Consider the following 72,089-nt stretch of genomic DNA (forward strand, 5'->3'; position numbering starts at 1 on the left):
GTTGACTAGGCAGGAATACTCCCCTCTGATTTTCATTCATTGACCACCAGAATGCTAGTGGTGAAACCTGATGACATTCTATGTACTGTAGCATTTCAATAAAGTGTGCTTCACTTTTAAATAAGATCTGCCTCTGTGCTCTACTTATCTGTTCTCACCACTGTCACCCAGATTTGCATCTACATTTTGAAGAGTTCTTAGGTAGATTCTCGATAACCAAGGGACATACTTTATGGAAAAGCACATACCTGGCCTGGTAAAACATGTTATCATGGCTATGCATTATTTTTCACTTTAGTATTTTAGGGAGTCCTCAATAAAATTCTCATTTTCTAGCATGTACTTGGAAGTTTTAAGAAAAAGAGACTAACAAATAAGCCTATCAATATTAAGGGCAAGAAGTAACACAGTTTCCACAGAGGTTAATTTTCATAGATTTAGAAAGATTATTTTATTGAGATAGGAAAGAAGATAGGAGGAAAGAATACCAGTATGAAAAAATGTATTTCTCAGAAAATACTTTTCAGTGCCCATTCCTTATTGATCTTTTTAAGGTAAAACAAAACTAAACAAAAAAAGATAAAGCTATTAGATACATATGAAGTAACCTTGATCATATGACTTGGAAACCCAGGTTAATGGACTTGGCTCTACCTTGGTATCTGGATAACCTTGAGTAAATCAGAAAAACCTCCTTAAATTTAGTTTTCTTGAAGGCAAACTGTATTTAAAAATCCTTACTCATATTGTTATGAGGAAAATAAACATCTTATAAGCTTTATGATTAGGTAAGCTATGGCTTACCAGTAATTATTTAAAACTCTATTGACTTTAGAAAGATGACAATAAGCCTTTTTAAAGCAAACCAGTTAAAACTAAATTTGAGGTAGCCCAAATATAGAATATTTTCATGTGGATTCATTGTTGGTTTAATGAATTCTCAGCAATCTAAGATTTTTTTTATATACAGATTGGGCCAAAATTTGTTTCACACAATGTTAATATGAAACTAGATTTTTAAAGTTTGTTACAAATATAAGCTGATATGATTATTTTTAGCAATATTGATTTTCAAAATATCTGATGTCATCAATGGTAGCTATGGTGGTAGGCTTTAAGATGGCCCCCAAATATATTGCCACCTTCTACTTTCCAGTGTCCATGCCCTGTGTAATTGAGTGTGGGTGGGACCTGTGACTTATTTCTAACTAGAAGACTATGACAAAAGTGATGAGATACTGCCACGATTCGGTTAATGGGGGAAAATTAAATGTTCCTGGATTTTTCAATGCTCAGGGAAAAGCCCTAACCTCCTAGAACAATTCGATATGCAGTCATTTTGTCTAATTAATTGCTCAAATTCAAAAGTGTAATGAAACTTTTTTTACCTCTTTAGAAGATTAAATGGTGTGTATGTCTACAGCCTTTGGATTAAGCCTGCAAGGCTTAATCCACCTACAAGGTGCCTAAAAGACCGCAAAGGGTATCTTCCTAAAGATTTACATTTCAAGGAGGAATGAGGCTCAGTAACGGAGACTTCTCTAGTTTGTAGAACAAATGCAGGGTCATCTGTCTTCAAGGGAAGATTTTATTTATCTAACAAAGGTCTGGAGTGAGGAAGAAATCCTTTCAGGAGGGAAAAAAAAGAAAGGAGGGGCAAGTGCTTCTCTGACCTTTGTCAACATAGAACAACATTTCCCCCTCATCCCTCAGTATGGGGAGAGAGGAAATGTCAAGCTCTTCTTCCCTTGAAACAATTGAGTTGCTCCCTCTTTGTAGTGCTAGGGATAAGAACTAGGATACATGGATGATGTACTATCATTTACTGTGAAATAATTAATTAAAAAATCTGTCTCCAATTTGGAACACTTCATGTGTGCGTTTAGGATGAAATCAATAAAGATGCTATTAAAAACCCAACAGTTACATAAGATTATAACGTCCATCTTGCTGGTATTCTCTGTTGCATTCTCAATTTGCACACTTGGATGAAGCAAGCAACAGAGGAATTCTCTAGGCAAAAGCCAGCAGGGAACTGAAACCCAACAAACCTCAAGAAATTGAATTTGGTCAAAACTCACTTAGAAGTGGACCTTAGCTCAATCCTTTAGAGGAGACTTCTGGCCCTCCAGAACATCTTGATTTCAGCCTTGTGAGAGATCCTGAAAGTCAGGACCCAGCCAAACCATGACTAGATTCCTGATACACAGAAACAGTGAAATAATCAATGTGTTTGAAAAGTTAAGACTGTGGTAGTTTGTTACTAAGCAATAGATAATATAATGACTGCAAAATCTACGGTAGAGATGTTGAATGACTGCACTAGTGAAAGTTTTCTCACACAGGTCATTATATAATTTGAACGTTGTACTGTGGATTACCATTTTTTTCTAACAAATTAAGAAAGTTACCTCTTGGAAGAATTTTTTGTCACTTAAAACAAAGTTTCTATGAAATGTAAAGTTTTGCTAAGATTATTTGTAAATGCAAACACATTTGAAAAGTAATGTTTTAAGGTTGAGGTCATTAGAAAAAAAAAATGGAAAACACTAGATAGGGGCACTTGGGTGGCTCAGTTGGTTAAGCGTCTGACTTCACCTCAGGTCATGACCTCGTGGTTCGTGAGCTCAAGCCCTTCATCAGGCTCTGTGCTGACAGTTCAGAGCCTGGAGCCTGCTTCAGATTCTGTGTCTCCCTCTCTCTCTCTGCCCCTCCCCTGCTCACATTCCATCTCTCTCTCTCTCTCTCTCTCTCAAAAATACACTTAATTTAAAAAAGTTTTTTTAAGAAAATCATTGGATGAAACACATCTCATTTTTTAACTCAAAATTTTTGTAATATATCACAAATTTATTGAAGTAAGAACACTTCCCCTATCTTGATTAGCATGTCAATAACTTAAATGTAAAATGCCCTCTATTAAATGAAAATAATACACAAATTCATAAAGTAGCTAAAGAATCATTAGAAGATTATGAATTGAAATAGTAAAATCCTACTAGTAAATTTAGCACATCTGTCCAGTTTTTGATGAAGCCAGCGCAGTCCACACATTGCTTAGAGGCAAACATGCATGCCCTGGGCATACACAATACATGCTATTTCACAGTTTGAAAGAAAAATAAAAACTGTCACTATGAAGACTGCCACTAGCAAAGGATAAAATAAAATAAAAATATGCCTTTATAAAATATAAATTAGACACTGTTTTCAAGCTTCTTATGTGAGTTACATTACATAAAATATGAAATGGCTAAAGAAAAGTAAATGTGACAATTTAAAATTCTTGCCGAAGGACTGTGTGGATAAATATGTATTTATAAATATGTTATATATTATGTATTATAGATTACAGATTAGAGATTATATTTGAAGAGATCATTTTTATTGTGTAAATGTAGTATTCAGCATAAGGAAAATCAAGCATGGAAAGCAGATAAAATACAGAGGATATTGAGAAATGTTTTTGATTTATCTAAAGTCTTATAACTTTTTCTCAGTTGACATAAAAATAAATGTATTTCATATGAACATGAAGCAGTGCAAAAGCAAAAGTAAATAATATATAAACAGTCTGTGTCTTTTCAAGATGGTCATCTGCCTTATTCAATTATATGCTGGAAACATTTAATAGAGAAAAAAGTAGAGCTCTAGGACCCAATCCACAATGTAGTTAGAATTTGTAGGTTACTGTATTACCAAGATAATATATTTGAAATGCTTAGGGGACAACTGGCTGGCTCAGTTGGTAGAGCATATGACTTGATCTTGGGGTTGTGAGTTCAGGCCCCCACATTGGGTGTAGAGATTAAAAATATAATCTAAAATAAAATAAAATAAAATGCTTAAAAAAATACCTGGCAGTTTGAAAACAAAATATAAAGTTGCTGTCTAATAAGGAAGTGGTCTGAGCTTGTCTACCAAAAAATATATATAGTGGCCATGTATTTTTCAGTATAGTATTATTATTTAGTTCTTAGTTCCAGGTTTTTATTTCATGTACATTAGAAGTGTTTCAGAATATTTTTACATAAATTGTGTTAATTAAAATTGAAAGTTGTAAGGCATACTCAATTCTAGGAATGGTAGTGATGTGACATGATTCCTGGCTGGTATTTATTTACCCTCTATTTTCTAGAACTAGCTACCATTACAACTATATAATAGTTCATACATGCCTATCTGCAAAGTAAAACTGCTCAGTGAGATCATTCATTTATCTTCATCTTCTTAGAATAGATTGCCTTTCCCTAGTTCATAAGTGGAGTGTGTTTTTGACTATTTCTGAAATAGTACAGTAATTCACATTTCCTTTCAGCTCTAATCTCTAACTCAAATTATTCAATGTCTTATGTCATCTTCCAACTACTTAAACTAATGGGTTACATTTATTTTTAAGAGACTTTGTTTAAAGTTTATTTTTAGTTCAACAAACATGTCCAAGTTTATATTTACTACCAAATTACGATGCCAAACAAGAAAGTAGCTTTAATTGATTGTAGATACTACACTCTTCGTATTTCTGCAACCATTCTCCAAATTTTAGGGATTCTCTTCCTTTACAACTGCAAAAACATAACATTCATGATATCCTGGAACCCTCCTATACTGAGAAAATTAAACAAAAAATAAAATGTGTATAAAGTGCATTACATAAAAATATTTGTAACTATATATATATAGAAAATAAAATATAAAGTTTGCTGTCTAATATATATATAAACACACATTAGGCAGCATATAGATAGATAGATAGATAGATAGATAGATAGATAGATATTGGTGGTTAGAGCAGAAAAAGATGTTTAAGACCTTTACACTTACTTACAGAAGAAAATAGACATTTTGAGAAATCACAATAAAACGTGACATTCTGGGTGTTTAAAAAATCACATCTAATGTTTTCATTTTTAATATCATTTCAAGGCAAAAACTGAATGCAACTCTGCTGATCTTTAAACCAAAGGTGCTTGATAATTTTGTTATGGTTTTCCATTCTACACAACTCTCACCACTAGTATGTTTCATATACCCTTATAATACTTCTGTATAATAACACTAAGATTACAATATTCTGGGAAAGGATTCAAGATATGTAATATCAATGATAATACCAGCTGGATTTGCTAATGTGAAGAATTAACACAAAGAAAAATTTAAGGCTGATTCCTAGATTTTGATCTAAACAAACAGGAAAATGATAGTGACATTTATTAGAGATTATAAGGAATTGGATTTTGTTTTCTTGGTTGGTGTGGCAGATTGTATTGTCTAAAACTGGCCATAGCAACATTTTTGATCCCACATGCACTTCTAGAGACTTGCAACTCCCCAGCTAGAGGTAGATACTTTTTCCCTCTTTTGTACCTGGTTGGATCATTATGACTACATTGATAAATAGAATGCAATGGAAAGGTCACTGAGCCATCAGGTTGTAAGGAAGCTAAGGTTACATGGAAAGGACTGTGAAAGTGCACAAATCAATAGCCTTAGTTAAGGTCTCAGCTAAAAGCCAGCATCAACCACCTGCGATAGAGTGAACAGGACTTCAGATGATTCCAGATCCCAGCCTTTGGAGTGATCCTAGCTGACACAAAGTGCAGCACACACAACATATCACTACCAAACCCAGCCCAAATGGCAGACTTGTGAGCAAAATAAATGTCATTGTGCTTTAATCCATTGAGTTTTGGGGTTGTTATGCATCCATAGTAAATTGAACATTTGGTTGGTTAATGTTTTTGTTATCATTGTGTGTGTGTGTGTGTGTGTGTGTGTGTGTGTGCATGCACGCGCATGTGCTTTGGGGGGAAGGCAATCGATGCATCTGATCAATTTTGATCGAGTACCTGATAGATGTGCAAGTTGATATGTCACATATGAAGTAGGCTGTAAGTGAGGAAGTTAAGGGAAAACTTTAGTTCAAATATCAATATAAAAGCATTAGCATAGATTATAAATAAAATCACATAGACATAGTGTAGATAAATTGACTTTTTAAAAGCAGCCAAAAAAGTTACACAGAAAAATTGTTGTAAATCATCAACGTTATGGTCCTCAAATTATCAGGACTCAAGTATCAGGCACTGGTACTCAACATATTTCTGCCACGAGGATAATATAACAATAATAAGAACAGAAGTCATTTAGTTTACGTGTCAAGTACTTATGTTATACTGACTCATAACAATATATGTGTGATCTAATTGGATCAGCAACCTTTCTATTGCATTATATTTATCAACGCAGTCATAATTATCATCTAAAATTGAAGTTTCTTTGTTTTTAAGCTCCCTCACTTAAGAGATGTGGATATTAAGTCTAAAAGAGGATTATAACCAACGCATAGCCATGTAAGCAGTGACTGGCAAAAAACTCACTCAGTTTTGGCTTAATTCCATGTGACTCCAGCTAAATTATGATGGTCTTTACTCATGAAAGTTTTCATATGTTCCTATCAAAAATGGTTTTCCTATTACCTCTTTCAGTACGTTGGTTTTTTACTCCATAAATTTCATATATTGGATGTTAATATTACAAAACATTGAAAAGATATTTTAAAATATTTTTTACCCTATAGACTGCTCAAAGACTGCTGAATTTTCATTTTCTCACAATTGATTCATCATTCTGGAATTTGACTCTCCTTACTGTTTTGCTTTTAATTTTGAAACAATACATTTTGGGAAGTTTGAAAAGAATATACAGGCATTTTACAGACAACAAATAATAAAAACACTATTATTTTTCTCTGACATTATATTGCATTTCTCTTTAATTGCTTCAAGCATAAAATATACCATTATATCTGGTAAACCAGAGCATTTAACAATGGTAGAAATTATAAAATACGAAGAGAAATACAGTGCTGTGAAACAGGACAAGCAATTTATGGTTGGCACAAAAGTGACATGTTTGAAACTCAACCACTACACCAGCTGGGTTAGTTTCTGTTGTATTCATTTATATGAATAGGAGGAATTTAAACAAACAAATAAAAACTATGTAAAACAAAACATCTACAGTTTTCACATTCTTTTAAAGAATTCAGTGTCTGACCACCTTAAAGTACAGTGGCTTTGTAGGTTCTGAGAGTATATCTATTGTTCTTTCCTTTGGTGACCACTGGAGTTGACAGGGGATAAAAAATATATATATCTGTTTTTATATTTTTTAATTTATGTATTTACTTTTGAGAGAGAAAGAGGGAGCACATAAGCAGGGGAAGGGCAGAGAGAGAAGGAGAGAGAGAGAGAGAGAGAGAGAGAGAGAGAGAGAGAGAGAAGCCCAAGCAGGATCTGCACCATCAGCATAAAGCCCAATATGCGACCAAATGTGGGGCTCGAACTCATGAACCATGAGATCATAACCTGAGCTGAAACCAAGCGTTGGGCAGTTAACCAGCTGAGCCACCCAGGCGTCCCAATATATAGCTGTTTTTAAAATGCAGTATTCCTTTTTATTTCTTTCTTCCTAACACCCAACTTCATATTTTGATCCATGGTGAGTTTTAAGAACATATAGGCCTATGTGTATGTTGTATAAACATAATGCTTACTGACAATTTGATGACAATTTCTGCTCTTCTGCTTCAACCCTTTTGCATTCAACCCTCCTTATAAGTGAAGATCAAAGGTTAAGCTATTAATTCACCTTCAATACAAAGGGTTCAAACCTGAATTTGACTTGTGAATTTAAATCTAAGCCACTTAGCAACTCTCATTGCTCTTCAACAGCTCTGAAGGGTTAAAAATTTAAACAGGCTGATGTACACAGATATAGTTTAAATGTGACAAAGGAAGATTTGAACTATATACAATGAAAAGGGAAAATGATTTTTTTTTCTTCTCAACCTTTTCCTAGTTTACAGTTTCTGAATAACATTTTTTCCCAATTTAATTTAGTGTGAAGGAATACAACCTTAATGATCAACCCACTGCCCTTAAGCATAAAACTTAAAGGAGATTTTGCTGCATGGTCACCTTGGCTTCTTAAGTCTGGGTATTATTGAACATAACAAGAGAGTTTCCATGGAGCCCAGAAGAAACTTCATTGTAATGATGTCCAATCAGAGGACAGGCAGAACAGGCATCTTGCCAATGAAAACTGACGTCCTGCCCTCCTTGACTCTACGTAGAAAATTATTACTTTCATTCAAATTAACTGTAAGTCAGCCAAATGGTTAAAAGTCGGAAGGAGAATAAAACAAGTTTCTTTTCACACAGAGGAGGGATGCTCCCTCAGTCCCATTTAAAGTGAATTCTGGGCCAAGTCCCTGCTCCTTCAGAAGGGTAAAGTGAAAGTCAGTTATTGCTAGCAAAGGCAGAGGAGGCCCTTTTCCATCTTGAAGATGATTCACACAGAGTCTGTTGGTTTGGCTTAAAGCCTTCTGAGGAAGGTGGGTGCAGAGGTGAAGGCAGGCTGATACAGCAAGGTCTCTCCCCTACTAGCTGCCCCTAGATCCTGTGCTATGAGGGGCAGCTTGGGCTACCCTATTGCCTCCTCGAGGATCAAAATGCTCACACTGAGAGAACTGAGCAGAACGTGTTATCTGGGTCCCTCGGGGAGGAGAAGTCACCATACTTTGTCAACCAAACCTATGGAGCAGTCAAAAGGCCGAAGGATCAAAAGTCCAAAAGGCCAGAAGTGCAGCTTCTGAAATGAATGTGTCAGTTGGTGTGGGAGTGTGGGTGAAAGCTAAGGCAGAGCCCGCTGATGTCAGGTGGGACAAACTCTTTTTCATTGTTTCATTGTTTTTCAATGTTTCATTCTTCTATATTTTGACATAATAACAATAATAGAAATAGTGGTAAATATATTTAATTATATTGTCTAAGCAAAGTATTTTTAACTACTCCCTTATTCTAATATATGATTTTACCTTTTTTGATGGTTTATTCATGCTTATCACATATACAGTCTTCCCTTATGTGGGATATAAAAGGTAAATATAAAGGTAAAAGGTAAATATACCTTTATGTGAAAATATAAAAGATAAATATAAATATGTGAAATATAAAAGGTAAATATAAAGAGGTCACAGATACGATACTCTGGGAAAATGCTATGATGTTCTCCCTTTTCTATTTTATTATATTTTAATAATTGGAAAATAGATCAATGGATGTTTGCTAGCCTGAAAGAAATACAGAAAAAGTTTTTGCTAAATTGCTAAACTATAGCAATACAAAACCAAAATAAGTATTGACAAACACATTGAAGAAACCTATTGATCTCTCCACATGATGTCAAATCATGATATTGATGGATTTTTTTCCACTAAATTATCTGGTTGCTGGTTCATAGGCATAGTACCTTCTATGTTATAAAGAACTGTTATAAGTTTACTTAACCATTAATAATTATGTCTAAACATAATGAAAGTTCAATCAAATCTATTTCATTTTTCTTTAAAAATTTATCAAACATTACAAAGACTAAAGATACATCTAACATTTATTTTAATTTATAGAGATTATTTCATATATACATCATGGTCATAGTCTAAGATCATTTTAAATAAAAGATAATTATTCTCATGTTTGCATTAATCCTTTCCACAAGTTTTCAAACCATGTATGGTCACCTTCCTTAATTTGTCCCCATGTATACACATCAAGAAATTAGCTTGGACTCATGAAAAAAATGATACAAGTAGAAGTCACAATTTAAAAGAACCATAAAAAAAGAACAATCCACACCAATGATAAATGAGTTACTGTCCAATTCTAAATGAATCCATTGAAATGAGCCAAAATAGAGCAAGCTAAAATTTTCTTGGGGAAGGTCTCATAACCTCTAGTCATTTTGCAGTATCTCTGACTCCAGTCATTTCTGAAAAGAATGTGTGAATTTGACTCATAAAAATTTATATTGACATGTTTAGATCCCAACAGGTATAGGGAGGGACAGAACCAATGGATCCAGTTATACTGTGCTTTATTTCTGGAAATAATATAACTGATAACAATACAGCATGGTGGTTGAGATAAAAAAAAAAATTCAAGTTGGCCACACCTGATTTTCAGAGTCATCACAACTTTCAAATTTCTTGTCTTTAAGCCAGATTACTTATTCTGTGTCATCCACTCAATCCTCTGCACTTAAAACTTGTACTGATTTTGAATCTTTTCCCAGGATTCCTGACATCAGGTCAGTGAGTAAATGCTCTTCCTTTTTCATTAGGAATGTCTCTTGAATTATTTCCTTTCTATAATTATAAATTTGTTCTGTTACCAATCAGGGTTCTTGTCAAAATAAGTCTAGTTTACTGTACTAGGTCCCCCAACCAGTCTCTGTACGTAGAGACGCGGTCCTTGGACCAAGTTCTTCAATTCCCTGAATCACAATTACAATGCCACACCCTTTGCCATATGACAATGTGGTACTACTAGAATTGGCAAACTATATTTTCCTGCCCATTGATGATAAGCATGGCCATTTACTCGCTTTGATCGATGGAACGAGTAAGGAACTGATGGTAACTAGTTCTGAGCTGAGGCTTTAAGAGTCAGAAGGTGTTTCTGCTCGTGCCTGTGTTATTGTGAAGAGAAAAGAAGTGTCCCTGATCGACCCTAAACCCAGGTTGAGACATTTGTGGGGTACACCTGAACCCAACCTGCAGTCTGTAGCAAACCTAGACAATTTGCAGCCCGAAGCCCAAATGCATCGGCTGACCTGCAAAACTATGAAAAAGAAGCTACAAACGTTTATTGGTGTGAGTCACTGATATTTTCAGGCTCTTTGCTGTATAACAAATACTAATACTCTGCCTTTAGGCACTCTTTTCTTTGTTTGATAGAATGTACCTCTGCCAGTTTTACCCTCCTATAATACAACTGGAACTCTCCCGTCTACTGCTTAAATGTTTTATTGTTCCCAATCACCTAATGAAAAATCCAAACGTTTTAACCTGATCGTTCACAACCTGGCTACTACTTGCCTTTCCTGTCATGCCTTAAATGCACCTAACAATGAACCTATTCATTCTAGCACACTGATGGATTTGTTTCCCCAAAAGCATTTGTTACCTATCTCCTTGTTTACTCTATAGCTCTGTACTCATCTCCTTTCTTTCTTGTCCTTTCGCAAGCAATAAATAGCTGAAAGTATTAAAATATTTCTAGATAGTTGCTTCTTATGCACAACATCAAAGGTATTTTGTGGCCTTGTAGAAGGATTAGACTGCTGATGTCCATATAAATGCCAAGTTAAGGTGGTACCCCTTACTGGTCACTCCTGAAATCCTATAAGCCACAGATGCTGAGTGACTTTTTAATATAGTTTAAGTAACTCCCACACACGGTGCTTTAGGGCTGCTCCAGATGGTCACCATTGTCATAACTATGTTGAGCATGTCACCTGTATGTTTAAAAAGTAATCAAATAACTATGCATCTCTAGTGAAAACAGAAATAAGACAGAAGATACAAAATGTTCACTTTCCCTCAGTCCTAATAAGTTATGATAATATTATTTGCTTCTGTTTTGGATGATGACAATAATTACATATCTTTTTGTTGTTTCTTAGTGTTTGAACCAACTCTTGTGATTCTCAGGATGGCCTGATACTACATACCTTAACTGTTTTCTGCAAAATCACAAAGATATATCCAACTGCTCCAGACATGAATATTCTGTCCTGTGATGTTTTCACCCTTATTGAAATGATTCCTTTCACAAGGCTCTTTTAAACAAATTTCCTGCTTAAACTGACAAATCTGAATCCCCTAGCTAGACATTAAAACTTAAAGAGTCAAACTAGTCATTGGTAACTCCAAAACCTAAATGGTATCCTACATATTATAGGCAGAATATCAGAGGAGAGAGCTTGTATGATTTGTGCTCATCAAGACCTAAGTGCAAAATGCAAGCCTACCATCTCTGACAGCTATATGAGTTACACAGTAATACAAGTTATTAAAAATATCCAAATCCCAGATTCATCATATTTGAAAGGGTGGAAAATGGGGAGAGTAGATGTACAGGTACTAATACCTTATAAATTTAGGACAAGGTATTTGCTTAATAGCTCTTAGCTACCAATCCCACTTCACTTGCCTCAAACTCTAAAATGGATGAAGTTTTTCACATGAGAGGTCTGGTTCATTCTGGGAGCCCCCATATCTATGAAGTTGCTCTAGTTTATGATTAAGAGCCTAAATTGTTCATCATTTTTCCAGCACTTCTTTTTACCAGGATTTCAGTATCCCATTGCTATCTCCAGCAAATTCCAACCAGAAATCAAAGAATTCAGATTCAATTGGACTGTCCCTAGAAATGAGGAACAGAGAACTTACGTATCACAGCACAGAACTATGCTATGTATCTCCCAGACTTAGAGGGTAAAGTATCTGTTAAATTGGGAGAAAATTCAAAGGGATATGAACATACCATTTTTGTTTGATTTTAATTTAGATGTTCTTTCCTCACATAGATTAAAATTGACAAAAGTTATATTTTATCTAACTAGGTAACAGCCTGAAATAAATTTAAACAGGGCTGCTCTAACAATGCTCTGCCAACTTTCAAAGCTCTGATATTCATAGGGTGATGCCATTGTGGAGCTTTGATAGCTTAGACTGCCTGCTAGGCCCTCAATAAATATATGACAACAATTGATTAAGCCACAGATGCAGTTTAATGATTAAGCACCACATATCCCTTATGCCATATCAGTAACAAACAGCTGTTTATGTGCTTTATCAAAAATTACCAACTTTAGCATTAATAAGATGACCATAGGGTATGTGTCATTGTCTGAGAACTTTATGTTAGGTTTTAGTTTAAAAATGTTCTGACTGGTAGTCTCCTTTTCAACCTTTTCAGCTTTCCCCTAGATACCCATAAATGGAGAGGAGAATATCATTTTATATAATAATGTTTAAACCAAGTGACTCGGGGTGCCTGGGTGGCTCAGGCGGTTAAGTGTCTGACTCTTGATTTCAGTTCAGGTCACGACCTCATGGTTCGCGAGTTCAAGCCCTGCATCAGGCTATGCTCTGACATCGTGGAGCCTCCTTAGGATTCTGTCTCCCTCTCTCTCTGCCCCTCTGCCACTCACTATTCCTCTCTAAAAATAAATAAAAATAAACTTAAAAAAATGAGGCACTCAACTTACTGCTGAAAATAAAGAGGAACTTTAAGTAACAAAGGCCATGAAGTTAACTGGAAAACCAATTAATGAAACCATGTTTGCATCAGTGAAACAAAGCAAACTTGCTGTTCTTGGAAGTAGGTAAAAAGTGGCTCTAGTTCACAATCAATTTCTTCATCAGAAGGCAACAGACCTATACTCCTCAAAGTGGCTGATTTTTTGGTATTGGATAGAATACTTCACACCCATTTCCTAACTACTATCAGGAGTTTGCTAGAAATTATGGAAGGATTCATATTATGCAATGTTCCTTCTAGTCATATCAAGGAGATTACAAATCTACAATGATTGCAAAGAATGCTTAGCAACACTCTAGACCATATACATGCTTCCTGGGTGCAAACGTTAGTTCTAAACAAAGAATATTCTGAAAATAAACAAAATTTGAGGACACTGAAAGAAAGTTATTTATAGCACAAAATAAAAAGAACAACATCCTGAAACTCAAATCAAAAATATTTATATCAGGAAAATATAGCGTAACCTTAAAAAAAGTTAGAAAACCTTCTTCATTGTCTCCAACAGGTTACAAGATCTGACTTTTAAGAAAGAAGAGCAGTAAGTAGAGTAAGACACAATATATACATATATAATCTGAAATACAATATATATGTGTATATATACATATATATGTAATGTGTGTGTACAGGCACGCACACACACACACACACATACACACATACACATATAATAAAAAGCATGTGAGATTCTCTGGACTAAAAATCTAGCTAACTGTCTTGAGGGAGAATTATAATTAAATTTTAAAATACCTATTAAGGAAGTAAGAAAATTTGATAGGAAATCATCATGAGGGATCTAGTGTTGATAACACAGAGGAAATAAATAAGGAAAAGAACTTGAAAATATAAGAACTATGAAAGACAGAAAATGGAAATCTGATATAAAAAGTATAGGTATTTCTGAAGAATGTACCAGAAATATTGGATGGAAGAATAACTCAAGCCGTCATTAGATCGAGTTCTCCTAACACTTATGATGTGAAATCTGCAGCAGAATGCCATTCGAAGCTGAAAAATGAGAAAAGTCCAAATCATCTGTAACATCATATTTTATCTAACTCATCAAGGAGTTGAGGTTACCAGGTAGTAAGATAAACCTAATTTTAAAGGGTGACACATCACCCATGAGCTGGAGTAACTATGTAGAATACATGGGAGCCTTATATATAAGGTAAATCTGCCTCCGTCCTGCAGTCCTTTTCTTGCACAATGGACTAGGAAGCCAATCAAGGACCAGAACCAGAACTAATTGATAGTGATATAGTTGAAACAAAACAGCCCTGTGTTCATTGCTTGGTGTGGTAATGCATTTTGACAATAAGGAGCAAGAGCTTTAAAAATGGTCACATCATTTCATTCAATAACGTCACTGTTTGGTATGTATCTGAAGGTAGTAATCAGAAAAACTTAATTATATGCAAGATTTTGAAGCAATGTAACAGTCCTATAATACAAAAATGTTTAAACCACACATCACCCACGATGTAATATCATTCATTTAAAAATATTTTAAATGCCAAAAATCTCACAGAACAATATTAAATGAAAAAAGCAAGACAAAGGCAAAATAGCCTTTGGGGCTATGGGGTATGAGCCTAATCCTTTTTTAAGAACATCATAATACAGAAGTTTAAAGCACCGGAAAGGAATATTATTTATGTAGCAGCATTGAGTTTTACAATACCTATTTGTGCAAGTATCTATCACAATGATCAGTAGTCTTATGATGTGCTATGTCAGTTTGCTTTAAATCCAGTGCTTTAATATGTCAGAGACGATGCGTTTTAAAACACGTATCTCTATTTTAACTGCTACATAGTGTGAATATCTGGGAAAAATCATTTCAGTATATCAAATATCTAACCTGCCAATAAAGAATTTTTAGATAGGAATGAACCCATTAATCTTAATTATAGGTTTTGTTTTTTACTGTTAGTAAGAGTCATTATTAGATGAAGAGATCCACTGGAAAAAATAGATGTGGTTTGCAGCAGTGTAAGCAATGGGAAAAAAAAAAAAAACAACAAAGTCTCATTTGGAGACTATAGAAAAGGAGCTTTTTCGTATTTATTAATAATCATTAAAAATTTTACATTAAAAACTGAAACAGAGAAGTGGATTACTTAAAAACTGTAATTCAGAATGTCTAATTTTGCTTTAAGATTAAGATGAAAAGAACAAAAAGGGGTGATATACTGAAACTAAGAATAAGACAAAAATTATATTGAAAAAAAACAATAGAGTAAAAATTGAAAGAAAATTAAAATTCCAACAAGGGTAGACACAAGGTGGAAGTAAAACAACAACAACAACAGCAAACTAAAAATCTAGGAAAAAATAAAGATGGGAAGTGCAAGGTAACTTTATAAAAGGAAAAGAGTTGACGGTTAAGATAGATTAAATAAATGGGAATTTATAAATATAAAATACAATCAAGGCACAAATGTAACCATGTGATCGAAGCCTAACATGAAACTAAAAGAAAAAGGATACCTTTTAAAAAGAAAAAGAAAAGAAAAGAAAAGAAAAGAAATTGCAGAAATTATTTGCAAAAGAAAATAAATGTCTTGGTTGGAGGTTAGGCAAGAAATAGAACTCTAAAATGAAAAAAATTCAAAATAAATTGTGGTTAAATCCTGTACTATCATCAGTCAAAAGTCTTTCCTTGAAGCTGGGCAGCACTTTGTGAGCGAGGTCTCAGGAATATTAAACTAAGGTGCCTTTCCACACTTCTGTATCTCCATCCTGCACTTTGTATCTGCATTGAAATATGATTTAGTTTCTTCTACCATTAAAAAAGAAAAAAAGTCTCCAGACTACACACCAAATTCCAATGTTCTCCACCATCTCTCTACCCCTCTTCACAGTCACACTTCAGAACAGACTTGTCAACAGTTGGGGATTTCACTTCCTCAATCCAGAAAAATCTGACAACTTTTGCCCTACATAACTCCACAGAAGTTACAATTTTTAAATTTGCCAAGAAATTTGCCATTAAAAAATCCAGTGGATATTTTGGGTCTTTATTCATTAAACTCTTATCAACTTTCATCTCAGCTGAAAACATCATTTTTAAAATCCTTTCATCTCTTGATTTCCATGACATGTCACTCTCCAGGCTTCTTGCTACCTTTCCCTAAGACAATGTTTTATCGCCTTTGTACTACCTTTTCTTACTGCATTAAATATCAGAATTGTTCAATTCTTTGCCCGGTCTACGTTGAGCAATGTCCTCCACTCCATTGGTTTGAATTACAATGTGTCGATGTCTAGGAATCACAAATATATCATCCCCAGTCTAGTACTCCTATCTGTGCTCTTAAACTGTGAAAACAGTGATCTTCACCTGAAAGTATCTGTGATACCAAAACACAGAATTTGTAAAATTAAATACATGATTTCCCCACTCCTAATTTGTCCCTTATCCAATTTGTCCTCTCAGTTTATGGTTTACATGGCTTTGGTGTATGCCAGGGTTTTAGAGGAATCATGATACCCAAGCTTGGTCATCTATCATTCCAGTCATTCACCAGCAATATTCCTTTTTCCCTCCAAAAGTTTTCTTAAACCTATCCATTCATTTTCATCTTTACTCTACCACCTTGAGCCCACCATTTCTCCTAGGCTCTGCACTGACATCCTATTCACTTACTCCCTGTCAGTTCCTCACATGGAGGCCACCATTACCCTTATGCTTAAAAGGGGGGAGGGGGAAGGGAAGGGAAGGGAAGGGAAGAGGGAAGGGAAGGGAAGGGAAGGGAAGGGAAGGGAAGGGAAGGGAAGGGAAGGGAAGGGAAGGGAAGAGGGAAGGGAAGGGAAGGGAAGGGAAGGGAAGGGAAGGGAAAATAAATTTCTAGGAAGTCTTCTCTAAGTGCTCTAGGGTAGATTACAATGACTTCATTTGGGTAAAATTTGAAACCTTAAACATAGTGTAAGATGCTCTTCATTGCTGTCTATCTTTTAAGAGTCTTTTAAGAAGAATTATACCATTCTTTCTTCTTAACACTTGTTCTCTAGACATTACTATTATTTCCATTTCTTAATCTCACTGTGGTAGGCAGAATAACCCCCTCACCACACACACACACACACACACACACACACACACACACACACACCTAAATGTCCACTTTCTAAACCCTGAAACCTGTGAATGTATTATCCTACATGATAAAAAGGACTTTAAAAATGTGACTAAGTTAAGGATTTTGAGATTGGGGAGGGGGGGCAATCCTGCATTATCCCAGTGGACCCAATGTAAGCACAAGGGTCCTTATAAGTAAAACAGGGGAGGCAGGGGAGGCAGAGAAGACTTTGAGGTTAATATTATCACTGGTTAGGAGGGGGTCACAAGCCAAGAAATAATACAGGCAACACCTAGAAGCCAAAAAGGCACTGAAACAGATTTTCCTCTTAATTCTCCAGAAGGAACACAGTCTTGTCAACACCTTGATTTTAGCCTAGTGAGACTGATTTTGCACTTCTGACCTTCAGAACTGTTATATAATAAATTTGTGTTGTCTTAAGTCACTGACTATGTGGAATCTGTGACAGATACAACAGGTAACTCTTCACTTTCTTTCTTACCTCAAAACTTTACCTGCACTATATGCACCTTACCTGGGTACTTTTGCTCCTCTTTACCCAGCTAATTTTTGCTTTTTCTTATGCATCAGATTAAATATCATTTCATGTAGAAAACTTCTCTGCTTCTCTCCTATAATATTAGGTCCCCGAATCAGTTTCCTACTTACCATTCACTTAGTGGCTTAAAACAACACACACTCATGACCTTACAGTTCTGGAAATCAGAAGTCCAAAATCATTTTGAAAAGGCTAAAATCAAGGCACTGGCAGGGCTGATTCCTGCTGGAGACTTTAGAGAAGGATCTTATTTCCTCGTTGTTTTGTTTTGTTTTGTTTTGTTCTGGATTCTACAGGCCTTCTGAATTCCCTGGTTAATGGTTTCTTTCTTCCTTCATTTCAATCTCTTATTTCCATAGTCAAGTCTCCTATGAGTAACTCTGATCTGCTCTTCTAAGGGCTCTTAGAACCCTTAGAACCTACTAGGATAATCCAGGATAATGAATAGTGAGCCAATTCAAGATTCTTAAATTAATCACATCTACAAAGTCAAGTTTACCAAAAAAAAAAAAAAATGTAATATTCATAGATTCTGGGAGTTAGGATGTAGACATCTTTGGGAGGCCATTATTCATTCTATCATTGCCTCCCATTATATGCTCCACAAGATACCCTGTAATTATTTTAAAGCCAAAAACATCTTGTAATTCTTTGCATAATCAAAATAATTTATTATAATTTGTTTAATATTTACTGTCCATGTTGGCCATATTCTTTGTGAGTGCATTGAAGAAAACATACATGCCTGGCATATAATAGAGAGTGGATATTTTTTGACTACTATGATTTCTGTATTTTGAAGCTTGAAAATATTTCCAAATGGCAAAAATAAACATTTTAAAGTATATTTTATGAAACTTGTGTTCCTTGTCACTTTCAAACTTTTAGACTTCTGCCTACCTTTTGAAGCTCATCTCTGAGGGAAAAAAAGTAGGTAAAGCCATGTCATATCTAAATATAATGAAGGGGATGGGCAAGTTATCAGAAGTGAATTTAAGTTGGGAATAGCGGTTTTTAGTTCACTAAAAGAGGCTAAAGCAAGCTGAGTTACAACATGAGACATTAGCTATTAATTAATAAAAGTTGATGGGAGCAGTGGTAAAAGGGGAGCAGGATCCAGAATTGGAATAGAGTATCAGAGAATGCTTCAGAACAGTGACTTGTAAGCTATATTTAGTGAAGGACTACTTTCATTAGTTTAAATTAATAATCAGTCATGTTTAGAGAGCTTTGTAAAATACAACAATAAGTTACTAGGAAAAATAAAATAAAAATTTAAGGGTGAAAGACCAAATTCTATAAATATAAGGAAAAAGAAAAACACACACACAAGTTGTCCACTGACTGTTCAAAAGTGCTAGTGTAGAAAATGACAAATTCGTACCTATCATTTCAAACAGTACCTTAGCGAAAAGTTATGAGCAAACTGGCTGCTTTTGTGTTAAACCTTTTTACAAAAACTTTGATGAATTACATGTGTATCAGTACATTTAATAGGATGAATGAGTTTGCTTCTTGCTTGTTAGCTTATCTAATCTAGGTGAGATTGATGGCAGTGGTGCTTGCTTGGGATAATGTATATTTACATGGTATTTATATTTCGTTTTAATAACATGGGTAGAGATTCTCCAAAGGTGTTTTGAATTGAATGCAAGATGAAATATAAATCATTTTAGTCAGTCTCTGTATGTTTATTTTTAACTTTTATCCAAATCAAGAAAGTTATGATGATTTTCAAAATTCATCTTCAATTAAATACCAGTAGCAATTCCAACAATTTATTCTATCAAATTATGATTAAATTTAAATCACTCTATGATTGGAGCACCTGGGTGGCTCAGTCGGTTAAGTGTCTGCCCCTTGATCTTAGCTCAGGTCAAGATCTCATGGTTGTGTGATTGACCTACGCATGAGGCTCTACCCTGACAGCATGGAGCCTGCTTGGAAATCTCTCTCTCCCCCTCTCTCTGTCCCTGCCCACTCATTCTCTCTCTTTCTCTCAAAATAAATAAACATTAAATTATTCTATAATTAAAGAAAAGAATTCCAGATTCGTAGACATCCTACTTGTGAATAGGATTTTCTGTTGGAAAATTCAAATGAAAATTTTCTGTAAAATTCTTAAGTTTTGCAATGATAACTTTTCTCAGATATGCAAAATCAACATCCTTCGAGAATCCTTCTTAAATTAAGAAACATGTTACAGAATCTGTGGAAATGGTTCTTCTAGACTTCTACCTTTCATTTCTGCTCTTTGGTCTTCTCTGCCTTTGAAAACTATATTGTATTCATCCTTTGTATGCAGAAAATCAAAAGATTACAAATGCTAAATATATGCAATATGAAAACTAAATGTCCAACTTCTAACTTTAAAAGTTTGGGACAAAACTGACTTTTGTAGAAATACTAAATGTTCAGTAATTCAAACATTTTGAAAAGAACGTTTAATTTCTAATATGCAAATTGCTGTTTATGATTAGCTTCCGTATTATCACTTAATAATCTCAACTTTAATATTTTAGCCTTTTGTTGTAACTAATAAATATTACTAAGTCTTGAGACACTTTTTGTTCCACAGCAAATCTTTCTCCATGAAGGAAGCAGGGTATCAATTTTCAATCTGGCATAAGCTCACTCTTTCATCTATATAACTACTTCAGAAGGTTGTTCTGATTATCACAACTGTTTCTCCAGAACCTATTCCTGTAGAAACTTAATTTTTAAACAATGTAACATTTTATACTTTTATGAGATCTTTCAAAGGTTAGTTGTGTTTCCAGCAATTAAGCTGAAAAAAACATATTCTTCCTTCCCATCACTACTATGTTCAAAACCATGTGTGTGTGTATATATATATGTGTGTGTGTGTGTGTGTGTGTGTGTATACATATATATGTGTGTGTATACATATATATATGTGTGTGTGTGTGTGTGTGTATATATATATATATATATATATATATATATATAAATTCTTTTTTTAATTGTCATGTTAGCCATATCTGGAAATTTGCCAAGTTGCAATGAAGGATACTGTAATAGTTAGTTGGTACTCTAAGATGTCCTCCTATGATCAGCCTGTTCCACAATACGTCATTGTATATTGGTGTAAAGCGGTATTTTCATTGCCTTCTCTAGTACAAATTCACCTAGTATTTCTCACCAAATATAACAACATGGTAATTGTATATGTTTAGCCTTCGTTAATTGCTACTTTATTAGAATGCTTAGCAGTAATGTTCATAGGTAAACTATGAAACATCTATCTGCTTTTAATTCAATACACTTACATTTTCCTTCAAATAATTTTTGGGAGTTTTGAAATTATTTATTTATGATTTGTTCATAATTACTTCTAAGATTTCGATGGTTTTATTGCTTCCTTAGTCACATCCTGACCCTATCAATAAGATACTCACTTTAACATTCTCCATCAATTATGGCTATAAGCTCAAACTTGGTACACAAGATATCATATTTCTCAGTAAAATTAGTAGGTGGTAACTTTTAGGATTTCTTCAGAGTTAGTGTCATTGCCATCATTTGGCTTATCACTGACAAAGTGGATCCTTACATAGACCCAGTGCTCCTGGAAACAGCAACAGCTAACTGGCCCTCAACACACACACATGTACATGTACACACACACATACACACACACACACTCACACACTTTGCTTACTGCAAAGAACGACCTATTATCATAGGACTCAGATAAGACTCAAGAATGCCCTGGTTTACCTATCTCAAGGCCAGACACAGAGCCTCCAAATTTTCATTCTTTGTCCAGATTGGTCAGTGTGTTAGAACTGCTTGTATCCAGTCACCAATCTGGACAAAATACCTGCCAACATGAAAAACTTTAGTTAGGTTTCTCTCCTACTTCCAGGACCCTGAAATTTACCCACTTTTAAGACTGGGCCATCTGCAAAATGTGAAACAACCACCACAGAAGGCCCTCCGAATTATCAGCAGAACATAGGAAAATTAGTTCTCTGATCAAATGTCTGATCATACCACCTGTTCAACCCATATCCCCATACCCAATTCTATCTAGCTTTGTTTACCTTTCCCTACAAAAGAAAATTCCTTTTTGCCTGAACTTTGAGACATTTGCAGATCTTATTGTTGAAAAGCTCTTCCTAACACAACAGTCTACCCCTTCATATTGCAATAGTCTTTTCAAATAAAATCCTTCCTTGTCTAGGTCCTAATTTGTTTTTATTTGAAAGCTTTGGGGTACTGAGACTCAGATGGAGTGCTGACGACCACAAGAACCTGCTGTCTTCATCTGAATTCATTCCAACTTCTCTGGTCCTCTGTGTCCTTTCCCAGCTGGGGAACTCACCACAGTGGTGAGTCTTGAATCCTCATCTCTTGTTCTGGACATTTGTCTGTTGTAACATGGTAAGGAGTTACTTTGATTATTTCATGCATAGGGAATGTTTTTGACCTTCTGTGGAGTGAGGGATTATGTGAGGGAATTTCCTTAGCTCCTTGACTGGGTTATGCTTGGAAGAATTCCTTGGTTCTTTGAGGATTGTGTGAAGAAAATCATCAAGTGGACCTCTTTCCCAGCTCACTTAAGGTTGTATCTTTGATTTGATTATCTATTCCTATGGGTAATTCTCACTCTATTAGGATCCCTGCCTCCTCCACTTCCATTGACTATGTGTTTTCCCATTATGTCACTGATGTAGTCTGCTCTGGCTGCTATAACAAAATACCATACATCAGGGGGCTTAAACAACAGAAATTTACTTTATCACAGTTCTGGAAGCTGGAAGTCTGAAATCATGGTATCAGCAAGGTCAGGTTCTAGTGAGAATTCTCTTCCTTGCTTGCAGATGGCTGTCTTCTGGCTATGTATTCACATGGCTTTTCTCAGAGAGAAAAGCTCTCTGGTATCTTTTCCTATAAGGGCACCTTCATTCCCTCCTAAAGCCCTATCTTCAAATACCATTGCCTTGGAAGTTACGGCTTCAACATATAAATTCGGGAGATACACAAACATTTAATTCATACAGGCACTAATTCAGTTCAATATCTTGAGAAAAAGCAAAATATCACTATAGAACCACTTAAAACTTCAACATTCTACATGTTTTGGAAATTTGGGACTGTCTCAAACTGCTTATAATTTCCCATTCCCATGACCCACCCCTTCTCTTTTTTCTTTTTTACTGACTTTGATCTTCCTATAAGCTCAACATCTCCAACTTCTCCAGTCCTCTATCCACCTCTGCCAGACCTTTCCCTTCCCACTCTGGCCCTTCAACTTCCTATAGCCACTCCACACTCCAGTTTTAGGTGACCCTCCCCTTTACTGGGGACTCTTGAGAGGGTCAGAAACCCCAAAAGCAACTACTTAAGACTGAAAAAGCTAATTAGAAGCAGGCTGGATATAATGTAACTCATAACAGAGCTTTGGAAGCACAATGGCCACTTGCTCTCTCCTTGGTCCCTTGTCCAAAATTTAACCTGCAGACTAAAATCATTCACCAGATTAAAAAAATTAAAAGGGGGCACCTGGATGGTTCAGTCAGCAGAGCATGTAACTCTGGATTTGCAGGCTGTGAGTTAGAGCCCCAAATTGGACTTAGAGATTACTCTAAAAAATGAAAAGTCTCTCTCACAAATGTTTGTGGGTATTCTTTAAATCTCATATTGAGCAAGTGACTTCAAATTGTCCCATAAGCCTGAAGCACAGTTCTGATGATATACAAGTGGAGCAAAGATGAGAGCCAGTCCTTTCCTATAAACCTGTGAGTTTTGTATTTCTGTGTTTATGTATGACTCATAGCTGAAATTTTAGAATTGAACCCATACTCTCTGTATTTGGGTGTGTTTGTAATATATATATTATTACACACGTGTGTGTGTATATATATATATGTATATGTTTATGTGTATGTGTTGTGTGTGTATATGTGTGTGTGTGTGTGTGTGTGTGTATATATATATATAATTGTGCCCCCCCTTACCCACTCACCCCCACCAATTCACATATTAAAGTTCTGGTCCCCAGTGTGACTGTATTTGAAGATAGGGCCTTTAGAGAGGTAATTATGATTAAATGAAGTCATAAGGCAGGGGGAGTCTCATAAGGCTGGCATCCTTATAAGAAGAGAAAGAGACACTAAAATGATTTCCCTCTCTCTACCACTACCCCCCTACACACACAGAAGAGAGGCCATGTGCAAAGCAGTAATTTGCAAGCCAGGAAGAGAGCTTTCACCAGAACCTGAACATGCTGGCACCTTGATCTTAAACTTCTAGCATGCAGAACTGTGAAAAAACATATTTGTTCTTTAAGCCAATCAGTCTGTGGTATTTTGTTATGCTACCCCTTTCAGACCAGTATACAAATTTTGGTTCTGTGAAGTGAGGCACTGCTGTAATGAATACCTATATAGGTGGAAACAGCTGCAGAACTGAGTGATGCAGAGGCCAGAAGAGTTTTGAGGTGCAGCCTAGAAATAGCCCAGATCCTCTTGAAGAAACTGTTGATAGAAACATGGATGTTAAAGGTAAGTTTGTGAGGTTTCAGATGGAAATGAGGTGTAGCTTATTGGCAACTGGAGGAAAGGTTATCCTTGTTATAGAGTGGCAAAGAACCTGGCACTGTTCAAGTGTTTTGTGGAATTGTGTTGTAGGGTTTGGTAGAAGGTAGAACTGGAGAGGAATACATTTGGATATTTGACTAAGGAAATTTCTTTGCAAAGTACTGAAGGAGAAGTTTGGTTTTTCCTTACTTCTTACATGCATTACAAGAGGAAAGACAGTCTGAAGGAATTGTTAAGCAGAAATGAACCAGAACTTGAAGATTTGGGAAATTCTCAGCCTAACCATATTATAAAAAACAAGGAAACATGTTCTGACAAGAACACCAAGAGTGCGGCTGTACAACCATTTGGTAAAGAAATCGTGGATCCAGTTCATGGATTTAACTGGTTTCAGCCATCTCAGCAGAAACCAGGGATAGAAATGGGATCACATAAGCAGAAACAATGTCAGCTGGAACTAAAAGGGACAGAGAATGCTATCAGATTTCTGGGGTTCTAGAGCATAGGACCATAAATGTATCCAGTTGTGAAGAGGCATGTGTCCTTCTTCAAGAATAGGGGGAAATGACTCAAAAGGCAATTCAGAGATCATCAAGGCTGCCACTCCCACCACAGACCCAGAGGGTGAGGCTGACTCCTCGTTGATTTCAGAGGGTGGAATCGCCCCTTTGGTTACAGCAGGCCAGGCCGCCCTTCTAAAGAGCTACAGGAGAGGGGCCCCTACAGAGAGCCTTTGGTCAGGGCCACTACAAAGAGCCACAAAGAATACTTTGTTCTGCCTGCCCAAGCTGACTGACATGGTAGTATTTATGAGTTATATATGTGTACTATTTCCCTACCTCTAGATGATTACCAAATTAAGTTATAAAATGCCTTCAAGGAGCTCGATTCTAATTGGCTAAGAGATCAATAGTACTTATATAAATGGAATATTCTTAAAATAGTCAGAAATTGAGGATAATACAATCTTTTTTTCCTATTTTCCGAAACTTATGTTACTAAATAAATTTGCATTATATCTACTAGACATTTAAGATGATGAAAATGTAAATCTGTGATTAATCAAATTGAATAATTCTAACAAACTTTATTTCAACAATAATTCTGTTTTTTTCATATGTCCATAGGAAGATATAATCTCCAAGTTCTTTTGGTAACTTAAAATCTTAGATTTAACATTAGGTTAATTAATGACTATTCTTTAAATACCTAACTCATTTCTAAGATAAAATACTGAAATGTAAATTACTAAACCTAACCTTAAGGCTGTATGTATTTGGGTCTGTTAATGAATGTATTCAGGGGTGCCTGAGTGGCTCAGTCGGTTAAGTGTCCAACTTGTGATTTCAGTTCAGGTCATGATCTCATGTGTCGTGAATTTAAGCCCCATGTTGCCCCTGTGCTGACAGTGTGGAGCCTGCTTGGGATTCTCTGTCTCCCTCTCCACCCCTCCCCCACTCATGCTAATTTGAACTCTCTCTCCCTCTCATAATAAATAAACTTAAAACAAAAACATATTCACTTAAAAAAAATGTATTCATTTGTGGCCACACTGACAAATTGCATTACAAGGACATATATGGTTATAAAAGTGATAAAAGGTATATTCCTAAGCTCTACAGCAAAACCCTGGTGGAAGACATTCGCAATTGTATTCTTTATACATTTCTCTGTGAAATAGAAGTTAATGTATTTAAAATTTATAATCACTATATGCTAATGAGGTTCTACCAGGAGAAACAGTGGCACAGAAAAACAGTTTTCCATACAAGGTATGCAGGAAGTGTTTTTGTTAAAGGAAGAGGGAGTTGTTTTGTCCAATGTAAAATAATTCATTATTCTATATAAGAAAGGGGAGAGTGTAGGACAAAACTTGCATGGGTATAGAAAATTATAAAGTTCCACAGAAAAATAATTTTACTTTTTGTACTCAAAGCTATCAAAGCTCTGATTGGTTTATTTATAAGAAATTTTTGTAAAGGATTTTTGTATAAAATGTTGCAGTTGACCCTTGAACAACATGAGTTTGAACTGCAGGGATCCACTTATATGCAAATTTTTTCAATAAATACAGTGGAGTACCATAAATGTATTTTCTCTTCCTTATGATTTTCTTACATTTTCTTTTCTCTAGCTTACCTCATTGTAAGAGTAGAGTACATAATACTCAGAACATACAAAACATGTTATCAGTAGGGCTTCTAGTCAACAGCAGAGTATGAGTGGTTAAGTTCTGGGGGAGTTGAAAGTTTTACATGGATTGTGGATTGCACTGTAGGTCAGTGATCAGGGTCAACTGTATATTGATGCAAAACTAGAATCTGGCTTTCTCTGTTAAAATAACAAAATTCTTGAATTATTGGTCTGCTCTTAAGAAGAGGTTATAAAAGGTGTATCTTTACCTTCTGTATAGTCTGCCTAGAAGCCAAAAGTTCTGTGTCATATCAGAATTGTTTCTTGGGGCTCCTGAGTGGCTCAGTCAGTTAAGTGGCCAACTTTGGCTCAGGTCATAATCTCATGATTCGTGAGTCTGAGTCCCATGTTGGGCTCTGTGCTGACAGCCCAGAGCCTGGAGCCTGCTTCAGATTCTGTGTCTCCCTCACTCTCTGCCCCTCCCCACGCTGAGTCTCGCTCTAGCGCGCGCGCTCTCTCTCTCTCTCAAAAGTAAATAAACATTAAAAAATAATTTAAAAAAAGAATTGTTTGTGTTTTCTTTTGACTTTATCATGGTCTTAATTACTTAAGAAAATAAGTTTTCTCACTTTTGTACTAAGATTCAATCATGTTACATTTTATGTATACTTTTAAAATTTTTTCACTTTGATTTTTTTTTTATTTTTTTAAATGTTTATTCATTTCATGAGAGTGAGAGAGACAGAGTGCAAGCAGGGAAGGGGCAGAGAGAGAGAGGGACACAAAGAATCCAAAGCAGGCTCCAGGCTCTGAGCTGTCAGCACAGAGCCTGATGTGGGGCTCGAACCCACGAGCTGTGAGTTCATGACCTGAGCTGAAGTCTGATTCTTAACTGACTGAGCCACCCAGGTGCCTCTCACTTTGATTTTCAATCAACTTTGTTTTGCATGCCACAAAACAAATTTCCTTGTCAGCTGCATTATTTTCAAATGTGCTTTTATCAGATTTCCACTTTAGAAAATTATGAAAAGTAGGTTAATCACAACTATTTTGAAGTCTTGCATCCTTTACACATAGTTTTTATCTTACTCTTGTCCTTCCCTAAAAGCACTTGCAAATCAACTACAGGCCAGAAAGATTTTTCTGGTACTCTTTAGCATAGGTTTAAGATGTTCAAGTCCTAAATAACTTTGAAATTATACTATTAGGTTGAGTCAGGATTTCTTAAATGGTAGTGTAGAAGCAGATGGGTTCATAAGACTGTTAACCCTAAATTGATGAGAACAAAATTAACTATATAGGACTGAATGAACTGATAAAGGATGACTATGGGTTTTCCTTGGAATACTGCTGATAATAACCCTGTTTCTAGATACAATGAACCCCTTTCTCTTTTCTCTTTTGCTCTTTGTAACTCCTAAAAATTTAGTAGGCTGTACTTTCATAAACAGAAATGAAACCTGTGTCTACCTCACCCCTCCAGATTTTGGAAACACTTATTGATTAAATATTATTTCATGGCAATATAATTTTTGCTTATTTGATAAGAATCTGTCTTCCTTTGTTAACAGGACATAATTGGAAACATTGGTAATAAACCAAAGCTTTGACTGAAATGTCATATTGGAAAATGATGCTTTTCAGTCATATATGACTAGGAAATTTTTTAAAAAAGAAGTTTTAAGGTTATTTATTTTGAGAGACAGAGTGAGTGGGGGGAGAGGGAGAGAGAGAGGGAGGGAGAGAATCCCAAGCAGGCACTGCATTGCCAGCATAGAGCCCAACATGGGGCTTGGGCCCACGAACCTTGAGATCATGACCTGATCATGAGTCACCCAGGAGCCCCATGACTAGACACTTTTATTTAAAGGGTTAAAGTTAACTTTATGGAGCCAATGTTCACAAAGGCTACTAGGAAAACTGATGAGGTAATGACTAGCATATGGAGATCCCAACCCTATAGGTGAGTAAGAAAGAGACTTTCTTTGCGGGCAAGGAAAACTTAGAATATTTGGGAGATCTCTACAAGATGGAAATCCCCCCAAACCTATAGATATTACAGGTGAAATATGATGGAGAGTCTTTGGCTTGGCTTCTAGCCATAAGAGAATTTTAAAACGTTGATCTAAGATTCCTTACAAAAATTGTCAGCAAAGTAAATATTTTAAAATTCCTGCCTGTAAGGTAAATCACCATTCTTACTACAAGCATGAAATTAATAAAGTCAAATCTAATGAGAGGAGCTTTAATTTATGATCTATAATCTTTATTTGACATCTTTGATCACGAGAAGGACTATAGAGAGAAATTCTGTGTTTCAGTGAGAAACCACAGTACATCCATGCAGGTTATCATTATCTGGCCCTGTTAACAGTCTTTGCGCTATTTTGTACCTCTTTACAAATTCTAAGTAACTGTTGGATATGATGGATTTCCAATTTTATTACCTACACGTAAACTGGACTAAATTCTTTCATCTGGTATGCATTGTTAAACCTTATAATATTTTTGACTCTTCCAGTTTCCTTCAGTGTCTGGGCATATCCCCAACTAATGTTTTCAGCTGCTCCCCTTCCTAACTTGGTATCACCAAGAGCTAAAACTTGCCTAACCAGATTCTTATTTGAACTCCAGGTTGTCTTATAGCGGAGTTTACTCTCAACATCTGAAGAAGTACTGGGAGCTAAATTCTGAAGACTTGGTACACTTGAAGGGCTCATCACTGTAGTAGACCAAACAGAGGAAAGGTTTCTCCCTGTACAGTCTGCTGTCTAGGTCATCAAGGAAGTCTGATAAAATGTGTAGGTCATGCAGGCTCTTAGAGGAGAGAGAATGTACAACATCTCCAGGACTATCAGCATCTTCCTGGCTTTGAGAAATTCAACAAGCAGGACTGCCTCACAGAAAGATTTGTATCCATCACATTCTTGGAACTCACTGGACTGGTTACCTTTCAGTGTTCAACTTTGCCTCTTTATTTTAATCAATGTTTTACATTAATCTTTTTTATTTTAGACATCCTTATTTAAAGACACATGAACTTAACACAACTGGCCTTTGTCACTACCCCTCAAAAAATGGTTTAACTGATTTTACAAACAATGCCAGCAAGAGTCGTCAGGAGCTGATTTCTTAGAACCTGCTTTGCTCTGCTCTGGTTTTTGCTCACCTCTGAATTGTTCAGAGATGAATGATATTCATTTGGCTTAAGCAAATGGAGGGACTGACAATGTTAAACCCTACTTGAGCCCCGTGCTCCTGGAAAAATCAGTGATGGTTAAGAAATTACCGCTGATTCTTTTGTGTTCTATAAAACAACTTACTGCACAGCACCATTCTTCCTCATATGACTCAGATAAGAGTCAAGGAGGCCCCCTGATTTGTTTACCTATGACAAGGATAGACACAGACCACACTCCCATTCTTTGTCTCATCCATGATTAGCTGAACCATTTGTATTCACTGACCAACCTGGACCACACATCTGCTAACTTAACTTGTGGGTACACTTAAATTTCTCTCCCCTCTTCAGAACATACTGAACCAAACTTTTAATCATGCCCAGCCTGAGCCATCATCAGAATGTGAACCACTGTTTCCATACAGAATTCTGGAGGACCAAGTTGACCTCAAGGGAAGATGTTTTCTGATCAACTGTTTCATCCCGCCACCTATTCATTCCCCTCCTCCTCACTTAGTTCTTTCTAGCCTTGTGGGAAAATTCCTTTCTTCCTGATGTTAGAAACTTGTAGATCTTATGGTCAAAGTCTCCCTCGCCCTATTGCAACAGCACCCTTCTTTCTATTGCAATTGTCCTTTTGAATAAAGCTCTTTACCTAAGCTCAGATTTGTTTTTACACTACCATTCTGTGACATTTAGAAAAAGTTTTGTATTGTCTTCAAAAGTAGTTCAGTAAAGAATGTTTCATCATCACTTCATTAGGAGTGAAAATAATGTAAATGTCACTTCTGCATTTTATCCAATACTGCTCAACTGTAAGTTTAAAGCCAATGTTAATTAAAACACAAAATAAAATGACCTCGAAATAGTAAGTCATTTAAAAAATGATATATTGTCCCTGATTTATGTATCATTTTGAGTCTTACTTTACAGACTAACTCTGAAGTACCACATGTATCGTGATCCTACTACACATAAGCATTTCAGTCTACATCAACTTAATTCACAAGATGAACTTCACCAAAACTGGTACAAACCTGCTCAATGAAATGATCTCATGCTCATACACAGTATGTTGTCAAATAAGCATAAATTTACTAAAAAGGATTCTAACCTCTTCTTCTCAATTTTAGTATTTCTCTGTTCACGTACCAGTAACAAATACATTACAGGCCAGTCCTACTGGCCTTTCAATCCAGGAATACAGAATATTTTTCCTTCTGTGTCTTCCTTACTTTCTTTCATTAATGTCTTACAGTTTCCAGTGTACATGTCTTTTATCTCTGCGGTTATTTATTCTTAGGTATTTTACTCTTTTTGATGCAATTATAAATGGATAGTTTTCTTAATTTCTCTAATAGTTAATTATTAGTGTATAGAAATGCAGATTTTTGTATAGTGATTATGTATCCTGCAATTTTATGAAATTTATTAGTTCTAACAGTTTTTCAATGGAGTCTTTAGAATTTTCTGTGTGTATTATCACGTCATCTGCAAATAGTGACAATTTTACCTCTTTCTTTCCAATCTGAATGGTGATGAACTACTTTAGCTTTTATTTGTCCTGAAAACTCTTTATCTGTCCTTCAATTCTGAAAAATTTAGACATGTAGGCTATTCATGGTTGGAAAGGTTTTTCTTTCAGCACTTGAATATATCACGACACTCCCTCTGGCATACAAAGTTTCTGCTGAAAAATCTGCTGATAGTCTTGTTCCCCTGTTCCTAACAAGTTGTTATTCTCTTGTGGCTTTTAAGATTCCTTCCGTGTCTTAAATTGACTTTTTAATTATAATGATTTTGGCTTCTTTTAATTATAATGTCTTTTGGTTCACTGTATTTGGAACTCTCTGGGATTCCTGGGTCTACATGTCTGTTCCTTTCCTAGGTTAAGGGAGCTTTCATTGATTATTTCCTTAACTAAGTTATCTGTTCCTCTCTCTCCATAATGTGAATCCTATAATACGAATGTTCGTTCTTTTGATATTGTCCTGTAAGTCCCTTAAGCTATTTTCGCTTTTTTTCATTCTTTTCTTCTTTCTGCTCCTCTGACTGGGTGAGTTCCACTGCCTTGTCTTCAAGTTGACTGAACTTTTCTTCTGTTTCATCTACTTGGCTATTAAATTCCTTTAGTGTATTTTTCAGTTCAATCATTATACTTCTACTCTGTGACATTTATTTGGTACTTTTTTATTTTTCCATCTCCTTGTTGAAGTTCTCACTCCTCCCCAGTTTGGTGACCAGCCTTTTGACCATTAATTTGAACTGTGTGTCAAGTAAACTACTTATCTCCATTTCATAATTTTTTTTCCTGAGGTTTTATCTTGTTATTTCATTCTTACTATATTTTCTATTTCTAGTACTTTTTGATACATAAAGTCAGGAAGCATATCACTATTCACCAAACACTCACCTTGAATGAAATCATATGTGCATTAGTATTAAAGTACACCCAAACTGGCTCACAATATAACCCCTCCTCTTTAAAAAAAATTGCAGTGTTTATTTTTGAGAAAGCGAGACAGAGAGAGAGAGAGAGCATGAGGCGGGGTGGGGGGGGCAGAGAGAGAGGGAGACACAGAATCCGAAGCAGGTGCTAAGCTCTGAGCTCTTGGTACAGAGCCCAACACGGGGCTTGAACCCACAGACCATAAGATCATGACCTGAGCTGAAGTAGGATGCTTAACCACCAGGCTGAACCACCCAGGTACCCTGATAACCCCTCTTCTTATTCCCAACTCTCCTTGCAAGGCCACAGTCAGAAATGCCAAGTTCATAAAATAAGTGGTAATCAAATAAAAAATCTCTTATCCTACGGCATGAGGTTTTCACTGATAAAGAGCCATCAAGTATAATTCTCTAATATCTGTACAGTGTGTAAGCCAAGTTATTATTCAGTCTGCACAAATTGTTTCATTCTATTGTTTAGCAAAATATCTGCAGGCAGTTACCACATAATTATTCTCCTTCCTTTAATACATAATTAGCATTATGCATCATCCTAAAATATCATTTGACAAAGATTTTTCAACAGTAACTTCTTATGCTTTCTCTTTGAGTGTAAAATTTGTCATTAATATTGCAGTTGGCTATTGTTTTCTAAGTTGCTCCTGCTATAAAGAGTAGAACCATAAATGCTTCCCAACTTTTGGTCTCCTCTGTAAGTCTAACAACAAAATCAGCGTTATTGCATGAAAATTATTTTATGCATGTTATGTTTAAAAATCTCCCTCAGCTTACTGAATCAAAAATAGAAAAATCAATGGCTTTGAATAGATTCCACTGGTCAAGTATTCTAGCTTATTCTTTCCAGCTCCCCCAACTCCCACCTTGCAACGGGAGTATCGCCATCACCACTACCACTCCATCATACGGCTGGTGTCTAAGTTGCCCTCACTGAGGGAATACAGAATGTACCCCAAACTATAGAGTGGCAGATCAGTCACAGATAATGAGACATTTAAAAGTGGGTAAAACTAAGTTAGAGTCCTTAGGTTATAGGACAGTTTCACTGCAACTGGATGTTCAAATCAAAGGGCTGCAATTTATCTGTTGGTGGACATCTCCATGGAAAACAAAAACAACAGCTACACAGTTAGCCAGAATCCATGCATTTCTGCTGGTTAAGTGGAGGTATATTTTCTGCCTACTCTTCAAGCAAGATTGGGGGCTTTTAAGGCCTTCCTCTTTTCTCTGTCCTCTCCTTTTCTTTCTCTTATGCCCCCTCTTGATTTCTTCTCTTCCTTCTTTTCTCTTTTCTTCTCTTCTGTTATGATTTAGGCTTTTTTTTTTTCTTTAAATGGGTGATTTCCCTAACTCACATGGTCCAGGAAAGTGGAACATTTCTCAGGGTACAAGCTGGAAACTTCACAAGGAAGCAGAGGGAACACTTCAATTAATCCTTCAAGAAATAGCCTTGCCAGACATTTATGCCCCTGTTTGACAAGGCTTTATAATGGAAAATGAACTGGGGAATTGTGGCAAATTAATCTCCAGTCAAATATAATTCAATTTTTTAAGATATTCATAAATGTACTTCCTATTTGCACTTTTCTTTTCCTGTCGCATATGTGAAATCATGACACTCGAAGATTTATGTGCCCCAGCATATACAGATTTGCATTCCATATTCACCACTAGAGACCACGTCACTCTTTGTTTATGATGTTATTTTGGGCTGTACTATTTATGTTACTCTTTTCATCACTTTTTATGCTTCAGTAAACCACATTTTAGTCATGGGTCCATTTTTTGAGAACTGAAGATATAATGCAGCACAAGCATAAAAAACAAAATTACAAATTTAATAATGTTAACAGTAGCATGAAAATGGCATGAAAACATATTAGGTGAGACAAACTGTATCCTATTAGCTAGTTATTTGCAGACAAACAAACCAATGTGGTCCTTAAAAGGACATGTATAACCTTAGAGGACATAATTAGCATTAACTGTATGAGCAATGGGATTTCTATGCAAATAAAAATTAATTTTACATTTCAGGTTTGTTTAAGGCTGTGAACAAAATAGTTTCATGGATTTTGGATTTTTGTTCTTCAAACCGACACCTTCTCCAACATGACTACAAACCATATTTTAATACATGTTTTTCTGGCTGTCAGAGTATCATGTCTCCTTTCATATCTCTTGTCTCTAAATCCATTATACGTTACTTTTTCCCCTTTTTCCTCGGAGACATTATTTGTGTATCCACATACACAAATATACACAGAGACACACATACATAATAATTAGGAAATAAATTAGAAGGACCCCTGTGTTTTGACCTCTTATTATAATTTAAAGCAATTAATAAAGAGCACAGGAGCATAAAAATTTATCTTGACCTGAGAGTGCTTATCTCTAAGAAGCCAGATAAAACACAGCAGTGATTTTCATTTGTCCATGGCTTACATCTTCTCCATAGAGTATGCAATCACTGCATCCTTACTCAAGAGGGGTGCCGTGTTATCTCAACAGCACAAATAATCTGAAGGAAGGAGACTTATACCACAGGACAAGAAAATTATTGTTGATTACAACAATAATGATATTGCACATCCATTTAGAGAAGAACCTTCTGGAAAGATCCAAAATTCACCTCTCATGACACATACCCAATGTTATGTCAAATAAGCATAGGGGTTTACCCATAAAAATGCTTTGATGATTTTTCTAAACATCAATATTTGGCAAGTTAATTTTGTTGCAAAAATAACTATTCACCACTTCAACATCAATAAACTGGTTGATTCAAATTAACTTCAATCTTATCCTTTTGTAAACTAGGAATACTAATATCTACTTTTCCTTTCTGCAGATATAAAGATCAAATGAAAAAATGTTTGTGAAATTTGAAACCTGAAAGCAGTTCAGTATAAAATTTTGACACAGACCTCTGTTCAAATAAAATATCATAGTTGAAAATAAAAGTGATTATCCTAACTAGTCCATAATTTATTTCTTTTAATACGTTTACATATGTGTTAAAGAGTATATATACAAGGACTTTCAGTATAATGAACATGTAATCATACCTAAATCTTTATATAGCTGCATATGTATGAATAAAGTGGTATAACTGTACATGGATTGATTCAGTCAGCATGTACTGAACTCATACCTTGAGCATTAGTCAAGGTAGAGACCCTCACTGTGTGCTCGGGCATCACTACATGCTCCTAAAAAATTCATTGCACTGAAATTTATAGAAGGCAGACAAAAGAACAGCATTTACTGAGTTGTCGGCATTTCAATTTATGTTATAGCATTAATTTCAAAAGTTATATTGAGTGAGATACCTTACTTTATCTGGTGGCATTTATGGCAGGATCAGTTGGCTCAGAAATGAATAGGAGGAAGGAGTAAGAATGCAGCCAAAGATGCCTTTACAGTAGCGTCGGCGCAGCAAGTATTGGGTTGCTACATATAAAGAATTAGTGCTGATAACTTCCAACCTCAATGGCGGACGATTCCTAAGCAAATCCATTGTGGAGCCTCTTATAAATAATGAAACTTATCCATTTGGAGCCTCTTATACATAATGAAACTTCTAGCATCTCTTCTATATTGACAGAATTCTAAATTCTATTATGATGGTAAAATGATGTCATCTGTGTCAAAAGTCAGCCATATGACAAATATTTTTCACAAATCTGAGAAGAGGGGGATATGAAAACTTCTTAGCTCTTATTTTCAAGAACTAGAGGATTCCTAAGGCAGTTAGCCTAATGGATACATGATCTGAAAAGGTGGACACTTTGGGAACTAAAAAAAAAGAAGAAAACTAAAAAACATAGAAGGAAAAAAGGGGGTGTGCTTTTTAGGGGCAACTACGAAAAAATATAGACTCAGAAATATAGACTCTGCTGTAAGTGATTCTGTCAAGGGTCTTATTAGATATATACAGTTATGACCACTTTTGCCACTTAATACTTAGCAGAATGCTTTACAGTCATCACCATATAAGCATGTACAACAAAGAGATAAAGACACGGACTTACTTGTTTGTTACCAAATATCACATGGGAGGTCAGATGAGGAGGGCGAGAAACCCAGGGTTTTTCTTTTTCTTATAAAATCTGATGACACATAGTCTCAATAATGAAAGATTTCAGAGACAAAGAAAAGCTATTGAGATATGTAAATGCAGTTATAAGAAAGCAATAGGTCAAATAAAGGTTTTAAATAACCTAATGAACACACATGAGACAAAGTTTGAGAAGACAAGGTTTGACTTGCCTTTAACAAGTCAATTTCCTTAGACCAAACTTAATAAAAAAAAAAAAGTTGGCATAAATTATGTCTAAAATCTCTCTGAATAAGGAAGGAATCATGATAAGATAGAAAGGGTACAGATTTTAGGGTCATTATTGCCTGGATTTTAATCTAAAATTCATCACATATTGGTTGCGTGAGCAGTGGCAAATGAATTAACCTTCACGAGTCTAAATTTACTCTCAGAATAAGTACCATCAGGATTGTAGTGGGAATTATAAACAATGGAAATAAGCACTTGGCACAGAACTTGGCACATAGTAGACACCAAAATATATTATTTCCTCCTATTCCTTTATTACCTTAAAATTCTATGAATTGTAGAAGTCAGATTACCCAGGTTATAATTTAAAGATTATTGTCTCTAGGTCTTTCTTCTGAAGTGAACTTGCGCTAGTAACTATGCTTATTCATGAGTTAAACTATGGTTAATATATATGCTTTGCCTCTTCTCTGCTTGTTGCAATAAAATAAACAATATAAAATCACAGCCACAAAAAAAGCTTTACTCATAGACAGGGAAGCAATTAGCACTTCTGGGTGTGTACAGGATTCTAGCTGATTTGTCTGCAGTATCATCTCAACTTCATTTACAATACTGTGATGTAGTTATTTCACAAGTGAGAAACCCTGAAAAGGTAAGTAGCGTGGCTAAGGCCGCCCGACTGTTAAGTCACAGAGCAGCAGAGTGAGTGCAGGTGTGCTCACCTAGCCACTCTACACAGGACTTTTGAAGTACCAAGGTTGTTAGTGAGAGAAAGGGACTATTGATATTTAAGCCAGGGTTAGGAAGGGAAAGGTGAAGAGCAGGCTAATAGACGCTATGAGCAGCTTATTAAGCCGATGAGGGATCATATATAATACATATGATATGATATGATATGATATGATATGATATGATATGATATGATATGATATGATATGATATAATATATAATCAAAGTGAACAAATCATAGGAAAGGGATAATTATTAAATACGGCATGTCTTTAGTGTATATATATAACAGTGTATTCTTTCTCTTTTTATAAAACTGACAGCAAGAAAAGGAAGAAAAGTCCATGTTAATTCATCATATATTCTAATACACTTCAGCTGCAGATTAAAGAAACCATGCCAGTTGCTGCTACCGCAGACAGAGAACGGAGAAATCCTCTACAAGCCCCATGGGTTTACAGAAGTCTATCCATCACTCTGTCAGTCTTCCGGATCATTATTCAAGTTGCTATCCCCAATTTTGCTGGATATATCAGATCAGCTCCAGCTCCATAGGTAATTTTTCTCCCTAATGGGTTTGGAATTTGTTCTTTTTTTTATTATCTTTGGGCTAATGTGCTGCTCAAAATCTTTGAAAATTCTAGGAAGAATGTCAGTCATTAGCTCTGAGTAGGGGGAGAGGAGGGTGGAAGGTGTACTTAATTCACAAACTATCACCTTGCTATTACTACACGCAGGGGACTTAAAGGTATAGACAGAACAGTTATATTAACTGTGAATGGCATGCTTTCTTCAGTTTCTGTTAGTATATTTTATATATTTCATTATTTATTTCAAGGATCTTTAAGGACAGGGAAAACATGTCTACATGGCTCTAGGTTGGTGTCAAAATTTAGCAGATATCTAATCATTTGATCAATGAAGACCACTATCCTGGAAAATGCAGCTAAACATTTGTCAAAATGCAGTCAGCAAAAAAGAAAAAAAGCAAGGATCATTTTTGGACGTATCTGCAAAAGAAGGTTATTCTTCCACTGAACAAATCTGTATAGTGCAGCTGTGTAAGGTGTTGGGTTTTGCAAGGGTGATACACATACAAAGACGACCAGGGCTCTGACTTTAAGTTAAAAAAAATGCTGATAACAGTGAAAAATATGTGTCATGTGTAATATTAAAGGCACATAAGATAAAGGAATATTGTCCCTATTGTAAAATTCAGAAAAGCTTCCTGAAACATGTGAAAACCAAGCAGAATATTGAAGATTCAAGAAGGGATGGAAAGAGCATTGCAGATAGAGGGTGTGTAGGTGAAAAAAAAATGGTTATGCCAGATCATTAAGCATTTTAATATCTCTGACTACAATTTAATCTTCACTTCACAGGAGCAGAACTTTTCATCTTTTTTGTTCACAGTCCCGTTCCCAGGATCTAGAACACCACCTGATACCAGATAACTGTTGGTTGAATGGATGATTAAATTATAAAATTCAAGTCAAGGAACAGAGAAACAGGAGTTTGGAGTGGAACCGGATCACACAGTATCCTTAAGTGTTCCTTCGTGACCCTGTTTGTAATGACTTCTTTTCACTTAGGCCCTCCCAGCTCCGGGATACCTGGTGATAACACAGGGCTCCTTCTCACTTTCCGACTCCTATCACACTCGTCCTCTAGACCTCGTTCTTATAATGTGGAACTGTCTTGATAGAATTTCCCATCATAATCTCCCTATGTCCATTTACCTGGGGATTTATTTTTGCTGATAGGAACTAATTTAACTTGCCTTAAATTTTGCATGGGAGGAAACCTTTCCAGATACCATTTTCAGTCAGCTTATGGCACTGTGAAGAGACCACTGCCAACACTCAGTGGAGTCAAAAGCACTGAGTTCATCTCTTAGGTCTGATGTGAATCAGGCCTACAACTGTGAAATAATAATTGTTATTATTTTTTTAATTTTAAGTAGGCTCCATGCCCAACGTGAGGCTTGAACTCACAACCCTGAGATTAAGAGTCACATGCTCTACTGACTGAACCAGCCAGGCACCCTGTGAAATGATTATTTTTAAAGTGCCTAAATCACAGGGCAGAAGGAAGATTAAAATAGATAATAAGCAGAAACATCTTGCAAATTTTAAGACATGACACAAATGTAAGGAATTATCAATTTACTTGGGCCTTCGAGGCCTTGAAACCAAGAAATTAAATGGTATGTATGAAAATTTCACATTATCACCTCTTTTGTGGGATAACATCTTGTAAAGCATGGACAAACATTTTTGGCATCTTTCAAATGATGTTTTATAGGCAACTCCCTTTTATGTCTATATTAAAATGGCATTAAAGATACAGCATTATTGGAGATTATTATTTTTTCTCAAATCACTTAATCTCTTTGTTCCTTAATCTCACAGCATCTTCTGATCACTATATAAATATTTTCCCAGATGATCCTCATAACAAATAAGGCTACAAGGTAGTAACCATCATAATTCACACTTGATATATGAAACTATTATGAAATCTGCACAAGGTCAAATGTACTATGTCTGGCTCCCTCATCTTGGGGGTTTTCTAACATATGCTGATACCTCTCTCTTCTTGAACTTAGTCAAAGAATCTGAGATAAAGTCATTGAAAGGAGATACTCTTCATTAGAGTATAAATTAACCTACAGTAATCTTTTTTTTTTTTTTTTTGCCTTTGCTGAAATAGGACAACATTTGCTCTAGGGCAATATAGAGAATTATTTATGTGGATTATTACTCATTAGTCTCATACAATTAATTAGTCTCATACTATTAATATCAATGCTTATTAGTTTGTGTGTATATATAGGTAGACGTAGCACAACATATATATGTATGTATAAACATATACATGTATGCATGCACACACATATTTACACACACTTGACAAATTTTCATTCCTTTCATTCACTATCCCCAAGGACACCTGCATTTTTTTCTCTTTGTGAGATATACTGCCAAATAAGTCTCTTATATAAACTAAAACTGTCTTTGATTTTATGTTACTAAAATAAGAAGTAGTCTTGCAAATCAGAAATATACAAATTAGATGCAACAAACATATTAACATTAAGTGATATAAATTTTGGTGAAGGTGTCTTGAAGAGAATAGCTGTATTGGTCTGATAAAACTAGTGAGGGAGAACATTACAAAACGGATACTGAAAATCTACAGATAACCTGAAGCTTGTGAGATTGTAAAAACAAAGTTCAGTATCTAAGTCCCTATGTTTCTTATAAAAATAAAGCCATTAAACCTCAAAATCATCATGTTGAGTGGTTAATACATGTGAGAGGTCACAAATTTTCCCATGACTGTTCAGACTAAGGATATTATACCATAAAATACATCTTTTCCTATTTTTGGACATGGTGACCCCCAGTATAAATAATTGCACATGTTATTTTATATTATATTCAATTCTGTATTTATTATTTTCTTTCCTTTCCAGATGGACAGTGTGCTTTCTTCCTATATTTAAAGACAGCAAAGTGGAAAGCTGATGAATATTATAAGGACACACTGAATAGTGCATCGTTACTATGGCAATAAAAAAGAGAACCGATGTCCACATAATTTTTGGTAAAATTCCATCTCTCTGGGTAAAATTTTACAGTTCTCTGCATTAGCTGTAAGCAAATACTCTTCATGTAACATTTTAAATTAAATATTCCCATTGAATTTACATGTATTGAATATCTATCATGTTCCTGGCATGGTATACAAACATAACTAAAGTACCTTTCCTGACCTCCCTGCAGACTATTTGGGAACACTAAAAAACTAGTAAACTCAACACAAAGCAACTAGTGTGTAACAGAGGTTTGCACAAGAAGCTATGCATCTAACACCATCCTTTCTCCTCCTCCTTCCTCTCCCTCCCCTCTTCCTTGCTCTTCTCCTGTTTCCCCTCCTACTTCTCTTACTTCTTTTTCTCCTTCTTCTCATTCCCTTATTTTCCGCAAGTAGTGAGGGAAATATATTAGAGAAAGAGGGCAAAGAAGGAATCCAGGATTTAAAGCTCCCGAGAATGTAACTGGAGAACACAGAGAAACACAGATAACTAGAATTATGTAAAACAAAGTAAACATGTCCTAATTCCAATCTTGCATAATCTTTCTTAGAGACGTTGTGATAAAAATGTTACTTTATTAATCACTTATTGTTGTATAAAAGCATCCTCACTAACGTAGGAGCTTAAGACAACACATTAATTGTCACAGTTTCTGTGGGTTTGGAGTCCAGACATGCTTTAGTGGGCTCCACCATGCTGCAAATTGTCAGCCAGAACTGATGCTCATCCGTTGTGCGGAGTGGGAAAAATCTGCGCTTGCCCCTTCCTGTGGCTGTTCGCAGCAGTTAGTTCCACGCAGTTGTAGGACTGAGACTTCCCGTTCTTGCAGGCTGTTGACAAGGGCAGCTCTCACCTCCTAGAAGCCGCCTACACTTAGTTCTTTGCCAGGTGGGATTCCCCCACATGGCCTTTCCCTTCCTCATAGCCAGCAAGGAAAGGAAAGAGTCCAGGAGGCAGGCACTTCAACATAGGTAACATAACCACATGCACATAAACACATACATCTTATCACCTTTTCTCTATCCAGTTGGTTACAAGTTAATGTCATAGGCGTCACTCATATTCAGAGAGTATATTTACACAAGAGCAATCATAGGTCCGCCTAAAGAGTTTATTATGCTACAGTTATTATCAATAGAAAATATATGAGATGAGCCCTATCAAAATAATTGGGGGCCACTGTCTAATAAAAATTAAGATGCTGTACTGTATTTCATAGTGCTAAATTTTATGCCCTCAGCTATGTCATTTTTGTTAGAAAAATGACAAAATACATGGAAATATTAGACATCTCTATTACAGTTCTCCAGAGATACAGAACTACAGTTGACCCCTGAACAATGTGGGGATTAAGAGTACTGACCCCTCCCCACAGTCGAAATTCTATGTATAACTTTTGGCTCTCCCAAAACTTAACTACTAATAGCCTACTTTTGACCAGAGGCCTTACCAATAACATAAGTAGTTGACTAACATGTATTTTGTATATTATGTACTATATACTATCTTCTTACAATAAAGCTAGAGAAAATATTTAAAAGTCATAAGGAAAACTGAAGTACATTTACAATACTGTACTGCACTTATCAGAAAATGTCCATGTATATTTGCACATTTCAGGTCTGTGTTATTCAAGGGTCTACTGTAATAGGATGTGTCTGAATGCATACACAGACACATGTGCACATACAGAGAGGGAGGAATTAATTTTTAAGAGCTGGATCACATGGGCCTCTGGGTAGTTCAGTCAGCTAAGCATCCAACTCTTGATTTCAGCTCAGGTCATGATCTCACAGCTCATGATATTGAGCCCCACATCAGGCTGTGCACTGACAGTGGAGTCTGCTTGGGATTCTCTCCCTCTCTCTCTTCCCCTCCAGTTTGTGCTCTCTCTCTCTCTAATAAATAAATAACATTTTTTTAAAAAAGAAAAGAAAGCATTAAAGAATTGGATTACAAGATTATTGGGGCCTGCAAGTTCAAAATCCATAGGCTGGTCCTGCAGACTACAGACCAAGGGAAGAACAGAGGTTTCCGTTGAAGTTTTAAGGCAGTGTCACATCAGAATCCATTCTTGCTTGAAGGCGGTCAGCTTTTGCTCTATTCAGATCTTCAGTTAATTGGATAAGGCCCATTCACATTATGAGAGCTATCTGCTTTACTCAAAGTCCACTGATTTTTTTGTAATCTTATTTTAATAACGTGTTAGTAAATCCTATCCAGACACCCTCACAGAAACACACAGAATAATGTTTGAGTAATGTTTGAGTAATAATGTTTGAACAAATATCTGAGCAACATGGCCCAACTAAGTAGACACATAAAAATTAACTATCACTAACTTTAAGATTTTTAGCAAACATTTTCTTTGACATATTACATATATTTTTCATCTACTGTGCTAGGCACTAAGTTCTCTATAAGTGTAATTCATAATGTTCTATGAAATTGATTTATTTATTACCATCCCTATTTTATAGATTAGGAAGTGCCCCAAATTCAAATAATATGCCCAATGTCACACACCATCTGTGAATGATAAAAACAGGATCTGAGCCTGAGCTTCTTGGTTCCATAGTCCTATAAGATACAGATGAAAAAACGGAAATAAATTCTGTGTTCATAGATTACAATTAATATTGTTTAAATGCCTGTATTACTCAAAATTACCTATAGATTCCATGCAGTTTCTATTACAATTCCAGTGTCATTTCTCACAGAAATAGGACAATCTTAAAATTTATATAAAGCTGCAAAGGTCCTAAATAGTCAAAGTAATCTTGAGAAAGAAGCACAAAGGTAGACGCATCACACTTCCTAATTTCAAACTATACTATGAAGCTATAGTAATCAAAACACTATGGCATTAGCAAAAAACAGACACAGGTCAACAGAACAAAACAGAGAGCCCAGAACTAAATCCATGTACATATGACCAATTAATTCTTGACAAAGGACTCAAGAATATACAATGGGAAAAGGATAGTTTCTTCAGTAAATGGTGTTGAGAAAACCAGATATCCACATACAAAAGCGAAACTGGACCTCTGTCTTATACCATACACAAAATCGACTCAAAATGGATTAGAAACCTGAACCTAGGATTTGAAACCATAAAACGCCTAGAAGAAAACATGGAGACTAGGCTCCTGGACATTACTGTTGGCAATTGTTTTTTTGGTTTGATATTAAAGCAAGGGTACCAAAAGCAATGCAAACAAGTGGGACCATAATAAACAAAAAGCTTCTGCATGAAAGGAAACTATTAACATAATGAAAAGGCAAGCTACAGAATGGGAGAAAATCTTTGAAAACTACATATCTGATAAGGGGCTAATATCCAAAATTATATTAACATAAAATTATGTAACTCAGATAAGCCAATAGCAAAAATAAACAGATAGACAATGGGCAAAAGAACTGAATAGACATTTTTTTCCAAAGAAGACACACAAATGGCCAACAGGTACATGAAAAGACACTCCACCTCACAAATCAACAGAGAAAAGCAAATCAAAGGCACAATGAGATGTCACTTCACATATTGTTAGTATAGCTATTATCAGAAAGACAAAAGATGTGCAGAAAAGGAAACCTTTGTATACCACTGATGTATGGGAATGTAAACTGGTACAGCTACTATGGAGAATAGTATGAAGTTTATTCATAAGTAAAATAGAACTACAATATGATCCAGAAATCCCACTTCTTAATATAATTCCATTCGACAGAATTAAAATAATAACAAATAATTATTCATAAATAAGGCAAGAATGGAAAGATAATGGAGGAAAATATTAAGGTGGTAGATTTAAACTCAACATATAATTAATTCCACTAAATTGAAATAAATGCTCAAGTAAAAGACAAGATTGTTTTGCTGAATAAAACAAAAGTGTGCTTTTTATAAAACATACTTTGAAAGACTAATGATACAGAAAAGTTGAAAGTAGAATGTGGAGGAAGATATACCATGCAACTACTAAAAGAAATGCATAAAAATATAATAAAGTAGTAGAGAAAATAAATTTCAAGTCCAGAAGCATTCCAAGACATTTTGAGAATCTTTATCATGGAGTTGAAGGTTTAAAATTCTCAAAACATTTGATAAATAAATTTTCACCTAATCATGTCCTCAAAATACAAAAAGCACGAACTGGCAGAGCTATGAGGAAAAACAGACAAATGATTAGTTACAATGAGAGAATTTTAATACAATATTCACAGAAAATAAATAACGATTTAGGAGATTTTGCAAAACACTGAACAAACTTAACCAAATGCACTTGCATAGGATATTGCCAGTGTTGCAGAATTTACACTGTTTTCTATTGTATAAGAATTATTTGCAAATTTGATAATATACTGGTGCAAATGTCAAAAAAAGTTTTATAAAACTGAAATAATGCAGCCAATGAATGTATTTTACTGGACAATAAAGCCAGAAGTTAACAAACTTCACATATTTGGAAATTAAAAAAAACACTCCTCAGTAATCCATGTGGTGAAGAAGAAATTACAGTAGAAATTGAACAGTGCTTATATGAAACTTTATGGCCTAAATGCAACAATTGAGAAAACTGAAATGGCAGAAAAATAATAAGCTAAGGATTAATCTAAAATTATTAAAAAAGTATGAAACAGAAAGAATAAATAAAAAATATGAATGAAAATTATTGTAGTGGAATGTAATCATTCAATAGAAAGGCCTACAACTTCCTTGAAAAAATGAAATTGATAAATTTCCAGCACAATGATTATCGAAAGAAGAAAGTAAAATATAAAATCAGTATTAGGAACAGATCAGATCAGTATTAGGAAAGTTAATATGAATATATATCCTAAAGCAATTTAAAATATAAGAACATATAAGAAACTTTTGCAGTAAAATTGAAAGTTATAGAAAACACACTAGCAATGAAAACTGTTATAGAAACTATAGAAATATTAAATAATATGGATAAATCACAAAATATACTTTTGATCCAATATAAATAAAAGTAATGGAATGATTACCATCAAGATGAGAATAATGCTTAAATATGAGAATACTGGTTTATCTTCAGGTGGAAAGGAACAGTTGTCACTAAGAAATGTCATGCAAAAGGATGCTGGTGGTCTGATAATGTAATTTTTGTTCTCATAAGGTCGTTATATTGGTGTTCATTTAATAATTTGTTGATATGGCTGCTTTGTATACTCCTCTTTATAATATACTTCACAATAAAAAATTAACATAAATATGTATGAAGTATAAGATGATTAAAATAAAGGCTCATGTAATACTAGAAAAATAAAAAATGGATATGAAAATAATTTCAGTGGTAAGTGGAGTTCACATCATATTCCCTAGTGGATGGATCAGTGTAGTTGAACTGGGTTTTATTTTATTTTTAATTTTTTTTAAATTTATTTGTGAGAAAGCACAAGTGGGAGAAGGGCAGAGAGAGGGGAACAGAGGATCTCAAGCAGGCTCTGTGCTGATAGGCTGATAGCAGCGAGCCTCATGTGGGGCTCAAACTCATGAACCGCAAGATCATGACCTGAGCTGAAATTGGACACTCAACCAACTAAGCCACCGAGGTGCCCTTGAACTATAAAGGTAAAAGCTTCATAAGGACAAAGTTAAAAAGGAAAGAACAATCTGTAATGATGTATGCAAAGTCTCTGAGATAAAGACAACTAGTTATTTAGCAGAAGATCATGAGACAAATGTTTCTTATATACTCTCAATATAAAGACAATGCAAAGGAAAGAGGTATTTATACAATAGTGAATGTAGTAAGGTTATTTAACCTTTAATGTAGGCTGATAGCATAATGTGGTTGAAAACTCATGAATACTTATTCTGAGGTTTATGATGTATAAGAAAATGGCAAATAGTGCAGTGAAGTGAGTAGCGATAAAGCAACGTCTACAGATATGGAATCCTAATGAGTTTAGACTTTAGTACATAGTCTAATGACTCTCAATTGTGTGTGGACATGCGTGTGTGAAAGAGAGAAATTGAGGCTCTATGTACATGTGTAGAACAAGAGAAGGGAAGGTAATGGTCATATTCCTGATTTAGGAGCTCTTCAAAGCACAAGAAAGTATATTTATTATACATATGCTATTTTCCCTAAAATAAAAACTGTAAGAGAAAATCTTGACAGAATCTACCTAACCAGTAGGTATGCATAGAAGGTAGTATGAAAAATTATTTTAAGATATAATCAGACTCTAAGAAACTATCAAATATTTTTTTTTAAATAAATGTAATTATCACAGAGATCCCTTTAGAACTCAGATATAATCATGGGGATTCACTGCTTAAAACCCACAGTTACTAGTGAGAACTGGTAACGTGGCTCAGAAAGCCCTTTGAGATCCAGCCCTTGCCCACATCTAAAGCCCCATTCCATGTCATTCTCTCTTTCTCCATAGCTGGTCACTCCAATTTTCTTTCAGTTCCTTCAGTATTTGTTCTGCCCCAAAGTGTCTGCATCTGCTCTTCTCTCTGCTTGGAATATCCCCCAAACTTCACATATCACTTAATATCCTGGCAAAAGTCTAAACTCTCCTTAACCTCCACCATCAATATCACCACCAGTACTCCTGCCTCCACCAGACCAGCTCACTTCCACTATATAATCTTATTTCCATTAAATCTATCCCATATTATAATTAAATACTTTTGTGATGTGTAAACTTATTAAGAAAAGTGTTTCCTTTGCTTACATTATTTCTAATGTCTATCACAGTACTTGACATTTAATAAGGGCACAAAAATATTTGTTGAATGAATAAGTATTTTCAAAGTCTTATAGTAATGATAAAGAAGAAATCTGATTAACAAGAAGTGATACTAAAGACAACAAAAACAGTTAAGAGACTTTTTAGTGATTCCAAGCAAACATAAATCATAAATAAGTCCGGGGTGGAGGGGGGTAATATACTCTACATGTAAAGAAAATAAAAAGGAAATAAGTCCCAAAAATAGTTAAGGAAAAAATTCAACATGGAAGTGATATTCCAGTTGAATTTTAAGGAATGTGAAATGTTTAAACAGCAAAGATAAAAGCAAGTAATGCTACTGTGGTAGACAGAATAAAGGTCTCCAAAGATGTTTAGGCTCTAATCTTCCAAAGTAGTAAACATGTTACCTTCCACGGCAAAAGGGGGTTTGTAGGTGTGATTAAATTAAAGAATCTTGAGATAGGTATTTTAACCTAGATTATCTACATGGCCCCAATGTAACCACAAGGACCTTATTAAGAGAGAGGTAAGGTCAGATTCAGAAAAAGTAGATGCAACAATGAATGTAGAGGTTTTGAGTGACAGAATTTAAAGATGGAGGAAATCCAAGAAATGCAAAAGGCCTCTAGAAGCTGCAAAAAGCAAGGAAATATATCCCCATTTCCAGAAGGCATAGAAGGGAACTTCTTCAACTTGACAAAGAGCATCCATACATACATACCCTATAGCCACTTAATGGTGAGAAATTAGATGTTTTCCCCTAAGATCAGGAATAAAACAAACATATTTCTTACATATTTTTATATCTTCTGTTTACATACTGGATGCCTTAGCTAATACAATAAGACAAGAAAAGGAAATTTAAAAACATACATATTAAGGGGGCATCTGGGTGGCTCAGTTGGTTGAGCGTCCGACTTCAGCTCAGGTCATGACCTCACAGTTCATGAGTTTGAGCCCTGCAATGGGCTCTGTGCTGCCAGCTTAGAGCCTGGAACCTGCTTCAGCTTCTGTGTCTCCCTCTCTCTCTGCCCCTCCCCCACTCATGCACTTGCACGCGTGCGCGCTCGCTCTCTCTCTCTCTCTCTCTCTCTCTCCCTTCAAAAATAAATAAACACATTAAAAAAGCATACCTATTGGAGAAAAAATACTGTCTTTGTTCACAGGTGATATCATTATTTATGTAGAAAACACAAAAAAACCTGTAGAAAAAAAAATCAAAGTGGTATTGAGTTTAGCAACTTTTAGATACCACCACCAAAAGCATGATATATGAAGGAAAAAATTAATAAGGTATATTTCATAAAATTTAAACCTACTCTGCAAAGAACACTGATAGGAACATGAAAAGACAAATCACAGATTAGAAACAAAAATATTTGCAAAACAGCTGTAAAGAACCTGTATCCCCCAAACATGCAAGAACTCCTGGAACTCAATAATAAGAGTTTTCAAAGAACCCAGTATAAAAAAAACAAGGTAGGCAGAAAATCTGAACAAATAATTTACTAAAGAAGATATAGGTGGCAAATGAGCACGTAAAAAGATGTGCAACCTCATATAGATCAAGAGGGAATTGCAAATTAAAAGAAGATGGCAGTACATACCTATTAGAATGGCTAAAACCCCAATCACTGACAACACCAAATGACGGCAAGGACATGGACTAGCAGGAACTCTCATTCATTGCTGGTGGTAATACAAAATGGTACTGCTGCCTTGGAAGACTGTTTGGAGGTGTTGGTTTCTTTGTTTGTTTTACAAAGCTAAACGTAGTTTTACCATATATTCCAGCAATCACATTCATAAATATTTGCCCAAGTAGGTTGAAAACTTACGTCTACATAAAGAACTGTACATAAATGGCCGTATCCACAAATTTTATGCAAATTTTATGCAAAATTATATGCAACGAAGATGTCTTTCAATAAGTGAATGGATAAACTGTGGTACATCCACACAATGAAATATTATTCTGTGATAAAAGCAAATGACCTATCAAGCCACGAAAAGACATGGAGTAAACTTAAATGTATATTGCTCAGTGAAGGAAGCCAGTCTGAGAAAGCTTCATTCAATATGATGCCAACTATATGACATATTGGAAAGGGAAAAACTATAGAGACAGTAAAAAAAATTAGTTGCCAGGAGTTGGGAAGGAAAGAGAAGAAAGAATGTATAAGTGAAGCACATATCATGTTTGGGACAAATGACTCTGTACAATATTTTACTGGTGAATACGGGCCATTACATTTTTGTCAAAAACTTACTGAAAATTACAACACAAAGTGTCAACCCTAATGTAAACTACAACTTTAGCAGAATACAATGCATCATATCAGTTCATCAATTGTAAATGTATCACATCAATGTAAGATGTTAATAAAAGAAAAAAAACTGTTAAGGAGAGGCAATAGGCAGGAGAGAGGAGGGGATGTATGAAAACTCTGTACTTACTGTTAAATTTTTCTGTAAATCCAAAACTTCCCTGAGAAATAAACTTTATGAAAAAAAAAGAAAGAAAGAATTTGGAGAAGGCTATTTAAAAAAAAATGCTGCCTAGTGTCATATTGCCACCAGGCAAAAAGTAGAAAAATAAAAAATGGCTAATGTCCTACTTTTTGTTTTGTTTATGTATCTATTTCTGGTCTATTTCTCCAATTCAAAAATGTTCAAAGATGTAGTTGGAACAGTTGTCAACTTATTAATAGAGGTAGCACTTCTGACATCAAGTGAGAATCAGTTCTATAATTCAACAGCAGCACACAAAAAGGCTCACATTCCTTAAGGATTCCACAAACGGCTTATTAAACTTTCACAGGGCTACCTCAAAAAGCAGAACGGGATTCAGGTTTTTTAAAACAAGCCTTGAAGAAATAAACCACAAACAAGGCCAACTCCTATCTTATTCTACACACAAGCACAGCTTCTATGGAAGATCATGTTTGTTTCTTTTGTTCAATGGCAGACCCCAAATATCCTACAGAGAAACCAGTCTATTCCCAAAGCCTACATAACATGTACTGCCTAACAGAAGGTTAGACCTAAAGGTGAAGTTGACCTCTTTACCATGAGAACTGTAGAGAACCAGTAAGTTCTTTCACCTGGACACTTACAGAACCGCAGTGCAAGCCTTGCTGGCATTGTTAACTACAGACGACATTCAGAGCCTGAATTTAACCACAGCCTCTGAGAGTATAGCTAGTTTGGCCTAAAGGGCATGTATTATTCTTTATTTTTTGGAGAGGCTTGTCTATAAAAAAACTGAGAGCAACTGAAAATTTGAATCTTTCTATGTGGTTATGAGAATATATAATCTTTATTCTCCCCCAGAAGAAGATGTTTCCAGTAATAAAATTTCCCTAAGCATTCAATTTATTCTACAAAATTTATTCTCTATAATTATAATATGGAGAGTAAAAAACAAAGTTATATGAAGATTTACATCACTAAATCAAAAATACAGAAAGAGGCATAATATGTAATAGATTTAAATGTCAATGTATACTTTTTCATCTACATGAAATACTGCTGGTAATTTCATACAGGTACCAAAATAGAGGTGATATTTTTCATCATTATGATTTGCTTATAACAGGAGGCTATTTCATAGCTGCAATCTTTTATAAAAAATTATGTTCTTCAAATGAGTGGAAGCTCCAAATATAGCCTAGGACAAAGAACTACTGTAACTATGATTAAATTTATCCATGAAAGCATTGCTCAAAAATCATGCAGGAAATGATCCATGGTAATAAATAATAACTTTTGAAAATTAAATTTTCATATGTGTTGAGAAAATGTGTATACGGAAGGTATGCTTAAGAGTTGGTGGGATTTTGTACCCTGTCTTAGTTGGCAGATAACAAGAAAATATCTTCATATTACTGATTTCCAACAGTACTTTATCCTCTTCTGCTAAAAGCAGCTGAAAACTCATCTCCTTCAAAAAATCTTGGCCGAGTCACCTTTTTGAAATTCATTTTTATCCTACATTTTTACTCATTATTTGTAGAGTTGTAATATGAATTAAATGTATGTTTGCAAATATTAAATCTTTATTTCACAGGCAATTTTCTAGAGAACTGAGTTCTTGAATTTTATTCTTTTATACCCCCATAACACAAGTGTAAAATATGCAGTGAGCATTTTGTTTTGAAGAACTTGGAGGTGTCATCATTTTCTGCATATTGATGGCTTAGATTATGAGAAAACATTTAAAATAAGTGTTGTATACATACATCAGTAAAATTTATTAAAATTTAAATGCTCCTAAATTTTGATTAGGCATTTATAATTCTTAGAATCTAAACAAACAAAAACAAACCAAACAGTATAAATTTTGAGTGCCCAATCATAAAAGCATAATCAAATATGCAACCCAGTGTTATAGAAAAGTACAGCTTGACTAAAAAGAACTCATTTGATCCAGATAATTTACCAATTACATCACTTCCTAGGTATGGGTCAATTAGCATTCAAGAGCCTAGATTTCTTATCTGTAGAATAGAGACATGATTTGTCCTAAGAAGAGCCAAATAGGAAGAATAAATGAATATACTAGTACACATTGAATAAATAATTATGTAATTTTATGTATTTTATAAAATGTATACACCATTTTTAAAAGAGTGTGTAGTTATATACACTTAATATGTTCTTTGAAATTCCCATTTAATAATTCAACGTGAAAACTGAAAACAATGGGATGTGTGTTATTATCTTGATCTCTTTTGCTTGACAAAGTGTTTCTGGTGAATTGGTATGGGATGAACTTGCAGGAATATGTCATCTGTGCCTCACTGTCCCAGTACTTAATGAAGATATAGAAGTCTCATACAGGAGTTACTTCGATCCCAGCAATTTGGTTAGAATACTTCTATTTCTACCTCCTGAGGAACTCTCATGTGTTATTATGATTATACACACTTGCGCACATGCATAGCACACCTTTACATATATATACATGTATATATGTATACACAGAGATTTAGATATAGATGTAAATATATAGCTATGCAGATATATAAGGATATAGATAATTAAACAGAAATAGATACGTTAATGCAGATGTAAATATGGGTATGGTGTGTGTGCATGACAAAATATCAGCAATCTGTTAATAAATTAAAATTAAGTTTATTTTAATTTATGAAATTTAGGAGAACATCACCTTGACAGATTCTTAGAGGAAGTGAGCTATTTATTTGGGTTTTGTGATCTGCACTCAGGTGCTTTAAAGAATGGCTTTCAAGGGAGGGATTGGATTGAATGGGGGAAATTTTGGATTTTAGTTTAAAATAGTTTTTAATAATTTAATAAGATTTAATAGTTTAGTTTAAATCACTTAGGATTGTGGCAAAACAAGGCAAGAGTCTTAAAGCAAGTCCTATTAACTGAACTGTTGATTCATTAGTTAGGTCTTTGCTCAGGTATATTCTCAGATTAATTTTTAGAAATTTCCTCAAATGATGGAATTTCTCAAAACAAAGTATTTCATAATTTAAAAAATTATCTTTTCTAGAAAAAATTGTTTTAACAAGTAAATCATGTTGATGCAATACTCTCAGCCCTCAGTATGTGTACACACATACACACACACACACACACACACACACACACACTCTTCTAAGTTCCTTAACTCTGACAACCGAGATGGCCAGCAAGTAGTAACACCCCACTATCAATGAGCAAACTTAACATCCAGATTTTTATTTCTACATGGAATTCTCCACTAAAATGATGCAGAGATTCTTGAATAAATTATTGATTCCCCTATAGATTAGGGGAAAAAACCAAGATGACCTTGTAATATCTTAGGCCATAGGGTAAGTAATTGCTCAAGGAATTACAAAGACATCGAAAAGAATTTCAAATTGAAGGGGCTTCTACAGGCCAAATATAGGACAAAGAAGTATTTAATTAAGTAGCGGTAGTAATAAATTATAACCCACTGAATGAAACAGGCATTAAAATACTTCCCAACAGAATATTTATTAATTACAAAGGGGGAAATGACTAACTTACAACAGGAGGTTGGCAGACACCACGTCAATCAAGTTACCAAAGTGAAAGTCACAACAAATAGCATAAATCAAAAGTGTTTGTCACCCAGAAGAACACATTGAGAACACAACATTGCATGTGTGATTTTCCTGCCAAAGATGTACAATTAAATGTAAACATGAGAACACATCAGATAAACCCAGGGAATTCTAAAGAATAACTAGCCTGTATTCCTGGTTACAGTACTTCAAAGGTTCAAGTCCATCAAAGGCAAGAAGAGACTGAGGAATCCTTCAGACAGGAGTATAAGACATTGTAGCAAACAGCAACACAAAATTCTGGACTAGATCTTTTCGCCACAAAGTAAATTTTGAAAGAGTCTCTGAAACTTGTCTGAGGCAACTTGAGATCTAAAGATTACGTGATCGTAATTTCCTGATTATCATAAATCCACCTGGCTATTAGGAGAATGAACTTGTTTGTAGAAAGTGCACATTAAGTATTTAGGAGTAAAGTAGCAATGTTAGTAGGTTACACTGAAGGTTTTCAGGAAAGTTATCTGGGGAAAGAGAGGAAGGGACAGAGGTAGAAAGTCAGGGAAGGAAGGAAGGGAGGGAGGAAATGGAGAGTAAAAGGAGGAAGAAGACAGGCAGGGAGAGAGGAAAAAAATATTTACACTTCTTCCTTGTTAGAAGTATAAAGTTATTTGTACTGTACCTGTTTATACCATACTTACTTTTTGGGTAAGCTTATCATTGTTTTACAACATGTTTCAAAAGTTTTAAACAAGAAGTAAGGATGGAATGAATCGTTTTCAATATGCAAGTATCTCTCTCTCACCTACTCTGTGTTGCAGCAAATGAGAAAGTATGAAAGAAAGGGAGGATGTGCAATCAAAACAGTATTTGTTGGAGGACCTGGGTGGCTCAGTTGTTGAGTATCCAACTTCGGCTCAGGTCATGATCTTGCAGTCATTGAGTTTGAGCCCCACATCAGGCTCACTGCTCTCAGCGCAGAGCCAGCTTCAGATCCTCTGTTACCCTTTCTCTGACCCTCCCCCGCTTGTGCATGCTCTCTCAAAAATAAACATTGAAAAAAAAAAAAAAGAAAACAGTATTTGTTTCTCAGGAGAGAATGGACAGGAACTCAAGAACAATCAAAGAAACTGCTTAAAGTACATGCAGATGACTCAGAGGATGGACATTCCAGTTAGGACTTTAGGAAAAAAACCCCTTCAAATAGTTGATACAATATGCTTAAGACTAACAAATACACGCTTACACACACAAGCAAACACACACTAACAAACACACCCAGAAGTAAAGATTAATAGAAAATAATAAAATAAAAAAATTTGCAAATCTCAGGAGAATATAAAACCCTATCTGTCTCCCAATATCCATTCTTACCTTCATCCGTATTAACGCTGTAGAAAAGAAGGAGTCAGGGAAGATAGTAATGGTGATTTCCATACAAGAAATAGTTAGATAATGTCTAAACTTAACATATCAAGAATTAGCAATATGGAGATATCACTACTCTAGAGAGGTTAGGATCAGCATTATCAAAAAATACCAATCAAAAATAGCATCAGGAAATAGCAAAACAGAGATATCAGTTATCCATAGATTATTAGAATGGTCACTATCAAAAAATACACAAAATCCAGAAATGCTGATGAGGATATGAACAAAAGAGAACTCTTGTGTACCACTGGTGGGACTGTAAACTGGTCCAATTGGCATAGAAAACAGTATGGAGATTCCTCAAAAAATTTTTAAAAATAGAACTACGATACGATCCAGCAATTTCATTTCTGGATATTTATCTAAAGAAAATGAAAACACTAACTCGAAATAACATATGTACCTCCAGATTCACTGCAGCATTATTTATAAGAATCACAACATGGGAACAAGCTAAGTGTCCACCTGTGGATGAATGAATAAAGAAAATGTGGTACATACATTCAATGGAATATTATTCTTCCATAAAAAGAGGGAAATCTGGCCATCGTGACAACAGGAATGAACCCCTTCAGGGCATTATGCTAAATGAAACAAGTTACACAGAGAAAGACAAATACCATATGATCTCACTTATATGTAGAATCTAAAACAAACAAAAACACTGTACTCATAGGTAAAAAGAGAGACTGGTTATTGCCAAAGAGAGAGGCAGGGGATGGAGATGGGGAAAATGGGCTAAGAGGTCAAAAGCCACAGAGTTCTGGTTATAAAATACGTAAGTTCTGAGAATAATATATGGCATAGTGACTACAGTTAATAATGCTGTATTGTATATTTGAAAGTTGCTAAGAGAATAAAACTTAAAAGTTCTCATCACAAGAAAATAAATTTGGTAACTATGTATGATGATGGATATGATGACAGATGTGAACCAGCCTTATTATGGTAATCATTTTTCAGTGCAAATATTGAATCATTAAGTTGTACATCATAAAAGTAATACGATGTTATATGTCAATTATGCCTCAATTAAAAAAAAAGAAATAGCAGTATAAACCTAGAGCTATGGAAACAATAACCAAAAGCAAAAACAGTTTAAAGTGATTGCCTCCAACAAAGTGGAAACATGGATATGAGAACGAGAGAATAAGAGGAAAAATTTTCATACTAAAATTTTATCTTTTAATATTTCTTCCAGGTGAATATATCACTTTGATTTTTAGTGAGTGGTTTTGATCTGAGTTCATTTCTAATTTTATGATAGATGGTATTACTTAGACATTATGAGAGATGTTTGTGGAAGAGGAATCTGTTAGAAGTCAGTCCCTGAGTTTCTGGACACCTATGCCAGCATCTCTAAACAGTAGTTTATAATTCATTAATAGATTATGAATGATCGGTAGATCATTATTAGATCATTTTAATGAGTCTAGTTTTACATTATTTTTTCTTGAAACAGAATAAAATAGAATAAAACAGAATAGCATAGTGTAGAATTAATCAGGGTAAAACACTGGCAAGTGTGAATGTGCGTGTGTGTGTGTGTAAAAGAATACTGGCTCATGCTGTAAAGGCATTTCTTACTGTGGGTCCAGTGACAAATTTTGAAATCTACCTTACCGAGATAATTATGTTTTTCCTAAATTTTGCAGATGGTGTCCTTATTTTATTTCAATTTCAGAATTAACAGTAAAAGAGGGAGAGACACTAATCTATGCAACAATGCCAATTGATAAAACAGGTAATTCTCTTTAAATAAATACTACGTGTACTATTTTAAATGTTTAATTGTGCATAAATACTGTGATTATTTGTGTTTGTATGTGTGAGCTGAGTAACAGTAGTCAATGATTATTTACCAATAATTTATATCAAGGATACCCAACTATCACCCACAGGCCAAATGTATCCACAGTCACAGTCTGTTTTTCAAAGTAAAGTTTCATTGGAACATAGTTACACTGTTTGTTTATATATTGTCTATAGCTACTTTTTTGCTACAGTGACAGAGCTGAGTAGTTGCAACAGACCACATGGCCAAGAAAGCCTAAAATATTTACCTCTGGACCTTACAGAAAAAGTCTGCTGACCTCTGAATTAGACAAGTACCCTAATACACCAGCTGTTAGATCTGAGCATTGGGACAGTCTGGAAAGAAAGAGGTGGTGAGTTTGGAAAAATGTGATGTATTTTATTTTATTGTAAGAAAATGAGATGTATAAGAAAAAAGCAGATGTGGTTTGGCCTTTGACTAAACCAACACTTTTGAAAATTTTAAAAATAACACTAATGGTATCACTTATCAATTGCTTTGCATACAGTATATCCTTTAATAACCCAAGTATTATTTTACTTCTTTTACATGTGAGAAAAGTATGGTTTATACAGATTAGGGAACTTAGCAAAATTTACCTAGTAATTTACTTAGGAGGTGACACGACTAATACTTGATTTCAAGTCTGTTCAATTCCAGAGTCCCACTATGATAAATTGCTGTACTTCTGGTCCTGAGCAGTGAAATGACTCATCAATACACATTACCAATATTAGGAAATAAATCTCAAACTGAACGTCCCAACTGAGAAGGAGTCCATAGAAACTTCCTTATTAAAAAACAAGTACACACACATACTTATTTGTATTGTAACCTTTTCCTTTATGGGGGGGGGGGAATGGCTGGGAACATAGTACATCTAAGAAGACTAATCGATGGTCTCATACAACCAATTACCTATTGTCACTGAAAACAGAACAAGAACATAAGATCTTGGTAACTCATTAGCAGTGTAACTGCATTGACATCTACCCGTGGTTCATCCTTAGCCAAAACTGTTAAACTGGATGAACCTCAAAGTCTTTATCACTAAAATAAGAGTAAGAAATTTGCTCTCACATGGATACTGTAAAGTATCTAATGAAATCACGGTATAAGAATGCATAGTAGATAATAAATCATAAATATCTGATTATGAAGTACACTGATTATATAAGAAGACTTTTTCTTGCAACAGTGTTTTTTTTAATTCATTTTCTAAAGGTATTGCAAAACAATATGTTTTCATTTCTCTAAGATAATATTGGTCTGGTTTTTATGTCTGAGTGGATAGATCCTATGAAAGTGGGAACCGATAATCTCTTGAAATCTTTTCACTTCCTCTATCTACAAATTCGTATTATCAGTTTACTGGATACAAATCAGGGCTGAGAGCTGCCCAACCCTAGACACAGAGGATGTCAGGCACATTTACTCCCCAAATCCCTGTCCGCCTAATCCAAATACCGTCTACTTCATACTCTCAAGGGCCTTTGTCACCAACTTTACTAATTTTCAGAAGCCTGGGTCTGTGAACTCTTTCCAACAATCTATCACTACTTATTAGAAAATACAACAGTGTGAAAAAAAAATAGTTTTATGGCAAAGACCTGATCTTACTTACTTACTGAGGCTTAGAAATCAAGGTCTCACAACTAGTGAAACAAGAAAACAGAAGTCAGAGATGGCCCTAAAACTAAAATGTCTGTGATTATACTTTAGGGAAATATATTTGCATTTCAAATTGTGGTCGTTTGAAATAGTATGTTTATCACTTGCAAATAACTATTATTAATAGTCAATGTGTGAAGGATCAGAAACTATGAAAAGGCCTATTAATGCTGAGAGAGACGAAAGTTCCAATGTATTTATGACTTACTTTCATTTCATTAGATATGCAAAATGAAACCTGGTTTTAAATGAGATTTTTTACAACAAATGCTTTCATACACTGACAAATCACTAGTATCAAAATGTCTTTACATGAAGTGAGACTAGTTAAAAAACAGGCAAAAAAATTCACATCTGATGAAGATTATTTTTAATGTATTTGTGCTCCTACAAGGAAAAAATATTTTCAAATTTGGCTTTTTCTCCACCTGTTGAATTTGTACAGCAAGCCAGGTGCAATTGAGTGTGAGCAGTGTCTTTTATAAGCCTAAACTCTTCCTTTATGCAGTTATCGCTCATTTCATGGATCCAATAAACATGTCTGCCCTTCGCACCCATTTCCTTTAAGCTTCTAAAGAAAACAAAGCTAATACCAATTAGTACTTGTGGTTATTGTCTTTAATAAAATTATGTCATATTCGAAATGCTGTCTTTCCTGGGCATAATTGCACATTAAGGCTGTTAATTCTCATCTACCACAAAAGACTTAACTTTTCTTCTGCTAAAGGAATTTTTGACATCATAAAGAAAGAGGACATGTTTCAGAGAGGAGACTAGCCCATGCAACTTGTGCAGTTAGTCATTTTAGAATAAGACTCCTGTTTATAGCCATACAAAAGGCCTACCCTGAGGAGTGACGCACATACATTATCTAGAGTCCTAATCTCAGAAGCCTTCAAGGGTGGTCGAACCCTTTCCCTCCTGCACCCAGAGACTAAACTGCACGGCTCGGACTCCTGTGCCTTCCCTCCAGCCTTCCTCTCTCTTCCCCTTAACCCACCCATGCATCTTTAGGTACCAAGAAATCTGTATTTGTCGATTAAACTCTTTGGTTCATATGATAATATTTTTTTAAATGTTACCGTTTATAATATACGACTGATGTCTGTCTTTTCCATTTATTTCGATCTGGCTATGAGCATTAGAGTGAATCAATTTGGAAGTAGCATACAGATACCTGGTCTTTATTAATAGCGCCATTATTGCATGTAATCTACTAAGCAATGCTGCTTCTAAGAATAATCATTTTAAAAATTAAATTGCACCTTATTTGCTGGATGTATATTTTGATACAGAGCGACAAGTAAAATTTCTAATTTGTGCTGAACTGTCACTTTGTACTTCCTAGAGATAAGTTATTAAAACAGATCAAATTATTATTCTTCATAAATCACAACTGAAAAGTTATAACCTCAAGGAGATCAGCCTGACAATACATAAAATACAGGCTAAATGTGGCAATCACATTGTGCTCTAGGAGGTCAGAGTGGAACTCCTCAAAGTAATTATTTTCTAGTCCTTTTCTGAGACAGGATAATTGATTTAATACATCCAACCAATACTTATTTGTTTCTGCTTTTTCTGATTGTGTGTTTCTTCAGAGAATTCAGATCGCTGTTTAGCTCTTCAGTGCAAATCTTTGCATACCCAACAAAAAGCAAAATGTTTAAATAAACAGAGAGCTACAAAACTTTAATTTTACCACCTAAAAACTTAGAAATAACCCCTAAGTGTATTTTCATAAATATCTCTACTTCCTTTTTAAAAGATGAATCAGTTTTGCTTCTTCACTTGATTCCAATTTCTCCCTTATTCAATCCATGGCACCCCTTTAGGGACTTGCTCAGACGAGTATCACTTCTCAATTTATCATCTTTCCGTCCACCGCCCCGCCACCTCTCAACACTTGCCAAACAGAATGTTAGAGTCTCTCTGGACATTAAGAAAATAAACAATCTCAGCATTGCCCTAATGCCCTTTTTCTTTCATTATCAACTTTAATAAATATTAGACCCAAGTTCATTACTTTTACTTTCTTGTCTTACATTTGCATCTCAATCCTCAGAAATCTGTATCAATGCATTATGATGCAATGGTTCCCCCTAAGATCATCAATTCTTTCCTAGTGACCAAGGTCACTACATCCTTTTCATTGGTTGACTTTTCCTTGAAACTCATGACTGTTCACAACCTTCTCCATTGATAATACCTCTTCTCTTCACGTCCATGAAAAAGCTTTTCCTACTTTCGCTCTTTACCATTTCCTCCTTCTCTACCTGGTCCTTTTTCACTAACTATACCCCTGGGTTCACATCACCTATATAGAGGTTGTTTTCTTTCTTTTGAGCCCCAAACATATGCATGTTTACACTTAACTATCCATTTGAATAAAACAGACCACTGGCTCAGCATAGATAATCTTATCACATATACGAAATCCCTTCCTCCTCTGCAAATATCCTTTGTAAAATAAGAACAGGGGCACCTGGGTGACTCAGTCAGTTGAGCATCTGATTCATGATTTCAGCTCAGGTCATGATCCCAGGGTTGTGGGATCAAGGCCCATGTCAGGCTCTGCTCCGAGATTCTCTCTCTCCCCATGAATCTGTCCCTCTGCCCCTGTCGCTGGCTCCTGCTAAAAAAGAGAAAGAGAAAGAGAAAAAGAAAGAAAGGAAGAGAGAGAGAGAGAGAGAGAGAGAGAGAGAGAGAGAGAGAGAGAGAAAGAAAGAAAGAAAGAAAGAAAGAAAGAAAGAAAGAAAGAAAGAAAGAAAGAAAGAAAAATAAAGAGAAAGGAAGGAAGGAAGGAAGGAAGGAAGGAAGGAAGGAAGGAAGGAAGGAAGGAAGACAGAACTAAGAACTGTTCTCCAGGCCTCCTTCCCTAGCCCTGTCAAATGGTTCTCTCAGCTCAACCTTCTCAATCTCTTTCCACCAGCCCTACTGTCAGCACTTAAATTCAGCCCATTAACATTTCTAGATTTTTGTCTTTTCTTTCAGCTTCCAATATCACTATTCCTTCCTTTCTTTAACCTGCAAATCCTTTACTGATTCCTAAACTTGATCCCTATTTTTAACACATCATTGTTTCCCCTCTTATCCTCAAGATAAAATCCAAATTGCTTAACATACCTATGTCAACTGAACTCCCCTCTCAATTACCAGTAGACAGGCTGTATCCCAGCCATGAAAGGTCATTTGCCTTTTCCCAGATGAATGTCAATTGCTTGGAGGTCTCTGCTTTGACACATTCTCTTTTGGAACACCATTCTTCCTTTGGCTAATGACTCCCTAGTATTTGAGCTCAGGGGAAAAAAACAGCACATGTAGAAATCTATCTCTCATCTACAGTGCTAGATTGGTAATCTTCCCTGCTGCCAGAGCATAATAAACACAACCATTATTATACAATCAGCACTTAAAACAAGATTAAGACTTTTGACATTCTTTTTACTGTTTGTTTGTTTGTTTGTTTGTTTGTTTAGAGCAAGGGAGGGGCAGGAGAGAGGGAGAGAGTATCTCAAGCAGGCTCCACACTCTCAGTACAGAGATCAGCACTGGGTTCAATCTCACCAACCATGAGAAATGACCTGAGCCGAAATCAAGAGTCTGACACTTAACCGAATGAGCCACCCTGGCACCCCAACTTTTGATATTCTTACCAATGCCCTTAGTGGAATTTTGGGAGGACATGGAATGTGTCTGATTCTTTGGGTTCACTAGGCCTAGTAGTTTAGTTAATCTTAAATATTTATGAAGAAAAAAATATTTTCATCTATAATAAAAATAGAAATATCCAATTAATCACAGATCAATACATGACTAATAAAAACCAGAATGTTAAGATCCAGTATGGTAAAACTAAATTATTGACAAATATTCAATCTTCAAAGAGGAATTTCCAGATTCCTAGTATTTATAGGTAGGATATTACTCAGCCCTTAAAAGAGAACATAATCTAGGGTTCCTGCTGGCTCAATTGGTTAAGTGTCTGACTTCAGCTCAGGTCATGATCTCACAGTTCGTGAGTTCGAGCCCCATGTTGAGCTCTGTGCTGACAGCTCAGAGCCTGAAGCCTGCTTCGGATTCTGTGTCTCCCTCTCTCTCTGCCCCTCCCCGGCTCTCAATCTCTCTCTCCCTCTCTCTCTCTCCCCACTTTCTCCAAAATAAATAAACATTAAAAATTTCTAAAAAAAATAAATAAAAGAGCATATTCTTCATTAAATTCCTTAGATAATACCATGGGCATAAGAGAAAAGGAAGGAATTTTTAGAAAAAGAAGCCAAGAACCATGAAAAACAAGGGTCTGAAGAGCTAGAGTAGAGGCAGGACTGTGTCCTAAACAAGGAATATTTCCTATCTCAAGGTCAGAGAGGTACAAGACAATATTTACCCAGCAGGATTGGGGAATTATTACTGTAGGTCTCTCACTGTTTCCCTTTCTAGATGGCAATGTCCTTTTTGAAGGCTACTAGATGCTGTAATACATAGTGACTAAAGATGTTGCAATATATATTGAATTTATAATTATATTTATATTTATATATTTAATCAACAGATATGCCAGGTATAGAAGGACACAATTCTGAATCTTCTTTTGCATTTTTTTGGAAAAATGAAGGAAAAATATTTAAAAAATTATTTCCAATGCCTCTGTACTGACAGTAGAATGTCCTTCTGATAAATATCTACCTTATTCACTATTTTATCGGCTTCTGGTTTGTGCTCAAATGTCATAAACAGAGATGTCTTCCCCAAACACTTGCATAAATTAGCAAGACACACTAGAACCACTTCACTTTCTATCTTATTATACTGTTTTATGTTTGGAATGAAGCACTTATCACCATCTGATATTTGTGTTATTTATTTTTATATTTCTGCCCTCATTTCTGCTATTTCCTCAGTGCTTGGCTGATGGTAGGAACTTAATATTAAATATATGACTGCTGTGAAAATAGATGATTAGATATATGATTGAACAAATCAGAAAGCATTAATCTCCTAATAGAAAGATTTCTCCTCCCATTCTTTATATGGCGGTCATACCGATCCTTGAAAATTATAAAATATGTAATATTACTTAACATCACACTTAATGCAACCTGCCTAACATGGACTACATGATTTAGTCAGACATACATGATCTGACCTCTACCCATAACTCACCCATACACACAGCATGGGGTAGCTTCTGATTGCCAAAGGAAGGCCTTTAAGATCCCTGTAAATTTTGTCTGCCTTCCCATAGTTGTCCCAAATGAATCTGCAGTCAAACTAAAAATAGTGTGTTTATAAGTGTCAAGATAATCCCTTAACTCTACTTCCAGATTTATTCCTCAGGCCCTTTCAATGTAGAAAATTTAAGCTTCCTATGCACTATCTCTTAACCATATTGGCCTTAATTCTATTGACTTAAATTTTCCAAACCTTGATTTATAGACCTCAGGGCCTTTACATTTTCTGAAACACTCTGATGCCAGGTTTGCACACAGTCTACTTGTTCTTATAATTTAGGTCTCAAATATTACCTTTCCAAAGAGGTCTCAGCTTAAAAGTCATATCCTCCAGGTGGGTTATCCCTAAAGTATTCCATACACACCTTCATACACACACACACACACACACACACACACACACACACACACACCCCTCAACCTCAAAGTATGTTGTTCATTATTACATTTGTCAAAATCTGAAATGCATTTTCATTTATTTGTTCTCCGGCTTGTGAAATTATTTTTTCTTTCACTACAGACTAAGGAACCTTATCTATTTCCTTTACCACTGGATTTCCAAGGCCTGAAAGAAGAGTATCTGAGACACAGGAGGCATTTAGTGATTGCTGAGAGAACGCATGAAACTTACATTCAGCCCAAATTTTAATGCATTAAGACATTTATCTCAATCTTCTAGGCAGATGCCACTTATGTGTCTAAAACCTATATTCTAGTTCCAGTTCTTTGAAAATCCTCTGCGTCTGTCTTGAGTTTGAACCAGTTTATGATGACCGTTCAACTTCTAAAGTTCTATAATTCAGTAGCAAATGAAATATCAAATGTCATTCCCATTATATATATTTAAAGTCTTAGCTATGCTGCAGAGTTTGTGAGGTTCAATTTTCTACAGACTCACTCTTTAAAGGAGAACACTGTAATAGCAATGTATCTTATATAGCTATGGCTGGAAAAATTTGTTGTTGCTGAGCAAAGCATTTAAGCTCTACTGTTGTCAGCAATATCCTAAGAAAAGAAAAAATGAGTCAACTGAATATTCTTATAGCAAAGGTAGCACAGAACAGATTAAACAATATTAAGGTATTCCTAAACTTTCCAAATGCAGGTAAAGTAGCTCTAGGCTTAGAAGTCTATACGCATCAGTTGGCTAGTTGAGTCAACCTCAATGAAAGATGATGACAGCATTTCTAGAAAACTTGGGAAAGCAGAAGTCAGACAAACTTGCATTCAGTTCACATTTTGATCACTTTGGACAAGTTATATAACTTCCTCACCTCTCATTTTTATCATATCAAAAATGAGGATAATATTTGTGTTGTAAGGGTTAGAAATAATGTGTTTATTATGCAATAGCACAGTACTTGCAATGTAGTGGGTACTAAACTCTGTCTGCTATTATTCAGATAGTGAGTAATCATGGCCATGGGAAAATCTCTTATTTATCTTTCCTCAGTAATCGGGATTATTTCCTTTTTGGAAACATAAAATCATGAGGATGGAAATATCTTTTGATAGAAATTAAGTTACATGAAGTTTTCCTGAATATGTAGTAAAATCTTTGCATACAGTTGCTATTGTTATATACACATATTTGACTTGCTCGAGTGCCAAACCTCATGTAATTAGTAATTGTTGAGAAAAAAATATTTTTGCAAAACAGAGTGATTTTTTTCAGACAAGAAATGCTATAAATTTATGGATTAATGCAATAACAACAACATAATTGTACCATTTACTGAGGCCCCGCAATTCCACCAAGAACTTTACAAGAGAGGACGTGTCAGCTTGATTTAACAGATGAAGAACCTGAGGGTCTCATTCTGCAATATAACACATGCTGTCCAAACATAACTGTAAAACTAATATAGAAGATAACCAAACCAAAATAGCTTGCATGGATTTTTCCGTGATAAATATGAAAAAGTGAATAGATGTACACCTAATTATATATGGGATTTCATAGCTCATTTTAATCTATGCACAGATTCAATATGGTACCTGAAATGATGTTATTTAGTGGATTTTAGGTGATTTGTTTATGACAGAGTGTTTGTATTGAAAAGTAATTGGCAACATTTAATGGGTATGTTTTGCTGTGCTCTATACTTTTCTAGGTTAATTTCAATAGCGTAATCTGTGGGACTCATTGGCTTCCTCCTTGGTTCTCTTTTGTGATTCTGTTCTAAATCTCTGATTATAGCCCAGAAGTCCTAACTACTCAAGGGCAGGAAGATTAGATGCCTGCTTGATTTAGAAATACAAGGACCCCAAGGACCTAACCTGAACTCTAAGCACCTAGAGTAAGGAGATTTGAAAACTTATCACATCCATGAAAAAAACATATCAAGAAAATATATGCGTCAGGAGTTAGGCAAAGAAAAAAACAGATATTCTCATTCCTTCTGTGATTGTAGAGTCTTCTGCATAGAATACATTTCATTTGTAAGAGTTGAATATCACTAAATAACCAAATTAAATGAAATAAACTTGCAAATAAAACATTACGTGTGAAATATATATACATATATATGGAAACATTTTAGACCCTAGAATATAAAATCACACACATCTTACTTATAAGCATGTGGATATCCACTGTGACCAGTTATTTTAGCTTTCACTAAATATATCTTTATACTCTCGAACTGCAGATTTCTAAACGTAAAATAATATAAACTATAGAGTTAACTCTTTATTTTTACTTAAAATACATAGCAAATGACTTCTCAGTGCATTAACTGATACCATTTTACTTAAATTCCATAAATAATGAAGCAGATGCAATATTCTTCAAGGCAGAAATAAGCTTTTATAGGTTTTATCATTTCTATGACATCATATGTGGTCTGAACTGTAAATAGAGGTGAACCAAATGTTTCCCATTTATAGCTGGCCACAGCAAAGATTTCAGCTTGATCCATGTCATATAAACAAGCTATGGGCAAGAGCTCAAGAAAAGCTTATAAAAGAGGCACCTGTGGTTTTTAAATTAAGCCCATTTGCTGTAATTAGCCAGCTTTATTTTTCATAAGTCAACTTTTTTCATTGTTTTTTAAACCATCCCTGTGGTGGTCATAAACACCATACAGTTTTAATGGAGGAGGATTTTGTTTCTTAAAACCCCAGGCGACTTGAAATCAAATCAGTCAGGCCACTACTAAAGGGAAAAGGAAAAAAAAAAAAAAAAGAAAGAAAAAAATTGAGGGCTCTGGTTAACTCACCTCTAGTTGTAGGCAATTCAATCCAAATAAAATGGACTGGCATCAGTTCAGTTCCTTCTTCTACAGTCTCAGTAGATTTACCTTTCCCTTAGAGGTTAATACCCAGAATGGTCATTCTCGATTCACAACTTACTTTTCTGCAAGGTTAACCCTTTAAAAATGACTGTGTATCCAAAAGGAAATACATTTTGAAATAAAATCTCAGGGACTTTCATAGAAAATATACGGCTATAAAAAAACTTTAAAAATATGTTTATGAATAGCCAATGCCATTTTAAGTTAATATAAAACAATTACAGATTTGATATATACTGAAGGACCTTTTTAAGAATTATTTAAACTTTAACTTTTTTCCCCAGGTATACTTCAATACTGGCAGCCCTAAAATCTCTCCTAGAAATGTGATTATTTATGTAAACACATTTTACCTTTAATGTTTTGCTTACCTCTTGCTATAAAAACAGAAACACGTGGGAGGGGAACAGAACCACAAAACTGATGAAGCTCTTAATCAAAATAATTTTAAAATCTGAAAATTGATGACTGAAAAATAGGATCTTTGACCCAATGTATAAATTGCACAAAGATATTGATTGTAGCATAATATATAATCATAAATAAAGGAAAACAACCTATATTCCAACAACCAAGTAAACATTTTACTATTCAAGTAAAAATGTTTCAAGGACTACTTAGCATGATGTAGTTGGTCTAGTCTATTTGAAAAATAGCTTGTCATTCCAAATAAAGTGGAAAATATATATACCCTGTGCTACAGCAATTTTGCCCATATTATATACCCTAGAGACATTCATACTGTTTTCCATAGGATATACATGTACAAGAATGTTCAGAGAAGGGGCGCTTAGGTAGCTCGGTCTGTTAAGCTTCTGACTCTGGCTCAGGCAGGTCAAGATCTTGCGGTTGGTGGGTTTGAGTCCCAAGTTGGGCTCTGTGCTGACAGCTCAGAGCCTGGAGCCTAGTTCAGATTCTGGGTCTCCCTCTCTCTCTGCTCCTCCCACACTCATCTATCTCTATCTCTCAAAAAAAATAAATATTAAAAAATATATTTTAGGGGCACCTGGGTGTCTCAGTTGGTTAAGCATCGACTTCAGCTCAGGTCATGATCTCACAGTTTGTGACTTCAAGCCCCACGTTGGGCTCTTTGCTGTCAGCTCTGGAGCCTGGAGCCTGCTTCGGATTCTGTGTCTCTCTCTCTCTCTGCCCTTCCCCTGCTCGCACTCTGTCTCTCTCTCAAAAATAAAAACATTAAAAAAGTTTAAAAAATATATTCTTTATAAAAAATAATGATCAGAGCAGTGGGTTTGTTATGGCAAAGTAGTGAAAATTCATGTTTTCATAATAGGATGAATAAAAATGTGTTACCTAATCATATGATGTAATACTATGTACCTGCAATTTCATTCATAATTATACACAATATAATTTAATTAAATAAAGAAGAAAAGCAAAATATACAACATTATTTAGAGAAATATGTATAGGTGATAAAGTCTACATAAAAATAAGAGAACTTTTATAAAGGCATGTTAGTGAATACTTCTTGGAGTAGGGAAATGATTATGACTAAGAAGGAATATATAGTAAGATTCTGATGTGTGAATTTATTCCATAAAGGTATGTTTTATAATTATTTATAAATTATATTTCACAATATAAATATTTTTTTATTTTTTAATTTAAATTTTAGTTAATATACCGTCCAGGGGTGCCTAGGTGGCTCAGTAGGCTGAGCATCCAGCTTAGCTCAGGTCATGGTCTCACAGTTCGTGAGTTCAAGCCACCCGTCAGGCGCAGTGCTAACAAACGGCTCAGAACCTGGAGCCTGCTTCAGATTCTATGTCTCCCTCTCTTTCTCCCCTCCCTTGCTCATGCCTGCCTCTGTCTCTCAAAAATTAAAAAAAAAATGTTAATAAAAAAATTTTTAAACATATAGTACAATATTGGTTTCAGGAGAATACCGTGATTCATCACTTACATACAACGCCCAGTGCTCATCACAATAAGTGCCTTCCTTAATACCCATCACCCATCTAGCCCTTCTCCCACCCACGTCCCTCCATCAACCCATAGTTTGTTCTCTATAATTTAAGTCTTTTGTGGTTTCTCTCTTCTCTTCTTCCCCCCTTTCCCATATGTTCATCTTATAGGAATTTCTTAAATTCCACTTATGAGTGAAATCATATGGTATCTGCCTTTCTCTGACTGACTCATTTCACTTAGCATAATCCATTCTAGCTCCCTCCACGTCACAGAAAATGGCAAGATTTTATTCCTTCTGATGGCTGATTAATATTCCATTGTCTATATACCACACCTTTATCCATTCATCAGTCAATGGACATTTCCGCTCTCTCCATATGGCTATTGTTGATAATGCAGCCATAAACATCAGAGTGTATGTACCCATTCAAATATGTATTTTTATATCCTTTGGGTAAATACCTAGTAGTGCTGGATCGTAAGGTAGTTTATCTTTAGTTTCTTGAGGAACCTCTATACTGTTATCCAGAGTAGTTACACCAGTTTGCATTCCTGCCAACAGTGCAAGAGGGTTCCCTTTGTCTGCATCTTCATCAACACCTGTTGTTTCTTGTGTTGTTAATTTTAGCCATTCTGACAGGTGTGAGGTGGTACTCAACATGGTTTTGACTTGTATTTCCCTGATGAATGAAGTTGAGCATCTTCTCATGTGTCTGTTAGCCATCTGGTTCTCTTCTTTGGAAAAGTGTCTATTCATCTCTTCTACCCATTTCTTAAGTGAGTTATTTGTATTTCAGGTGTTGAGTTTGATAAGTTTATTATAAATATTGGATACTAACCCTTTATCAGATATGTCATTTGCAAATATCTTCTTCCATTCTGTAGGCTGCCTTTAAGTTTTGTTGATGGTTACCTTCACTGTGCAGAATAACAATGGTTTTAAACATATGACTTCAAACTTAATTTTTGAAAGGAGAAAATAATTATGTTATATAATATCAGATAGAATGGCAGGATTTCCTTAGTATGTGTGTGCATGTGTGCCTGTGTTCACATACACAACTGACCCTTAGACAACAAGGGGTTATGTGCCCCAACACCCTCCCCTGCCCCCTCACCATTGAAAATCCATGTATGACTTGACTTCCCAAAAACTTAGTTACTAATTTTCTATGTTGACCATAAGCCTTTCCGATAACATAAACAATTAACACATATTTTGTATGTCATATGCATTATATACTATATTCTTACAATAAAGTAAGCTAGAGCAAAGAAAATATTAAGAAAACTATAACAAACATAAAAATGTATTTATAGTATTGTATTGAGAAAAAAATCCATGTATAAGTGGACCCATGCAGTTCAAACCTGTGTTGTTCAAAGGTCAACCATATACTTACATAATAATATTTCCATAGATGCATAAATATTTATGTACATATTTTAATCTTTGCAATGTAAGGTTTTTAAAATTCACTTACACTGAAATTAGATGATCTTTAAAAACTAATGTGGTCCTCCTCTCAAATCCCCCCACCTTTGGGTAGCAGGGGAACCTGTATTTACTTAACGCTGACTTAATCTTTAGTCAAACCATTTTAAAAATATAATTAGTCTTTTCCGATAGTGATTGAGCTTCCTTCTAATTTTGTTCCTCATCAAATTCCTGCTCCTTTTCAAGATGATGTCCAGATGAATGAAGGCAAAAAAGCTCATGTGACTTTGCTGAATAGAAGCAGATCACTGCATCAGCAAGCTGCTCATTGGCTACTGTGGGCTCAGTGGCAATACCTCTTGTCTGCCTGACTCATGTGTTAACATTTGAGCTTGATGTCAACAGATGACACAACTCATTCTGTTTTCCCCTTCAGCCTTTTCTCAGTAGCGCTTCCCGTTGACGTGACTTCCACATAACTCTCACTGGTTAAAATCATTTTTGAAGCTTTACTGTATTTTCCATTCACCTCCTGATCTATCTGTAGCATCTGCCATGAGTCCGCTATGTCCCTCCAATGGCCTGGCCCCGTTGGCATGCTGGCACTCATTTCAACATGGCACCATATAGCAAACAAATGAATCTTGCTTATAAACTACATGCACACTCTCTCCTTCACTGGGCCTAGTCTCACAGCTCTGTCTCCTGGAATGACCACTTCATTTTAGTTCAATTCCATTCTGTCCTCAGGGCTTTCCTGACCCTGATTTCTAAATTGCTGCCCTCACTACCATCCCCAATCTCACCCAATTTAAGTTTAAATTGGATAAGATCCTTGGATTGGAGATAGAAAAATAAAGGACACAATTAGCCCTAGATCTTGACTGACTCAATCTCCTTTTTCTTCAATTTTTTTTAATGTTGATTTATTTTTTGAGAGACACAGGGAGACAGAGCGTGAGCGGGGGAGGGTCAGAGAGAGAGAGAGAGAGAGAGAGAGAGAGAGAGACAGAATCTGAAGCAGGCTCCAGGTTCTGAGCTGTCAACACAGAGCATGTCGCAGGCCTCAAGCTCACGGACTACGATATGACCTGAGCCGTAGTCCGAAGTCGGCTGCTTAACCAACTGAGCCATCCAGGTACCCCTCTTTTTTCCTTCTTATGTTCCCACATTTCCTTGGTCACATTTCCAACTTCTTCCCAATTCTAACATCTAAAGTGTCAGTGAAAGACAGGATATTTTCTCTAAATTATTAAAAACTCTAATCTGCCCTTTGAAGGTTAAATGTGTGCTACAATAAATTTAGAAAACTCATTCTATTTTATGAAGACTGGCTTTGAAGACTTCCTAGACAATCTTATTCCGAATGTCAAAAATTTATTATCATTCTTTCTTTTTTATATATCTTATATAACAATTTCCTCCAGGTAAAATACCTTGAGTCAAATAAAAGGAAGATTTTGTGATAAGAAAGGCATAAAAAATCATATTTATTTTCTCTCAAAATGTTATCCCATTACATATGCATAAAGTCTTAAAACTAATATTAATACTAACACTATTTTGATGGTATAGTCATAGGTGATTTTAATTGCTTCGTAAAATTTCCCCAAACATCGTAGAATGATGATGTATTATAATCAGCTTAAAACGTTAAGAAATACTTTATAAAATCTAAAAATTTTACCCCTAACTATTTATTATA

General features: G+C 35.2%; 1 long non-coding RNA gene and 1 other non-coding gene across 5 annotated transcripts; one reads left to right on the forward strand and one right to left on the reverse strand.

Annotated features, from left to right (window-relative positions):
- The first annotated feature begins 32,271 nt into the window (after positions 1-32,271).
- LOC113593700 (uncharacterized) lies at positions 32,272-40,868 on the forward strand. Of its 4 annotated transcripts, none has more exons than XR_008296297.1 (6): positions 32,272-32,406; positions 35,020-35,069; positions 37,516-37,747; positions 38,575-38,758; positions 39,604-39,665; positions 40,671-40,868. It is a non-coding gene; the product is annotated as an uncharacterized LOC113593700 (long non-coding RNA). The 4 variants fall into 4 exon arrangements; XR_008296298.1 differs by having other exon boundaries at positions 38,606-38,730; XR_008296296.1 differs by having other exon boundaries at positions 32,273-32,406; positions 38,575-38,730.
- Positions 39,162-39,234, reverse strand: TRNAK-CUU (transfer RNA lysine (anticodon CUU)). The gene has a single exon. It is a non-coding gene; the product is annotated as a tRNA-Lys (tRNA).
- Positions 40,869-72,089: the final 31,221 nt, after the last annotated feature.

This window comes from Acinonyx jubatus, chromosome B1 (assembly GCF_027475565.1).
Source record: "Acinonyx jubatus isolate Ajub_Pintada_27869175 chromosome B1, VMU_Ajub_asm_v1.0, whole genome shotgun sequence".
Classification (NCBI taxonomy): Eukaryota; Metazoa; Chordata; class Mammalia; order Carnivora; family Felidae; genus Acinonyx; species Acinonyx jubatus.